The sequence below is a fragment of the Mus caroli genome, unplaced genomic scaffold (genome assembly GCF_978045245.1).
Source record: "Mus caroli unplaced genomic scaffold, Mus_caroli_1 scaffold_4, whole genome shotgun sequence".
Classification (NCBI taxonomy): Eukaryota; Metazoa; Chordata; class Mammalia; order Rodentia; family Muridae; genus Mus; species Mus caroli.
The window spans coordinates 97247764-97319852 of record NW_028227259.1 but is presented as its reverse complement, the minus strand read 5'-3'; the positions used below and the strand labels follow the sequence as shown (position 1 = coordinate 97319852).

Sequence of the window (72089 nt, the reverse complement as noted above, 5' to 3'; positions counted from 1 at the left end):
TATCCCTAGGGAATCATGTGTGGGTCCTTGCGGGTTTCTGGAGACTCCGCTGGCAAGGCACCCAGGTGCTCGAGTGAACTGGAAGGGACTTGTGCCCCAGCTCAGGCCGGGTTGTCTGCTTCTCTAGTTAATGCAGTCTCAGGTTCCGTGCGATTGGATTGGAGCAGACGCTGTGTTCCACTCACATGAGGCCTTAGGATTCTGTGGGGAATCCTGTGTGGGTCCTTGTGGGTGTCTGGAGACTCCGCTGGCAAGGCACCCCAGAAGGGACTTGTGTCCCAGCTCAGACCGGGTTGTCTGCTTCCCTAGTTAATGCAGTCTCAGGTCCTGCACAATTGGATTGGAGCAGACGCTGTGTTCCTCTCACCAGAGGTTTCAGGATTCCGTAGGGAATCCTGTGTGGATCCTTGCGGGTGTCCGGATACTCCGCTGGCAAGGCACCACGGTGCTTGAGTGGACCTGAAGGGCATGCTTTCATATTCTAAAAACAAACAATGCATAGATGGAGAGAGACTCTTCACAGGTGAAGAGCACACGCTGCTTTTGCAGAGAACCAAAGTTCTCTTTCAGAGCTAATAACCAGGTGGTTGTCAAATGGAACTCAGGCTTCAGGTGCTAGGACCCTCCTTTCTGTCCTCTGTGGATCCCACCTTTCACATGCACAAATCCACATAATACACATGTAGCTATTCAACCAGCTGAAGAAGTCTTTAAATAAAAAAGCACTTAATTTCACAAAAGAATATAAAACGGCCCAATTAATTAAAATCGTGATGTTGATCATTAGCAGTTGTGTGTATCTGAAGAGAGTATGTGGAGTTTTAGGCATATCCTTTGAGCTTCATTGGTGATAAATAGTGTAGGATGCTCTGGGTTCCAGAGTTTGAACTCTTGCACCATGAGTGAGTGAGAGGAAATTAGGAGTTTGTCACTCTGCAACATTTATTTCTGTATGCATTTATGTATATTCCTGTTCTATTTGAATGTATCCTTGCATGACAGAAAAAGGCATCAGAACTTTGTATAGATAGTTGTCAGCTACCAGGTGGTTGTCTAGAACTGAACTCCAGTTGTCTGAAAGAGCAAACAGGACTCATAATTGTTGATCCTTACAGGCCCATGTTTGAGAATGGAAAACACACTCATGGATAGATAATCAAAAGGAATCAAGAGTTTATTTTGCAGAAAAGCTTAAGACTTTGGCATTAATTATCTTTAATTCATTACAATTCAAATGTTTTATGTAAATGAGTGTGATGCTGGTTTGCTTTATTGTTTCATTTTCTTAGATAGTCACTATGTAGATTTGCCAATGCAATAGCAATATCCTGAGTCATTCCAAGAATGGTCAGGATGTGCTTCGTTTCATAGAATGTTTACCTAGCCATTCACATGATCTGTGAACCACATTAAACACGGTGTGATAATATGTAACAGTTATTTCAGCACCCTATAGGTTGAGAATTCAGAGCAGAAATTCAATATCATTCTATCTACTTATCTAATACCTAATATAAAAATTCAAAAAGCTTCCACTTGACAGGGAGCTAGACTCCCTGAGCACTTTCCTTTTGATGTCTCTTGACTTCATCTTATTCCTGATCAGGAAAGGAACAAAACTGTTCAAAATAAGTAAATAAAAATCAAAATAATTTTAAAAACTGAACAATTTTTATAGCATAGACTTTAACCATATGTTGATCAGAGAAGAGATAGAAACAATGGGCATGGGATGGGAAATAACTAAATATAACCTTACCTATTTATGTCTTAGGGAAATGTCTCACTGAAACAACATTCTTTGTGTAATTGACATATGGTAATTATCAGTTATAAGTACTTACTAACTTAAGGCACCAAGGTTCAATCCAATGTTCAGAACTTTGTCTTATATCAAAATAATTGCATATTTCATGACTATTTAGCATAATTATAAGTGGCTCATGAGAATATATGTTGCTAACATGTTTCAGGAAAAACTTGTTTCTATTCAGTTTGTGGTGAGCAAAATTTAAATGCTAACATGTCTAGCTCCCTGTTTATCATTTCTTTTTGTTTTCATTATTTCATTTATGTATTCACTTTACCACCTGATCACCTCCTTCCTGTCCTTTCCTCCCAGTCCTACCCTCTGACCTTTTCATCTCATTTTCTTCTGCCATTCTCCTCAGTGAAGGTGAGGCACCCACTCCCCACCCCTACCAGGTTCCACACCACCTTGACACACCAAGTTGCATCAGGACTAAATCCACCCTCTCCCACTGAAGCCAGACAAGTCAGCCCAACAAGGGGAAAAGGTTCCAAAGGCAGAGAACAAAGTTCAAAAAGAGATAACACCCAGTCTCATTTTTAGAGACCCACATTTAAGACCAAGCTTCACAACTGTTTCATATGAGTAGGAGGCCTAGGTCTAGACCATGCATGCTCTTTGATCGGTAGTTCAGTCTGCGTGAACCTCCAATGGGTCCACATGACTTAGTTCTGTAGGTCTCCTTCTGGAATGTTTGACCCTGTTATAAAACTCTAATGACACTTAGCTACTGGGGACCCTCGAGTGAAGAACTCGTAGAAGTTGATGATTTCAAAATCAAGAGAAATTTATTGTTCCAGTATGCTAGGGTCGTGATGCACCTCAAGAAGAGGTCCCAACCATGCACAACCCATTTGGCCAGTTTTTATACAACTAGGCACAATATCATTGATGGAACAGTATGACTTTTAAACTGATGAGCTTAAGGGAATGAGGTGCCAAGGACTTCTCTTGTCTGTAGGTGGCAAATGGACACTGTGCCCATGGGTATTCCTGAGAAATGTAATCCAGGAAGGGAGGGATGCCTACATGCTTCACGACCTCCTCTGTCTTCCAGGAAGGGCTGTGTCTTTATGCTCTGCTGTTTGGTGGAATTTGCTAAAAGTCCTAGGCTGATCTCTTCACCACCTGGCTCCCTCTATCCTTCCTCTGACTTTTTCACAAGACTCCACGAATTCTGCCTAAATTTTGGCTGTGGGTATCCATCTGTTGCCATCAGGTGCTGGATGAAGCCACTTACAAGACAGTTATGCAAGGCTTCTGTCCTTAAGCATAACCAAGTATCATTGAGAGTGTCAGAGTTTGGCTCTATTCTATGATGTGGATCTCAATTTGGTTAATCATTGGTGGTTTATTCCTTCAATCTATCTTTATACCTGCATATCTTGTAGGCAGGGAAATTTTTGGATAGAGAGATTTCTGGGTGGATTGGTGTCCCCCTCCCTCCATTGGAAATCCTGACTAGCTAGAGGAGGTGGCTACTTCATCTCTTTATACCCATCTGCTGGGGTCTCAGCCAAGGTCCCCCCCCCATATACTCCCAGCGTCCTGTTCCATCCCAGGTCTCTTGTTTGTACCTGAAAAGCCCCCACATGGATTGCTTTTCTATCTCCCAAATCTCTCAATCGCCCAATCCTTCCCACCACACCTATTACCCCAAAATGTTCTTGTCGCTGTACCATCTACTATACAGTTCTCCCTATGAAATTTCTGATACCGATTTTATTTCCTCTTTTGAGTGAGATTCAATCACCTTACCTTGTGCCCTACTGTTACTTAGCTTGTTCGGGTATTTGGATTGTAGCATGGTCATGTTATACTTTATAAGTAATAATGCATTAACAGTGACTACATACCATGCAATTTCTTCTGGGTCTGTTACCTCACTCAAAATGATCTTTTACAGTTCCATCAATCTGCCTGAAAATTACATATTATTCCTTATTTTTAATAGATGACTAGTATTCCATGGCATAAATGTATAAGATATACCTTATCAACTCTATGGTAGAGGGACAAGTGGGTTGTTTCCACTTTCTGCCTATTATGAATAAAGGTGCTATGAATGTACTTGAGCATGTGTCCTTGTATTATGGGGAAGCATGTTTTGTTCATATGATCATGTTCATATGATCAGGAGTTATATAACTGGGTTTTGAGGTAGAATAATTTGTGAGAAATACCAAGATTGATTTGCAAATGTAGTGTAAAAGTTGACACACTCACCAGAATTTGAAGACTGTCTCCCTTACTCGACATGCTCACCAGCATGTACTGCTTCTTGAGATTTTAGTCTTACCATGCTGATGTTTATAAGATGAACTATCAAAGTACTTTCAATCTGCATTTGACTAGGAAAGTAGAATATGTCCTGAATTGCTTCTTGACCATTAGAGAATCCTCTGTTGAAAATGCACTCTTGACCTTTGTACCCTATTTTTAAATGGGGTATTTGGTATGTAGATGTCTCGTTCCTTGAGATATTTATTTTGTTTGGATATCAGCCCTCTGACAAATGAATAGAGGGTAAATATGGTTTATTTATTCTATAGGCTTCTGTTTTGACATACTAATTCTGTCCTTTGTCTTCCAGAGGATATTCCATTTAATGGGGTCCCTTTTATTAATTGTTGAACTGAGTGCTTGAGCCATGTGTGTTCATTTCAGGAAGTAATCACCTTTATCAATCTGTTCAAGAGCCCAGACATTACTAATGATATTCTGCATAGAGGAGCTTAGCACAACTGTCCTTGGAGAGGAATCACACAGCCATGAATAGAAACACATGCAGAGACCCCAGCCAAACAGAGTTCAGGGAATTTTGTAGAGGGGGAGGAAGGATTGAAGGAGCCAGAGAGGTCAAAGACACCACAAGAAAAACCTACAGAATCAAGCTACCTAGCCACAGTTGGGATCACTGAGATTGAACTACCAACCAGAGAACTTTCATGAGACAGACCTAAGCCCCTTACACACATTTAACAGTTCTGAAGCTTGGCCTTCATATGGCATTGAAACAACAGGACAAGGGGCTGTTACTGACTGTTGCCTAACTTTTGATCACTTTCCCTTATTTGGGTAGCTTTGTCTAGCCTTAATCAAAAAAGATGCACTTTGGTAAGGTAACATATATCTATGGGAGGTCTCTCCATTTCTGAGGAGAATGGGAGGCAAGGTGTGGAAGAGGATAGACAGTGACTGAGAGGATAGGAAGTGACTGAGGGTATGCTATGAACTGTAAACTAATCACACGACACTTCTGCTAGGCTTCTGCCCTTAAGCATAACCAAGTATCATCAAGAGTGTCAGAGTTTGGCTCTCTTCCATGAGGTAGGTTTCAAGTTTGTCCACTCAATGATTGGATACTCCTTCAATCTCTGTCCCATCTTTTAAATTGTATAAATTTAAATTCCCTCTTGTAAGGAGGGAAAATTGTCGATGGAAGCTTTTGTGGGAAGGTTGGTGTCCTCCTACCTCCATTGGGTATCCTGATGGGCTACAGGAGGTGGCCACTTCAGTCTCTTTATCTCTAGTTAGTAGGGTCTCAGCCAAGATCACTCTCTTATCCTCCCTGCAGCCTGTTCAAAACAAGGTCTCTGGCTTCTCCCTGAGATGCCCCCACATGAATGTCCTTTGGAGACATTTCTTCCCACCACACCTCATCTGCAAAACTGCTCCTGTCCCCATACCCTATCACATAAAGTTCTCACTAATCAATCACTATTGACATCAATTTTATTTCCCCTTTAAAGTGAGATTCAATCATCTTACCTTGGGCCCTACTGTTACTTGGCTTCTTTGGGTGTTTGGGTTATAGTAGAGTTATCCTGTATTCTATAGGTAATATTCACTTATCACTGAGTACATACTATGGAAGGTCTTTTGGGTCTGGGTTACCTCACTCACAATGATGTTTTCCAGTTCTGTCCATTTGCCTGAAAATTATAAAATGTTCCTATTTTTAATAGTTGATTAGTATTTCATAGCACAAATGTACAAGTTTTCCCTTATGCATTGTATGGTTGAGAGAAATTTGGGCTTCTTCCAGTTTCTAGCTATTATGAATAAATAGTCTATGAATGTAGTTGAACAAATATCCATGTGCTATGGGGGAACATCTTTTGAGTATATTCCCAGGAGTAATAATTTTGTTTTGAAGTAGAATTATTTGTGAGAAATAACAAGATTGATTGCCAAATTTGTTGTACAAGTTTGTACACTTCCCACAAAGGGAGGACTATCTCCCTAGCTCCACATCCTCACCAGCATGTGCTGTCACTTGAGTTTTTTATCTTAGCCATGATTATGTGTACAGGATGGAGTCTCAGAGTCCTTACAATTTGCATTTGACTAGGAATAGTAAATATTCCTTTAAGTGCTTCTTAACCATTAGAGATTCCTCTTTTGAAAATTCTCTGTTGACATTTGCACACCTTTTTTAAATGGGGTATTTTGTTTGTTGATGTCTAACTTCTTGAGGTATTTACAATGTTTGGATATCAGCTTTCTGTCAAATGTACAGTTGATGAAGTTCATTTTCCATTCTTAATGCTGCCATTTTGTCCTAATGATGCTGTCCTTTGCCTTACAGAGGATTTTCAGTTTTGTGAAGCCCATTTATTATTGATCTTAATGTATGAGCTATGGGAGTTCTGTTCAGGAAGTAGTCACCTTTTACAATAACATTGAGGGCCCTGACACTATTAATAATATTCTTTAACCAGGAGCAAGTAGGAGTGGACGATATTGAAGTATTTATACTATTGCAGCTTTGTTTTCTTCTAATCTGATTGTTACTGAGCACCTTTCTTTTCTTTTGAAGTAAGAATGTCTTTCATACCCAAAAGCCACCATGAGCTATAGCCTAAAGAGGAAGTTCCTCTTACTCTGAACTGGGGACCCCTGAGCAAGAGTGAGGGAGAAGGACTGGCTTTTCTTTTCTTTTCTTTTCTTTTCTTTTCTTTCCTTTTCTTTATTCTTTCCTTTTCTTTTCTTTTCTTTTCTCTTTTTGATATTATATTTATTAGATATTTTCTCTATTTACATTTCAAATGTTACCCCCTTTCCTAGTTTCCCCTCCAAAAATCCCCTATCTCCTACCCCTCCCCCTGCTCCCCAGCCCACCCATTCCCATTACTGGTCCTGGCATTCCCTTATATTGGGGCATAGAGTCTTCGCAGAACCAAGGGACTCTCCTCCCATTGATGACAGACTAGGCCATCCTCTGCTACAAATATAGCTAGAGCCACAAGTTCCACCATGTGTTTTCTTTGGTTGGTGGTATAGTTACAAGGAGCTCTGAGTGTACTGGTTAGTTCATATTGATGTTTTTTCTATGAGGCTTCAGTTCCCTTTGCTCCCTGGGTATTTTTCTGGCTCATTCATTGGGGACCTTGTGCTCTGACTGATGGACAACTATGAACATTCACTTCTGTATTTGCCAGGCACTGGCAGAGCCTTGCAGGAGACAGCTATATCAGATTCTTGTCAGCAGACTCCTGTTGGCATCTGCCTAGTGTCTGGGTTTGGTAGCTGTTTATGGGGTTGATCCCCAAGTGGGGCAGTCTCTGCTTGGTCATTCCTTCAGGCTATGCTCTGAAATTTCACTCTGTAACTCCTTCCATGAGTATTTTGTTCCTCATTCAAAGAAGGAAGGAAGTATCCACATTTGGACTTCCTTCTTGAGATTCATGTGTTTTTCAAATTGTATTTTCGGTATTCTAAGGGTCTGGAATTTTTTTTTAAATAATTTTATTAGGTATTTTCCTCAATTACATTTCCAATGCTATCCCAAAAGTCCCCATACCCTCCCCCCCCCACTCCCTTACCCATCCACTCCCACTGTTTTGCCCTGGCGTTCCCCTGTACTAGGGCATATAAAGTTTGCATGTCCAATGGGCCTGTCTTTCCAGTGAAGGCCTATTATGCCATTTTTGATACATGTTCAGCTTGAGTCAAGATCTCCAAGGTACTGGTTAGTTCATAATGTTGTTGAACCTATAGGGTTGCAGATCCCTTTAGCTCCTTGAATACTTTCTCTAGCTCCTCCATTGGGAGCCCTGTGATCCATCCCATAGCTGACTGTGAGCATTCACTTATGTGTTTGCTAGGACCTGGCATAGTCTCACAAGAGACAGGAATATCAGGGTCCTTTCAGCAAACTGTTGCTAGTGAATGCAATGGTGTCAGCGTTTGGAGGCTGATTATGGGAAGGATCCCTGGATATGGCAGTCTCTAGATGGTCCATCCTTTTGTGTCAGCTCCATACTTTGTCTCTGTACCTCCTTCAATGGGTGTTTAACCCCCAAATCTAAGAAGGGGCAAAGTGTCCACACTTTGGTCTTCATTCTTCTTCAGTTTCATGTGTTTTGCAAATTGTACCTTATATCTAGGGTATACTAAGTTTCTGGCCTAATATCCAATTATCAGTGAGTACATATCATTTGAGTTCTTTTATGATTGTGTTACCTCCCTCACGATGATGCCCTCCAGGTCCAACCATTTGCCTAGGACTTTCATAAATTCATTCTTTTTAATAGCTGAGTAGTACTCCGTTTTGTAAATGTACCACAGTTTCTGTATCCATTTCTCTGTTGAGGGGCATCTGGGTTCTTTCCAGCTTCTGGCTATTATTAAGAAGGCTGCTATGAACATAGTGGAACATGTGTCCTTCTTACCAGTTGGAACATTTTCTGGATATATGCCCAGAAGTGGTATTGCGGGATCCTCCAGTAGTACTATGCCGAGTTTTCTGAGGAACTGCCAGACTGATTTCCAGAGTGGTTGTACAAGCTTGCAATCCCACCAACAATGGAGGAGTGTTCCTCTTTCTCCACATCCTCACCAGCATCTGCTGTCACCAGAATTTTTTATCTTATCCATTCTGACTGGTGTGATATGGAATCTCAAGGTTGTTTTGATTTGCATTTCTCTGATGATTAAGGATGCTGAACATTTTTTCAGATGCTTCTCAGCCATTCGGTATTCCTCAGGTGAGAATTCTTTGTTTAGCTCTGAGCCCCATTTTTAATGGGGGTTTTTGATTTTCTGGAGTCCACCTTCTTGAGTTCTTTATATCTGTATGATATTAATCCCCTATCTGATTTAGGATAGGTAAAGATTCTTTCCCAATCAGTTGGTGGCCTTTTTGTCTTATTGAAGGTGTCTTTTCCCTTACAGAAGCTTTGCAGTTTCTTGAGTTCCCATTTGTCAATTCTCAATCTTACAGCAGAAGTCATTGCTGTTCTATTCAGAAATTTTCCCTTGTGCCCATATATTCAAGGCTTTTCCCCACTTTCTCCTCTATAAGTTTCAGTGTCTCTGGTTTTATGTGGAGTTCCTTGATCCACTTAAATTTGACTTTAGTAAAGTAGATAGGAATGGATAAATTCACATTCTTCTACATGACAACCACCAGTTGTGCCAGCACCACTTGTTTGAAAGGCTGTATTTTTTCCACTCGATGGTTTTAGCTCACTTGTCCAAGATCAAGTGACCATAGCTGTGTGGGTTCATTTCTGGGTCTTCAATTTTATTCCATTGGTCTACTTGTCTGTCACTATAGAAGTACAATGCAGTTTATATCACAATAGCTCTCTAGTAAACCTTTAGGTCAGGCATGGTGATTCTGCCAGAGGTACTTTTATCCTTGAGAAGAGTTTTTGCTATCCTAGGTTTTTTGTTATTCCAGATGAATCTGCAGATTACTCTTTCTAATTTGTTGAAGAATTGAGTTCAAAATATGATGGGGATTGCATTGAATCTGTAGATTGCTTTTGGCAAGATAGCCATTTTTACAATGTTGATCCTGCCAATCCATGAGCATGGGAGATCTTTCCATCTTCTGAGATCTTTAATTTCTTTCTTCAGAGACTTGAAGTTCCTATCATACAGATCTTTCATTTCCTTAGAGTCACGCGAAGGTATTTTATATTATTTGTGACTACTGAGAAGGGTGTTGTTTCCCTAATTTCTTTCTCAGCCTGTTTATTCTTTGTGTAGAGAAAGGCCATTGATTTGTTTGAGTTAATTTTATATCCAGCTACTTCACCGAAGCTGTTTATCAGGCTTAGGAGTTCTCTGGTGGAATTTTTAGGGTCACTTATATATACTATCATATCATCTGCAAAAAGTGATATTTTGCCTTCATCTTTTCCAATTTGTATCCCCGTGATCTCCTTTTGTTGTTGAATTGCTCTTGCTAGGACTTCAAGTACAAAATTGAATAGGTATAGGGAGAGTGGACAGCATTTTCTAGTCCCTGATTATAGTGGGATTGCTTCACTTCTCACCATTTACTTTGATGTTGGCTACTGGTTTGCTGTAGATTGCTTTTATCATGTTTAGGTATGGGCCTTGAATTCCTGATTTTTCCAAGACTTTTATCATGAATGGGTATTGAATCTTGTCAAATGCTTTTTCAGCATCTAAGGAGATGATCATGTGTTTTTTTTGTCTTTGAGTTTGCTTATATAATGGATTATGTAGATGGATTTCCGTATATTAAACCATCCCCACATCCCTGGAATAAAACCAACTTAGTCAGGATGGATGATTGTTTTAATGTGTTCTGGGGTTTGGTTAGCGAAAATTTTATTGAGTATTCTTGCAGCGATATTCATAAGGAAAATTGGTCTGAAGTTCTCTATCTTTGTTGGATCTTTCGGTGGTTTAGGTATCAGAGTAATTTTGGCTTCATAGAATGAGTTGGGTAGAGTAACTTCTACTTCTATTTTGTGGAATAGTTTGTGCAGAACTGCAATTAGATCTTCATTGAAGGTCTGGTAGAACTCTGCACTACACCCATCTGGTCCTGGGCTTTTTTTGGTTGGGAGACTATTAATGACTTCTTCTATTTCTTTAGGGGATATGGGAGTGTTTATATTGTTACTTGATCCTGATGTAACTTTGGTACCTGGTATCTGTCTAGAAATTTATCCATTTCGTCCAGGTTTTCCAGTTTTGTTGAGTATAGCCTTTTGTAGAAGGATCTGATGGTGTTTTGGATTTCTTCAGGATCTGTTGTTATGTCTCTCTTTTCACTTCTGATTTTGTTAATTAGGATTCTGTCCCTGTGCCCTCTAGTGAGTCTAGATAACGGTTTATCTATCTTGTTGATTTTCTCAAAGAACCAGCTCCTGGTTTGGTTGATTCTTTGAATAGTTCTTGTTTCCACTTGGTTGATTTCGCCCCTGAGTTTGATTATTTCCTATTCATCTACTCCTGTTGGGTGAATTTTCTTCCTTTTTTTTCTAGAGTTTTTAATTGTGTTGTCAAGCTGCTATTGTGTGCTCTCTCTACTTTCTTTGTGGAGGAACTCAGTGCTCTGAGTTTCCCTCTTAGAAATGCTTTCATTGTGTCCCATGTGTTTGGGTATTTTGTGGATTCATTTTCATTAAACTCTAAAACGTCTTTAATTTCTTTCTTTATTCCTTCCTTGACCAAGGTATCATTGAGAAGAGTGTTGTTCATTTTCAACGTGAATGTTGGCTTTCCATTATTTATGTTGTTATTGAAGATCAACCTTAGTCCATGGTGGTCTGACAGGATGCATGGGACAATTTCAATATTTTGTATCTTTTGAGGCTTATTTTGTGACCAATTATATGGTCAATTTGGGGGAAGGTCCCATTAGGTGCTGAGAAGAATATATATCCTTTTGTTTTATGATAAAATGTTCTGTACATATTTGTTAAGTCCATTTGTTTCATAACTTCTGTTAGTTTCACTGTGTCACTGTTTAGTTTCTGTTTCCACGATCTGTCCATTGATGAAAGTGCTGTGTTGAAGTCTCCCACAATTATTTTGTGAGGTGCAATGTGTGCTTTAAGCTTTACTAAAGTTTCTTTAATGAATGGAGCTGCCCTTGCACTTGGAGCATAGATATTCAGAATTGATAGTTCCTCTTGGAGGATTTTAACTTTGATGAGTATGAAGTGTCCCTCCTCGTATTTTTTGATAACTTTAGGCTTGAAGTCGATTTTATTCGGTATTAGAATGGCTACTCCAGCTTATTTCTTCATACCATTTGCTTGGAAAATTGTTTTCCAGCCTTTCTCTCTGAGGTAGTGTCTGTCTTTTTCCCTGAGATGTGTTTCCTGTAAGCAGCAGAATGTTGGGTCCTGTTTGTGTAGCCAGTCTGTTAGTCTATGTCTTTTTATTGGGGAATTGAGTCCATTGATATTAAGAGATATTAAGGAAAAGTTATTGTTGCTTCCTATTATTTTTGTTGTTAAAGTTGGCATTCTGTTCTTGTGGCTATCTTATTTTAGGTTTGTTGAGGGATTACCTTCTTGCTTTTTCTAGGGTGTGATTTCCATCCTTGTATTGTTTTTTTTCTGTTATTATCCTTTGAAGGGCTGGATTCGTGGAAAGATAATTTGTGAATTTGATTTTGTCATGGAATACTTTGGTTTCTCCATCTATGGTAATTGAGAGTTTGGCTGTGTATAGTAGCCTGGGCTGGAATTTGTGTTCTCTAAGTGTCTGTATAACATCTGTCAGACTCTTCTGGCTTTCATAGTCTCTGGTAAAATGTCTGGTGTAATTCTGATCGGCCTGCCTTTATATGTAACTTGACCTTTTTCCCTTACTGCTTTTAATATTCTATTTTTATTTAGTGCATTTGTTGTTCTGATTATTATGTTTTGGGAGGAATTGCCTTTCTGGTCCAGTCTATTTGGGGTTCTGTATACTTCTTATATTTTCATGTGCATGTCTTTCTTTAGGTTTGGGAAGTTTTCTTCTATAATTTTGTTGAAGATATTTGCTGACCGTTTAAGTTGAAAATCTTCATTCTCATCTACTCCTATTTTCCATAGGTTTGATCTCTCATTGTGTCCTGGATTTCCTGGATGTTTTGAGTTAGGATCTTGTTGCGTTTTGTATTTTTTTTTTTATTGTTGTGCAGATGTTCTCCATGGAAACTTCTGCACCTGAGATTCTCTCTTCCATCTCTTGTATTCTGTTGCTGATGCTCACGTCTATGGTTCCCGATTTCTTTCCTAGGGTTTCTATTCCCATCTTTGCCTCACTTTGGGTTTTCTTTATTGTGTCTACTTCCCTTTTTAGGTCTTAGATGGTTTATTCAATTCCATCACCTGTTTGTTCATGTTTTCCTGCAATTCCTTAAGGGATTTTTGTGTTTCCTCTTTAAGGTCTTCTACCTGTTTAGCTATGTGCTCCTGTATTTCTTTAGGTGGGTTATTAAAGTCTTTCTTGATGTCCTCTACCTTCATCATAAGATATACTTTTAAATCTGGGTCTAGATTTTCGGCTGTGTTGGGGTGCCCAGGACTGGGTCGGGTGGGAGTGCTGTGTTCTGATGATGGTGAGTGGTCTTGGTTTCTACTAGTAAGATTCTTATGTTTCCTTTCTTCATCTGGTAATCTCTGGATTTAGTTGTTATAGTTGTCTCTGTTTAGAACTTGTTCCTCAGGTGATTATGTTAGCCTCTATCAGCAGACCTGGAAGAATAGCTCTCTCCTTAGTTTCAGTGGTCAGAATACTCTCTGCAGTCAAGCTCTCCTCTTGAAGGGAAGGTTCCCAGATCTGGTGTTCGATCCTGCCTCCTGGAAGAAGATGTGATCTTCTCATTAGAGGTTTAAGATTCCGTGCAGGGTCCTGTGGGGTACTTGCAGGTTTCCGGAGACTCTGCACCTAAGGAACCCCAGTGCTGACGTGGACCAGAAGGGACTTGTGATCCTGATCAGGCCGGGTTTTCTGCTTCCCTAATTAATGCAGTCTCAGGTCCCACACGATTGGATTGGAGCAGATGCTGTGTTCCACTCACCAGAGGTCTTAAGATCCCGTGGAGGGTCCTGTGGGGTCCTTGCGGGTGTCCGGTGACTCAGCAGGCCTGGAAGGGCGGACTGGCATTTCTTATCAATGGTTTCCTGAAGGACAATACTCTGCTGCCAGGAAAGGCAGAAGAACCAAAAGAAGAATACATATAGAATAAAATTATCCTGAGACCCATCTAGTTATATTTCCATATATATACCCATACATATTTCCATACATATATTTCCATATATATTCCATATAATATAACTTTATGAAAATAATTATATTTTCAAGTACAAATTAATTATGGTTGCAAGAGATTGGAGTGGGTGGTGGTGTACAGAAGCTTCTCAGCCTAGCCCTTGGTGAGAACACACAACTACCCTAGGCTTCATTTATATTCTGTGTCAGTGCTGCCCCCTACTGGAAACCAGGTTGATCTTGGCCACAGGATTGCTTCAGAGACTCAAGGATCCTACTACCTGCACTCCAAGCCAGTAAGGATCATTCTTCAAAATCACATGTATTTTCTGAGACAGAAAAATCTCAGTCCATTAATATCTGCATTCTATGAATTTGAGCAGATCTTACAGACGAAAATCATTATCTTATTTAAGGTTTCTATTGCTGTGCTAAAAGTCATGACCAAAATAAATTGGGGAGGTTTATTTGGCTTCCCCTCAGAGAAGAAGAGTCCTCACACAAATACACATTAGCTTATCAAGGTGCATCTTTTTCTATTGAGGCTAGACAAGGTATCCCAGTTAGGGGAAAGGGACCAAAGGCAGGCAATAGTCAGAGGAGTCATTAGAGTGTAATCCTTTGCCCAACACCCCACCCCAGCCTGAAGCTCACTGAACAAGACCTCCAATTTGTTGTCATTAAGGAGATTATCCAAGGTGGAGCCTGCCTACCTAGATCACTCTATTGTTCAGCCTCTGTGGCTGCTGCTACCTGCTGGGAGTTGACATAGCTGTTCTGGAGTCCATATCTGATCCTACACATGGTCACCTGCAGTTGGGCTCCAAGGATGATTTGGCAGGATTGGGCTTACCCTCTCTTTTATAAAATATGTGTGCTATTAAAAATTTAAACCTTGATCAGAACACTGTCTTGGTTCCACCTCTCTATTGTCACCTAGATTCCCTCTCTTTCAGCACCGGCCTGCTATTCAGGTGTACCAGTCCTTGTGAGTCGCTGGACGACTTATAACACTAGAGGACTTCAGATCTGGAACTAAAACAGGGCAGGAACATGGAGGCAGAACCTGATGCAGAGGCCATGGAAGGTGCTGTTTACTGGCTATACTCAATGTTACTGTTGTTCTTAGGGTCATAACATGATACTGGCAGCTTCAATACGTTGGAGACTTCTGCTGTGACAAGACTGCACTTTTAGCAATAGGATCTCATAGGCTCTCTTCATGGTCCAAGCTTCAACTTCTCTCCATCACCCCTTCAAACATGTGCCTTCAAATGTCACTGAGGCTTTACCTTCACCAGTGTCCTCTCCTGGCTTCTCACAGTGCCAAACTTTAGATGTTCTCCTATACCCTTCATGTCTTCTAAGTCAGTACAGCCTTGATGACTCTTAAACTCCAAAATTTGACTGCCAGTGCACTAGGTTTAGAATTTTATGCCATGTCTGTGACCTACTACATGGTGATTCTAAGATTATCTAAGGTTTGAAATTTATGCCTTGTACATGATGCCCTTTAGTGTGTTCATGAAGACTTCAGAAAACTGGAATGGTAACACTGGAAACATGCTGATTGCTAAGACTTCCCTGGTGGTGTTTCATTTACTTGACACAAATCTGATTATAATTATCTGGGAAGTAGACTCTACTGAAAAAATGTCTTCCTCACATTACATGTAGGCAATGCATCTAAGGGGGGTATTTTCTTGATTAATGACTGCTGGGGGTGGACCTAACTCCCTGTGGTTTAGGCCCACCTGAATGCAAGTGACCTTGAGTTGTATGAGAACTTAGACAAAGAAAGACCCGTGGAACAAGTCATCTCTAGTGCTTTCTCCAGTATACCCCTCCAGGTTCCTGTTTGCCTTCCTCCCCTGATGCACCTCAGTTAAGGACTGGAACCTGAGGGCTATAAGAGGAAAGAAATCCTGACTCCTCAATTTGCTTTTGGTCAGGATGTTTTGTCACACAGCAGAAAACTGGTTAACACAGTATGTCCCAAATCCAGATGCCTTGTCTACATTGACAGGGCACCCATATGATAATATGTATCTTATAGAGATCCCAACTGCTCCATAGACTACAGAGTAAAGACAGAAGGCCTATGCTCTCTCAACATATTCACTGTACCTCTCACTGAGTCTTGTTTCAAGAAATGCTCACTGATTGAAAGGAGACAAAACTGCATTTACATGTCAGGCAATTGTTGGACTAGGGATGCAAAACCTGAGACTCTTGTGGGAATTCCTTACTCAAGGACTCTCTGGAAATTCCTTCTCTTATTGTAACTCATTATGTATCTGTCACACTTTAAGACAATGTTGGGGTGATAACTAACATGAGAGCATGAACCGGAAGCTGGGGTCATAGCTGCAATGGAAGCAGGTGTTGGGGAGGGGACCCTTGGTGAGAAGAGAAGTTAAGCAGAAACAACCCTGGTGATGGTATTGTGCACTCTACAGTTAGTTTTCTATTTTTTGTCAGTCTCTATCATGGGCCATAGAAGAAAGAACTGTTCTAAAATAGAAGTAGATCTATTCAGCTCAGTGAAAAAGCAAATGTTGTGAATTCAGAGGAGAATTCTGCAAATACAATCTGGACAGACTAAAAGTACAGTTGGCAACAAAGCATGCTGGATAAGAGTCCACTTTGGAAAGAACTAGATTTGCCTTCTTTATTCTTTTATACCATTTGTAAAAAAAAAAAAAATGCTCATGAATAGAATCATATTTAAGATTTAATAGTTTATATTTATAAACAAGTATGTGTGTATATAACATATATGGGTCCAGTAACAATTGAGCAAAAAAGTGGCCATTAAGCTGAACACAGGTGTAGGAGAATATATAGGGGTTGTGAGTAGAAGAAAAATGTTGTTATTGAAAATATTTCAATATTGAAGAAAATTGTTTACCCCACACACCTATTATTACAAGGCCAAAGATACTGATGTATATTTTGACCTATTATTCTACATTTAGCAATACATCACAAAGATGTCAGCATCCCTAAAACACATTGAGAAAAATACAGATACAATTTGGTGCCTGAATGCCTGATGAAGATATAGCATCTTACCCTTCAGAAACTTGTTTCTTTCCAATGGTTTTGAGAATCGAGGAAGATGCAGCTCCAGGTCTATTGGCAGGAAATTTGTTGATTGGTTGCTCCATCTGCTTCACTAGAACCAAACAGTAGATATTCCAAGCCTAGGACACTGATTATTCCACAGAGCTCAGACTGTGCCCAGGAACCTGCCATCTGCTTAGTGACCCAGAATACCACAGGCTACAGAGCAAAATCCATGACATGCATGTACTAGACATGGGTGTCATATTTCTGTCTTAACACAGAGGTGCTAGGAATACCAATAAAGGTGTCACTTTTAACAGAGTATATCTCAGCCCTTACTTCATCAGTTACTCTGACACAAGAATCTCAGGCAGGCACAGGAACTCACTTGATGGCAGGGGTTATCAGGAAACATGAATCATTTTTCAATTAACATCCCAGAACTAGACTCCAGTCCTGAGCCATCCAAAAAGAGGAATGTATTGTGATCATATAGTAAATCTGTGCAGTGCAGAATTGATGAGCTTGATGTCACTGATGCAATGAGAAACAGATGCAGCTGTGGTGACCTTCAACATTCCTTGACCTGTAGTCACACACCAAAACAGAGCTAGACATCAGAGATCAGGGTCAAGTGGATCTGCTATCAAACCCTGCTGGAGAGGGAAGGAAAGTCAGATTCTCCTGAGGCCTTTCCTAAGAAAATTTCACTTGTCCTAAGTCACCATGCATTTAAGACAGCTATGAAAACCTTAGAGCAGCTGAAACACACAGGTGTGTTTTATAAAAAGTGCAGGAAATTTTTTCCAATGTACAGCTGCTCCTTACCTAAATGGATGCAATCTTTTTGTTCTATTAACTGCCTCTTTCTATGGGGAGGGTTGGTGAATAAATGTTCCTTTTCTGTCTTCATAGGAAAGTTTCTCCCAAAGCTTGACCAACTTTACCAGTTTTGTGTCTTTTTCATGTTTCAAGCAAAAAAAAAAAATTCCTTGAGTCTGCAGAGTAGGAGGATAACATTGTTAAACATTAATGCCAGATCTAAAAACCGGGGTCCAGAAGGAATGAAAGCTGCACAGCGAAAAAAATAACAGGCAAAGGCTACAAAAGGGGACTTATTCTTTCATCAGTGAGTAGGCACAAAACAAATCAACCTATACGGAGTAGCAGGACACCACAGAAAAGGGTAAACTTGACTAAATTGTGAAACCAGCACTACTTTCACAAGCCAATCTGACAACAGTGTTACAGGAGTGAATGCCCTCACAGTGGCATGGGCAATTGGTTCTTATGTGTGTGGAGGGGATACATTTGCAATCAGAAAGTTAAGGTGGCTCTCAATTTCAGATTCAATACAAGTGAGCTGTGCTTATCAACTAAGCTGGTGGAAAACACACTGAGTAATCCCAGCCCTTCTTCCAAAGAACAGCTCCTCATCCCAGCTGGCACACCTGCATGCTGACTTGTAAGATCCCTGGAAGCCTTTTCAGGGTGTCCAAGGAGTCTCGTCACCACAGTCATTATTCTCAAAGAGAATAATTCTATGCTAAGAGTCACATGACTTGTAATTACCTAATGAGAACACCAGAGGGACAGATTCAGAAAGGAACATGAGGAATTGATGACTTCAGCCTGTTCATCTGCTTCACAGTTGTCAGGTCTAATGATGGCCCCTCATACAGGAAGTTACTGGTCCTCCTATTGTTTACAATCTAGAAGATAAAGGAAGACAAGTCAAAGAAAAAGCAATGTTACTTTTGGAAAGTCTACATTTTATTAAAGACTTTACTCAACAACCGAGTGCCTCATTCACTCTTTCTTTTTGCAATTTACATCCAAGAAAATGAATTATAAGCTGATGCTGAATTTTGTGAATGAACAATCTCTGATGGTTTGTATATGATGCTGTTTCTAGTCTTGGGGGTATCTGAATACCTGCTCTCAAGTTGGTGGCACTGTTTGGGAAGTCTCAGTAGCTATGATCATGCTGGGGGACATTTGCCACTAGGGATGGGTTTGAATTTTTAAAAAATGGGGGTGTTTTAGAGAAACCACCCAGTGGTTAAGAGGCTGCTCTTTCAGACTACTGGGTTCATTTCCCATTACCCACATGAAAACTCATGACTGCCCCTACAGTACCAGGATCTGGCACTCCCTCACACACACACATATGCAAGCAAAACACCAGTGCACATGAAAAAAAAATTAATGGAAACAAAAATAGAAAAAGATCTGAAATAGGAAATAATTATTTTGAAATGTGCCAAATATCACAGAGCACCGGGGAAAAACCACTTAAAATGATTGAGAAACTACCAAACCCCAGTAGAATTATAATCATCAAAAACTCTGACAAAGCACGCCTTTAATCCCAGCACTTGGAAGGCAGAGGCAGGTACATTTCTGAGTTTGAGGTCAGCCTGGTCTCCAAAGTGAGTTCCAGGACAGCCAGGGCTATACAGAGAAACCCTGTCTTGAAAAACCAAAAAAAAAAAAAAAAAAAAAAAAAAAAAAAAAAAAAAAAAAGTGACACGAAGTGTTGGTGAGTATGTAGAGAGAGAATGGAGCACTATTCATGGTTGTCTATACTGCAAAATATACAAGAATTGTGGGAAAGCATCTGGAGATGCCGCATAATGAGCTAAAACTAACAATACTACCTGACCCAGCTTTTTCACTTCTGGGCATATGTAGAGAGGATTATATGCCCTACTCCAGAACTACTTCAAACCCCAATGTTTGCTGCTGCTGTGTTCACTAGTGCATTGAATTACATTACAACTAGTAGTTCATCAACAGATGGAATAAAAATGAAAGGCTGATATATACATAACATGAAACAAAAATAGTAAAAGATCTGAAATGGGAAATAATTATTTTGAAATGTGCCAAATATCACAGAGCATGATGAAAAACCACTTAAAATGATTGAGAAGCTACCAAACCCCTGTAGAATTGTAATCATCAAAAACTCTGACAAAGCACACCTTTAATCCCAGCACTTGGAAGGCAGAGGCAGGTAGATTTCTGAGTTCGAGGTCAGCTCCAAAGAAGAACAAAGTTTTAAAATATGCAGAAAAGACATAGGTATAAAATGATTAACACCAAGTGAGGTCACCCAATATCAGAAAGGAAAATGCATGTTCTCTCTCCTATGCATTATCTGCCCATATATGTACATAAGTAGTCATGTGGTTACAGTAGAAGCAGTAGGAAAGAGGACAAAAGGACTAAATACTAGAGGACCAGGGAGGACAGAAGGGCTGACTGACATGACCTGTACATTGTAAAGAGGATATTCATCACATGGTTTTCTCATTCAAATGTCATGGAATTTTCAGTCTTTGGGGTAGATAGGTGCACTAGAATATATTCCTTATTGAAAGTATGGAATCAATTGTGAAGTTCCACAGATCAGAATGCTGTCTTTAATGTAGAAGTCTATAAAGATTTATAGAGTTTGAGTCTGGTTGGCTTTGATGTGAGATTTTATTTGCAAAGTTCTTATAATAAACACTATAAAATTTTATTTTTGAGATAATGATTACAATATCACTCTCTTCCATTTCCTCCTTTCGAACTTTCCAATATTACCCTCCAAACCAACCCCCCCACACACACACATACAGTTCCACCAGTTCATATTAAAAATAGTAACTTAAGAATAAGCCTCGGTCTCCAGACAAACAGCCACCTTCCTGGTCAGAGTACAGGTGTCCGCCCCACCCAAGAGGCTTCTGCCTCAGGTTCCGTGGGAGCCAGCTTGGTTCTGGGACTCCGCGGAGGGCAGTCTGCACAGGTGAGCTTGTGGAATACAGAGACCAGCAGTCTCTGGGACAGGCGAGAGCCACAGACCCTCTGAGGCGGCACCATTTTCGGCTCCAGACAACCGGCCACCTTCCTAGTCAGAGCACAGGTGTCCGCTGGGCCCGAGAGGCTTCTGCCTCAGGTTCCGTGGGAGCCACCTTGGTTCTGTGACTCCGCGGAAAGTAGTCTACACAGGTGAGAGAGTGGACTATTGAAACAACGGCTTCTGTGACAGGCCAAAGCAACACAGCTTCTGGGAAAGATCCTGTTTTGGGCCTTCATCTTCGACCAGGAGGAGGTCCAAACACCAGATAACTGTGCACCTTCCCTGAAGGAGGAGACCTTGCCTACAGAGACTGCTCTGACCACTGAAACTCAGAGGAGAGAGCTAGTCTCCCAGGTCTGCTCATAGAGGGTAACAAAAATCACCAGAGGAACAATCTCTAAACAGAGACAACTATAACAACTAACTACAGAGATTACCAGATGGCGAAAGGTAAACGTAAGAATCTTACTAACAGAAACCAGGAACACTCACCATCATCAGAACCCAGCACTCCCACTTCGTCCAGTCCAGGGCACTCCAACACACCTGAAAAGTTAGACCTGGATTTAAAAGCATATCTCATGATGATAGTAGAGGATATCAAGAAGGACTTAAATAACTCACTTAAAGAAATACAGGAGAACACTGCTAAACAAGTAGAAGACATTAAAGAGGAAACACAAAAATCCCTTAAAGAATTGCAGGAAAACATAACCAAACAGGTAGAAGACATTGAAGAGGAAACACAAAAATCCCTTAAAGAATTGCAGGAAAACACAACCAAACAGGTGATGGAATTGAATAAAACCATCCAAGACCTAAAAAGGGAAGTAGACACAATAAAGAAACCCAAAGTGAGGCAACGCTGGAGATAGAAAACCTAGGAAAGAAATCTGGAACCATAGATGCTAGCATCAGCAACAGAATACAAGAGATGGAAGAGAAAATCTCAGGTGCAGAAGATTCCATAGAGAACATCAACACAACAATCAAAGAAAATGGAAAATGCAAAAAGATCCTAACTCAAAACATCCAGGAAATCCAGGACACGATGATAGAAGTGTATGAGAATGAAGATTTTCAACTCAAAGGACAAGCAAACATCTTCAACAAAATTATTGAAGAAAACTTCCCAAATCTAAAGAAAGAAATGGCCATGAACATACAAGAAGCCTACAGAACTCCAAATACAATGGACCAGAAAAGAAATTCCTCCTGACACATAATAATCAGAACAACAAATGCACTAAATAAAGATAGAATACTAAAAGCAGTAAGGGAAAAAGGTCAAGTAACATATAAAGGCAAGCCTATCAGAATTACACCAGATTTTTCATCAGAGACTATGAAAGCCAGAAGAGTCTGGACAGCTGTTATACAGACACTAAGAGAACACAAATTCCAGCCCAGGCTACTATACCCAGCTAAACTCTCAATTACCATAGATGGAGAAACCAAAGTATTACACGACAAAACCAAATTCTCCCATTATCTCTCCACGAATTCAGCCCTTCAAAGGATAATAACAGAAAAAAACCAATACAAGGACAGGAACCACGCCCTAGAAACAACAAGAAGGTAATCCCTCAACAAACCTAAAAGAAGACAGCCACAAGAACAGAATGCCAACTTTAACAACAAAAATAACAGGAAGCAACAATTACTTTTCCTTAATATCTCTTAATATCAATGGACTCAACTCCACAATAAAAAGACATAGACTAACAAACTGGCTACACAAACAAGACCCAACATTTTGCTGCTTACAGGAAACTCAACTCAGAGAAAAAGATAAACACTACCTCAGAATGAAAGGCTGAAAAACAATTTTCCAAGCAAATGGTATGAAGAAACAAGCTGGAGTAGCCATTCTAATATCTAACAAAATCGACTTCAAACCCAAAATAATAAAAAAAGAAAAAGGAGGGGCACTTCACACTCATCAAAGGTAAAATCCTCCAAGAGGACCTCTCAATTCTGAATATATATGCTCCAAATACAAGGGCAGCCACATTCATTAATAATAAGACAAAAAGACCACCAACAGGTTGGGAAAGGATCTTTACCTATCGTAAATCAGATAGGGAACTAATATCCAATATATATAAAGAACTCAAGAAGGTGGACTCCAGAAAATCAAATAACCCCATTAAAATATGGGGCTCAGAACTGAACAAAGAATTCTCACCTGAGGAATACCGAATGGCAGGGAAGCACCTGAAAAAATGTTCATCATCCTTAATCATCAGAGAAATGCAAATCAAAACAACCCTGATATACCACCTCACACCAGTCAGAATGGCTAAGATCAAAAATTCAGGTGACAGCAGATGCTGGCCAGGATGTGGAGAAAGAGGAACACTCCTACATTGTTGGTGGGATTGCATGCTTGTACAACCACTCTGGAAATCAGTCTGGCGGTTCCTCAGAAAATTGGACATAGTACTATGTCCAATTGCCGGAGGTATTGCCGGAGGATCCAGCAATACCTCTCCTGGGCATATATCCAGAAGATGTCCCAACCGGTAAGAAGGACACATGCTCCACTATGTTCATAACAGCCTTCTTTATAATAGCAAGAAGCTGGAAAGAACCCAGATGCCCCTCAACAGAGGAATGGATACAGAAAATGTGGTACATTTACACAATGGAGTACTACTCAGTTATTAAAAAGAATGAATTTATGAAATTCATAGCCAAATGGATGGACCTGGAGGGCATCATCCTGAGTGAGGTAACACAATCAGAAAAAATCTCACACAATATGTACTCACTGATAATTGGATACTAGCCCCAAACTTAGGATACCCAAGATATAAGATACAGTTTGCTAAACACATGAAACTCAAGAAGAATGAAGACTGAAGTGTGGACACTATGCCCCTCCTTAGAATTGGGAACAGAACACCCATGGAAGGAGTTACAGAAAAAAAGTTTGGAGCTGTGACAAAAGGATAGACCATCTAGAGACTGCCATATCCAGAGATCCATCCCATGATCAGCATCCAAACGCTGACACCATTGCATTTACTAGCAAGATTTTGCTGAAAGGACCCAGATATACCTGACTCTTGTGAGACTATGCCGGGGCCTGACAAACACAGAAGTGGATGCTCACAGTCAGCTAGTGAATGGATCATAGGGCCCCCAATAGAGAAGCTGGAGAAAGTATCGAAGGAGCTGAAGGGATTCGCAACCCTATGGGTGGAACAACATTATGACCTAACCAATACTCGGGAGCACTTGACTCTAGCTGCATATGTATCAAACGATGGCCTAGTCTGCCATCACTGGAAAGAGAGGCCCGTTGGACATGCAAACTTTATATGCCCCAGTACAGGGGAACGCCAGGGTCAAAAAAAAAATGGGAATGGGTGGGTAGGGAAGTAGGGGAGAGAGTATGGGGGACTTTTGGGATAGTATTTGAAATGTAATTGAGGAAAAGATGTAATAAAAAATAGTTTAAAAAAAAAGAAATCAAGAAGGTGGACACCAGAAAATCAAATAACCCCATTAAAAAATGGGGCTCAGAGCTAAACAAAGAATTCTCACCTGAGGAATACCTAATGGCTGAGAAGCACCTGAAAAAAATGTTCAGCATCCTTAATCATCAGAAAAATGCAAATCAAAACAACCCTGATATTCCACCTCACACTCATTAGTCAGAATTGCTAAGATCCAAAATTCAGGTGATAGAAGATGCTGGCGAGGATGTGGAGAAAGAGGAACACTCCTCCATTGTTGGTGGGATTGACAGCTTGTACAACCACTCTGAAAATCAGTCTGGCAGTTCCGCAGAAAATTGGACATAGTACTACCGGAGGATCATGCAATAACTCTCCAAGGCATATATCCAGAAGATGTCCCAACCAATAAGAAGGACACATGCTCCACTATGTTCATAGCAGCCTTATTTATAATAGCTGGAAGCTGGAAAGAACCCAGATGCCCCTCAAAAGAGGAATGGATACAGAAAATGTGGTACATTTACACAATGGAGTACTACTCTGCTATTAAAAAGAGTGGATTTATGAAATTCCTAGGCAAATGGATGGAACTGGAGGGCATCATCCTGACCGAGATAACCCAATCACAAAAAAAACTCACATGATATGTACTCACTGATAAGTGGATATTAGCCCAGAAACTTAGAATACCCAAGATATAAAATACAATTTGAAAAACAGAGGAAACTCAAGAAGAACGAAGACCAAAGTGTTGATACTTTGCCCCTTCTTAGAATTGGGAACAAAACACCCATGGAAGGAGTTACAGAGAAAAAGTTTGGAGCTGAGACGAAAGGATGGACCATCTAGTGACTGCCATACCCTGAGATCCATCCCATAATTAGCCTCCAAACGCTGACACCATTGCATATACTAGCAAGATTTTGTTGAAAGGACCCTGATATAGTTGTCTCTTGTCAGATTATGCCCATGCCTAGCAAACACAGAAGTGAATGTTCACAGTCATCTATTGGATGGATCACAGGGCACCCAATGGAGGAGCTAGAGAAAGCACGCAAGGAGCTGGGGGGATCTGCAACTCTATAGGTGGAACAACAATATGAACTAAACATTACACACGCGGAGCTTGTGTCTCTAGCTGCATATATATGTCAGAAGATAGCCTAGTTGTCCATCAGTGGAAAGAGAGGCCCATTTTTCCTGCAAACTTTACATGCCTCAGTACAGGGGAACTCCAGGGCCTAGAAGTGGGAGTGGGTGGGTGGAGGAGTGGGTGGGGGAGGGTGTGGAGGACTTTTGGGATAGCATTAGAAATATAAATGAGGAAAATTCCTAATAAAAAAATTTTTAAAAAAGTATGGTAAAGTTCTGCACTAAAACTGTCTGGCCATTACCCATTTTTTGGAAGCAAGACTTTTAATAATTACTAGTAGTTCTGTAGGGGTTATAGGACTAGACATTTAACTTGACATTGAGTTTTACATTTTGTATGTTGAATTTGTCTTGAAAATAATCCATTTCATTTAAGTTTTTCAATTTTGTAGAGTACAGGTTTTTGACTTAAAACTAAAAGATTTCCTTGGTGTCTAGTGTCCCGTCTCCCTTTTCTTTTTTATTACTGGATATTTTCTTTATTTCCATTTCAAATGTTATCCCAGTTCCTGATTTCCCCTCTGAAAAAGACCCTCCCCCATCCTGTTCTACTTTCCCCTTGCTATGTCCGTGGCTAAGTCTTCCTTTTCTTTTCTGATTTTATTAATTTGGATTCTTACTCTGTGCCCTTTTGTTAGTTTGGCTAAGAGTTTATCCATTTTAGTGCTTTTACTCAAAGAATCAGCTCTTCATTTTGTTGATTCTTCATGTGATTTTCTTTGTGTTTTGTTTATTTGTTTGTTTTTTGGGTTTTTTTGTTGTTGTTTTTGTCTTCGATATTTCCTATATTTACATTTCAAATGTTTCCCTTTCCATGTCTCCCTTTTGCAACCCCCCTTTCCCATCCCCCTCCCTCTGCCCCTGTGAGGGTGATTCCCCAACCACTCAGAACATGGGGGTTCTGGTTCAATATCTTAGAGATGATATGCCCTGATCTACTTTCCATACTTATTTCTTTATTTTTGAGTCATCTAATATAGACTAACCTAGCCTGCAGGCAATTATGAAGCTGAGGCTAGCTTGAATATTTACCCTTGTGCTACCACCCCTAAATCCTGAGAGTTGGGCTGTGGACTACAACAGCCAGCAGTGAAAACAGTTCCTGTGAAACTGCATACTTTTGTTCTTTATTAAGGAGAAAATGGAGAGTAAATAGCACCTTTGGAACTGCAAGCTACTGTTTGAAATGAGCAGTATAACTTCAAAGGCAATTGAAAACCTTACGGGAGACTAGGCTTGATATATTGCCCTCTTGCCTTCACATGGGAAGAAGAGGGAGGAGTATCAGGAGTACACAGCTGTCTCACTGCAGAGGCAGCTCATACATGACAGCCTATCTCAACAGTAACAAAGAGCCCCAAAAAATCTAGTAGAGAGACTCATTTTCTGAATGAGGTCACATTCTGGTCTCTTGGTCACTGAGTGCTCTGCTTACCTGGTTCAGTGTGCCCATCTCTTGACCAGCTGGACATGCACACGTCTCAGACCTTCCAGCTGTCTCTAAGACTAGCATGTGGCCCAATGTAACACTGAATATTTTTTTGCCTCATATAAAGATATTTGTGACATTGGTTTAAAATGTTGTTTTGGTATGAGGAATGAGGCAGGAGATTTGTAAATTTGATCAAACCTGATCTAAAGAATAAGTGGCCACCAGGCAAAAAAAAAATTCTGAGGGACTGCACATCCTCTTAATTAGACAGAATTATCAGCCAGGATAGGCTATGATGTAAAACCCTCTGGAAGTATATCAGAAATGAGCAATTGAATGAGTTGATCAAAGTCAACCTGAGATGTACCTCAGTGGTTCGATGCTTGCTTGGCATGTATGATGACTTGGGACTCCACCTCACACAGTGTGAAAATATTTGAAATTTTCAAACTTGATGGCTCAGCTCAGTGACTAATTACCACCATAGCTCAAGTCTAGTTACTGGACTATCTCTTTCCAGACTGGGTAAACTAAGGATGTGAGGAATTGCTATAAGTAAAGTACTTCGAGTTATACAATCAAGAGTTTATTTCACATACAGAGAATATTTGAAATTACCTTTAAATTTTCATTCTCAATACTTTCTTGTTTTAATTTGTTTAGTGTGTGTTTGTGTGATTGTGTGTGTGTGTGTGTGAATGTATGTGTGTATTGTAGATTCTTTAGACAGAAACCTAGTATGTAGAACTGTTGAGCAATACTAAGGGTCCCAACCACTGTCTTGAAAAGGAATGACAGGCAAATAGACAGAAAGATAGATATTGTTCTAAGATGAAGTCATAGTATTCTTTCAAACATCCAAGGTGCAGTCCAAAAACCAGAGCCCAGAACAAACTGGGCTACTACTCCTCAATTAAGCTTAATGAAAACACCTGAAGCTTCACACATTCTCTTCACACTGTGACGGAGGGGAATACCATTGGAGGCACACAAAACTCAGGCAACTGCTACTGAACAATGTCATTTATTCAATTACTTCATTTTTCTGAAGTCTTTGTGAAATTGTGTGATTTTTGTCTAAGATGTTCTCAATTTTGTGTATACTCAGATTTATTTTACATAATGTGCATGTAAATGCCAGGATCCACAGATGTCTGAAGAAATGGGACTAACACCTGAAGCGTGAGTTGCATCTGCAGTTCTGAAAACAAATTTTGCCCTCTTCTAAAGCAACATGTACTATTAAAACATGATCCATTGCCCTTTGGGGCTCCTGAGCTTTTGTTTGTTCATTTGTTTGTTTTTCTGAAGAGCATGAAAGGAATTTTCTGTGAGCAAACTTCCAGCAGGTTCACAGGTTCCAAGCAACAAGGCCTGTGAAGTTGAGAGGCAGACAGGGAGACAGGGTGAGGGAAAGAAAGAAAGAAGGAGTGTAAGAGACATGGAGATTGTATTTATGACTTCTTTTTTACCACCAGCCAATCAAGATATCCATATGTGAACCACCTTAGCTGATAACTTTATCCACCTACCCAAGATTTTGAATCATGATATGTCTGGCATCCATGTGTTCATTTTGACTCTCAACAGAGGGCAGTTGCTACAGAATGCTTAAAATTAGATACTTTATTCTACTCAGACAACAGGAATAACATCTAAAGAACCCATGTTCTATGCATTCACTTAATAGTACAGTGAAGAACAAAAAGTTTACAAGTCCATGAAAAAGGATCTAGTTAATCTTTCCCGGCAGAGTCCACTCAAGCCACCCAAGTTGTCTTTATCACTGCACAGTCCATCTCTCTGTTCCCCAGGTCAAGCTCAGCCTCCAAGATCCCAGTTATTGTTCATCCTTTTCTTTCCAAGCATCTGTACACTGCCTGAAGTCACAGTCTCTGAGCAACCGACATCAGAGATGTGTCCCAAACTTGTCATTTATTCACATGCAGAAGTTCTGTATCCATGTTCACCTCCAGCAAAAACAAAGTCTGAGTCCCTGGCCATAGACACAGTGCTCGCCACATTTGTGGCACTTACGTGTAGCAAAAGAGAGGCTCTTGGGCTGCCTTATTGCTGTCAGTGTATCCATGAGATCCTGACAGAGCTGGGCGAATCTTTCTACAGAGACATGGCCCAACTCATTATAGCACTCCAGAGGGGCAGGGTATTGTTCCACATTCATCTTGCTCCAGCTGGCTGTGTGCTGTAAAAGGTCCTTCAGGATGGGCATGGAGAAGTCATTGTTGTACAAGTTGATCTTGGTGAGCTGAGAGCATTGTATGAGGGAAGGTAGGAGTGCATTGAGCTGGGAGTCCTTCATCCTACATCCCTGCAAATTCAGAGTCTCAAGAGTGTTCATTACTTTCTCTAAGAGACCTCTCAGAGGCATCACATCCAAAACCTGTAAGACCACACCTTTCATCTCCAGATGTTTTAGCTGAAAGAGACTCTGACAGCAAGAGAAGGAATCCAAGTCTAACTGTGAAATTTGGTAGTGAGTGATGGAGAGGGACTCCAAGGATGTCATCAGGCACCTAGGGATAAATGAGACCAGATGGTTAGTTCAGGCAAATGGTAATGAAGAGCATGGAGTGGGGTTTACACAGTCATAGAAGTGACCAGGTGACCAAGTTCAGTGTGACCAAATGACCATAGATATTATCTGAGATGCTTCCTTTTGAAATCAGCTTAGTCAAGTCAAACCCACACAAAATCAGCGGACTTCAGTCTCAAGCAGAAAACCAGTTTAGCCCCTAAGACACATAGAGGAATTTCCATGGCAAGAGAGTCCTGACAGGATCTAGGGATATTACATGTGGGCTCATTCAAAGCTGCATTTAATCGCAGCATCTGAACTGTCACACTTGCTATCCCTTACAGTTCCATACAATCCCTCACGTCCCTTGTACTCCACAGTACTGGGGCTCAAAACCCTTCACTCATGGGAAAGTAGGGGAAGATAGTAGGCTGTTCCCACAGATCTTAGCACAGAGCTCACCTCCTCACTTTGATGATCTCCCCCATCTCCTAAATACATCCTCACCCCCCTGTTGGCCGTGATTCCAAGAAGAATTACAGTCCCTTCTGACCTGATCTGAGCTACTCCTTACCTCCCTTCAGTCTTCTGCTTCAGGAGTAATTATTTGAGTCTTTGAATCTCACATAACATCCATATTCTAAAGGGTCCCTAAAATTTGTTCCAGGTGGCTAACTGTCAGGCAGGGAACACGAATAATCCTTTAAATGGACAAGAAAAAATGCTCGGCTAGGTAACCAGCTCTCCCTCCTTGCTTACCTGAAGACCTGATTCATATGGTCTATGAGAAAGTGGACACCACACATGGAGAGATGCTGGAGACAATTGAATTTGGAGAAGATAGAAATGAACTCCTTGACACACATGTCTTCTCTGTCTCCTGTTCTATTGGAAATCTTGAAGACGTTCTTATAGAGGGGTGCCAGGAGAAGTTTGCGAAGATTTCTCATCTGCCCGAAGCAGGGAGCAAAACGGGCCAGATTGAACACATTCCACTCAGTGTTCAGTTCCAATTCCTCTATGTGCTCTGGATGAAAGACGTTCAAAATCTCTAAGACAAAGTTCACGGGCATAGCCCAGATCTTCATGTTTATACAGCACAAATGTAGGGAGTCCTTTCTCTGCTGGGCCCACTTCAAGAAGTATGCTTGTGACTCATCCTGGCGGGGCCTGAGGCACAGGTCAGCTACCACCTTCAGCTGCCTCCTCCGTGCATATCTTGGAAGGACTTTCACTACCGTAGGCTTCTCATCCAAGGGCTCTGAAGAACAGCTACCATCCTCTGCACCAACCCATATGTCCCAGAAGGCATGGTGCACATTCCTCAGGTCCAGAACCTGAAGTTTTCCCCTGCTTGGAGTGAAACATGTCAAATATCAGCAGACATGACTACAGTCAGTCAGCTTTGAGTACCTGACTCTAAACTCAAGTCTCCCCCATCTTGTTATGGTGTAATTACTTTAAACAGAGTGCAATGTGCACGCAAGCATGCTACAGAATCTTTCCCTGAGCTGCATGTGTAGACCTGACCACTTTCCTTCCACTAAGTTACTCTTTATTTCTCCTTAGTCCCAGTAATAGTAGTTGTGGGAAACCAGGGATAGGCTCATTCTAGAGGTTACTTATAGTAAGCTGTAATCCACTGACAACTGTCCTTAATCCAAGAAGACAATAGCTTCAAGGTTCCTGCACCACTGCTTGATGATCCCATCAGAAGCCATTCTCCCTGACCCCACAATCTCTACTGTGTACCCAATTGCTCCCTTATAGACGACTTGATTATTACTCACCTGGGGTGAGATTCTCCTGTCAGTAGCATGTCTATTCCATCTAGCACAGCCTGCAACGTCTCCAGGTTAGGTGAATTCATCAAAGCCCCCACAGGGAGACAGGGAAAAGTCCAGGCAGCCACCATTGCCTTTATGAGCTTCTTAAGTCTGCAGGCGAAGGCCTCCTTGAACAGTGCTGGGAAGAGCAGAAAAGGCACCTCCTCCAGAGAGGACAAGGCCAAAGCCTCATCTCTCAGCAGAGCCTGCAATGCCAGCTTCTGGAGTGTGGACAGAGTCTGAACACTCATCCTCTTCGGTCTCCAGTCAGAAGGCTCCTTGGGAAGGATTCAGAAAAAAATATACTTTCAAGACAAAGTGTTTAAAACTTCCTCACCATTACATCAACCACTAAGCTTCAGAGTTACTACTCTGAGAGTGACAGAGAAATCATTTAACCTCTTCAACATAAACTGGTGGTGGAAAGACAGACTCCCAAAACCAGGGTCATTCTATCAAACAAATGAGCACATAATTTTCAAATCAAAATCCTTTTTGTATGACCCTTTCACAAAAACAGTCTTAAAAAAAATTCAGAAATCAAACAAAACCAACCGACCAACCAACCAACCAACCAACCAACCAACCAAACATAAATCCTTGTGATGCGGAGCAATATTAATTCCCAGTAAGCAGAATGACTTCAGTGCATTTCTACAATTATTAGGGTTTCCTGTGTCTGGGAAAAAGATCATGTACACAGAGCAAAGCTATGTGGAAAAGATGAAAAGCAAAGTCTAACGCAATACATATGCATAACTCACAGGTATCTCTCCAACAAATGTGTATTGAAGGAGATCAAACATACATGGAACACATGTCCACCATATGAGCCAGCTTCTCTCTCTCTCTCTCTCTCTCTCTCTCTCTCTCTCTCTCTCTCTCTCTCTCTCTCTCTCTCTGTGTGTGTGTGTGTGTGTGTGTGTGTGTGTCTGTCTCTGTCTCTGTCTCTGTCTCTCTCTCTCTCTCTCTCTCTCTCTCTCTCTCTCTCTCTCTCTCTCTCTCTGTGTGTGTGTGTGTGTGTGTGTGTGTGTGTCTGTCTCTGTCTCTGTCTCTGTCTCTCTCTCTCTCTCTCTCTCTCTCTCTCTCTCTCTCTCTCTCTCTGTGTGTGTGTGTGTGTGTGTGTGTGTGTCTGTCTCTGTCTCTGTCTCTGTCTCTCTCTCTCTCTCTCTCTCTCTCTCTCTCTCTCTCTCTCTCTCTCTCACACACACACACACACACACACACACAAATTCAGTGAAGGGGAATCATGAGGGACAGGTTAGTCAGAATGATCTGATTTCCAGGTTCCCAGGAGCCACATGGCCAGTTCTAAGAGAGTTTGATCAAGATACAGAATCCTTGTCTCCAAAAATTATATGAAGCACACTGGTGAATTATGTAAGCTATCATGGAAATATATTGGTGATGAGGCTAAAAATTCATTTGGAATTAAATTCAAGGTCTTCAACCTGTTCCTCTAAAGGAGTCTAAACTTCTCTACATCAAACTACATTCCCTAAGGAAAAACCAGTACATACCAGTTGAGCACTGCAGATAGGTCTCCAAGTTCCAGTTGCACCAGACAGTTATCCAGGATGCAGGTCACTGAATGTGTGCTCTGGATCCACTGGTGAATTTATATACCTCTATACTCACCCCTCCCTATTGTAGCCACACCCTCCAATCCAAAACTGGAATTGGATTTCCTGGTTTAATCTCCACTCTTCAAATTCCAGATTACAGATCTAATCATTTCATCGGTTGAATCAGAAGGACTTGTGTTCACATACTCTCCACTCTTCCTCATCCCCAGAACCCCTCCCCCCAAAAGTTTCATGGAAAAATATGAACATTCCACTTGTTAAATAACCATACAACAATAAGTTTGGTGATTTGTTCTTTCATTTACTTAAGGATTACTTAGTTTGCAATTTGTTCCAGGAATCTTGTCATGCTGAGAAGCCAAGGGTGTTTTAGAAGTCTAATCCTAGAAATTCTCCTGCCTCAGGATCCTTCTTATTGATAGGATTACTGTTATGAATAAACACATCTGTTTGGATTTTATTCTTGGGACCAGAGTCATTTCCAGTTTTCATCAGCTAAGGGTTTAATCTGTTGTTGATCAGAGACATAGCATAATTCAAAGGTATTCTTCTTTGCTGGATTTGCGACAGAATACAGAGTCAGAGTAAGGAATATGTACTGGAGCTCAAGGGCTGAAGTGGATGCTCTGTCAGTAAACTGTAGCAGCAGCCACTGAAAAGTTAGGGCAGGAGCAAGGCTTGATTCCATTACTATAGTAGCCAAGGTGTTGTGTGTGCACTCAGTTGGTAAGGAGCTACCTGGCATTTAGGGATTACACTCAAAATCTCTCTGTGCAACAGACAAGATGGGGCATGCTGGTAAACTCAAAATTGGAAGTGGGAGGTAGGAGGCTCATTTTAATGTCATCTTCAACCAAATTGTAACCTGAAGTATAGTCTGATCCCTACAAGACCTGCTTTCTAAATAGATAAAGGCAAACATGAACAGGAAGGTGTGAGGGAGATGGTGGCCTTGGTTGCTCAGGAAACTTAGAGTATATCAAGTAGGATCAGCCCGAAAATGTTTCTCAGGGCTATGAGATGTGATGTGGGTCTTGGGCTGGAGACTTGCCTTAGAAAGAAGAAACACCTGTCAACTATCTATTCCTATCATCTACATGGTGGCTTGAAATGATCTGTGAGTCCAGTTCCAGCAAATGTGAAACTGCCTTCTGACCTCGAGGGCAGCAGGCATGTGAGGACTGTCCATTCATAGTTGTAGGCAAAACATCCCTACACATAGAACAAATGTTATTAAAACAATAAATTTATACTGGGAATGGCAGCATACACATTTATTCCCTCCCCTCAGGAGTCAAAGTTTGACTGATTCAGGGAGTTCAGAGCTACCCTAATCTAAATAACTAATTCCCAACGAGTGAAACCTATGGAGTGAGGATCATTCATAAAATTGAACCAGAGCTGAACAGGTTGGCACAGGACATTAATCCTAGCACTACAGTCAGAGGCAGGAGCATCTTTGATTTCAAGACCAGACTGCTCCTCAGAGTGGCTTATGGGACATGTAGGGCTCTTAAACAAAGAGACCCTGTCTCAAAACAACAAAACAAACAAACACACAAACAAGGTGAAGTTTCTCAGACCGTGCAGGAACAGACATAAACCCCAGGATTAGGGCAGTAGAAGCAGATGAATCTCTGAGGTCAAGGTTAGTCTGGTCTACAAAGTGAGTTCAGGAAGAACCAGAGATTGGTAAACTAACAAACCCTGTAAAAAAAAAAAATCAACCAATCAATCAAATAAGCAGAGAGACAAAACCAAACAAAAAATGACCAAAACAAAAAATAAAATTCTCAAACCTCAAGGTAGCTTAAGAGCCAGTGAGATGGCTCAGAGGGGAATGGAACTTGCTGCCAAGCCAGAGTTCAGTAGTAGGACCCACAGCTGTACTGAGAGAAACCACTTCAGTTTACAGTCCTCTTACTCTATATGCATACTCCCCTGCTGACACACCAATACACCAATGAACTGAGACAGACATCATGTACAAAATACCACAAGATCTGATCCAGGCTGGTGGTGCATGTTTCAGTGGACTGATGAAGGATGACCCCCAAACTACATAATGTAATTCTGTGTCTCCCATTCAAATACCAACAATCAGAGCTGGGTGATTGATTGGCAGCTCAGCCTCTTGTCCTGGGCTTCATGAATAAAAATATCTGCAGAAAAACTCCTTGGGTCAAGAGAAAAGGGCTTACTCCAAAGTGCAGGTCTCCTTGGAAAAGGAAGAAGAAATCCAAAGTCGAAAGATTTTCAGAGTAAAATAGGACCAAGAGAAAGGAGACTTTGAGCTGGATGGGGCTCATGACCAGGGAATTATGGAGCCTAGGGGCTAGCATTGACCTTGCCGAGTAAATTGGCACCACAGTTGTTAATGGAAGAGCCACAAGTACCTCTGGCCAGAGATAACATTAATGACACCCAATTTTTTTATTGGATATTTTCTTTACTTACATTTTCAATTGTTAGCCCCTTTCCTGTTTTCTCCTGTGAAAAACAACCTTCCCCTATGCCCTCCCCCTCCCCTTGCTTACCAACCCACCCAATCCTGCTTCCTGGCCCTGCTATTTACCCACACTGGGGCATACAGATAAATGAATATTAATCTAGAAGCCCAGAAGCTGAGATTACCCAAGATAAAATTAACAAACCACATGGAACTCAAGAAGAAGGAAACCAAAGTGTGGATACTTCTATCCATCTTAGAAGGGGGGAACAAAATGGGGGAGCATAGAAGGAGATACAAAGTATGGAGTAGAGACTGAATAAATGACCATCTAGAGACTGACTCACCTGGGGATCCATCCCATTTACAGTCACCAAACCCAGACACTGATGTGCACACCCTTTTGAGCATGCATGAAAAATGTCACACCTCAGAGGGAATGGAGGCCCTTGTATACATACGCAATGGTGGGAAAAGGCTTCTTCAGGTCCAGGCTTTGATCTCAATGAGAGACAATAGATCCCTGATCATATTATATTGCAATAAGTTTTTTTTTTCTAGAGATTTTTTGTAATTGACCTGTGTCCCTCTGAGCAGCATTTCCAGGCTGTCCTTGTGGAATTTCATGCACATTAGAATCTGTTGTTTGGGTGGTATTGTTGCACCAAGGTTCAAGGAGATCTGTCCTGGTGAGGTTGACCTTCTGTTCCATTCTCATCAGAGTAGAAGGATGGAAATCCTGGAAGGTTTTCTTGATCTGGTTTGTTTCTTGTTTGTTGGGTTTGGGAGGGGGATTTTTTTCATCTGTCTTTGTTTGAGGGTTTCCTCTGGACCTGACTGAGGCTGAGATCCTGCTACTAAACATTGTTCTCTGTTTGGCCATGAAACTTCTAGCCCCCTTGCTTGTCTGGTACCCAGAGCTTTTATTCTGGTAGCTTGGTGCCCACTAGAACCTATGCAAATGTAGCAGCTCCTTCAACAACTGTGCCTATAGTATTTAGCCATTCATATCTTCCTAGCACACACAATTCCTTTCTGTTTTCACCTCTGAGCCACACCAGGAGGACCTGGGAAGGAACATTGTGAGCTTCAGAGCAACAACTTTTTGCTGCCCAAAGCTATGAGCAATCATTTTCGTCCTTGAGTGGTGATTGAATTTGACAGGCGAAAGCCAGAGACTACAGACTGGAAATCCAAAGGAACTGATGATCTTGGCCTCTCCCATCTATTTTCTCCAGAAATTTGGCTATCATAGGACAATGGTCACATCTAGCCTTGATCCTCAACCTTTGCATGTCTTGAAAATCTCTACTAGATGTGCCTAGAGAGTAACCTCGGGAGTCATTTCAGAATCACTTCTACCAGGGGGACAGCATCAGTGACACTGGTTCCTATGAAAGTACAGAATATAGATCAGTTTCCTTCCAGTCCAGTGTACACCATGAAAAGGCTTGCTAGCTACATGTTTGGGAACAAATTCTCTGGAGGCACTCTCCTCAAGACTGTGTCACATTCAAGGAGCCACTGGCCTTCTCCATGTTTCTGGTTCTCTCATGATCAAGTTCTATAGCTCCCAACTTTCAAGCTTCTAAAATTGTACTATCTCACTTGTCAAGTCTGGATATTGGGATCCTTTCCTGTAAGGAACCCCCATGAAATTCCTTATGGCTGCCTAGGTAAAATAGTTTCCATCTATAACCCTGTCTGCGTGCAAATTAAAGAAGATACTATCTCTGCCTCTTTGTGTAGTATGAGCCTTCAGCCTGTCTAGTTCCTATCTCAGTGGCATTATCTGTAGACAATTTGCTAAGCTGACACTCCTTCATGTTAACCAGGTATGGGATAAAGAGATGGTTCAGGAGTTAAGAGCATGGGGGACAAAGACACAGGACCTGACACAAAGAAGCTGGGATATGAACCTGAGGTATCTGCTAGAGAAGCCAGTGCTCTAACTACTCAGTCATATCTCCCTCCTGTTTTCTTTGCTTTTCCCTTACTGAAAATATTTTGTTCATACAATGTGTTATGATTATGGTTACAACTCCCCCAACTCCTCTGAGATCATCCCCACATTATTTTCCATCTCAATCCACACCCTTTTTATCACTCCTGAGAAAAAAAGTCCCATAAAAACTGGAAAATTGTAGCTCTAATAGGCAAGCAAAGACGTTATAATCCAAACAGAAAATAACATAAGTAAACAAAAGTGCATGACACAACTTTCTAACACTCAGATCTGTTAAAATGCCTTTGAGTTTGCTTTGTTTTCCTACCTACAACTGGTCAGTCAGTCTCCCCTTAAGAGAAGGATTTGCATCCACCAAAAATTTCCATTTAACTCCAAGCAGTGGTGGTGCACAACTTTAATACCAGCATTTGGGAGGCAGAGGCAGGCAGGTTTCTGAGTTGAGTTCAATCCAGCCTGGTCTACAGAGTAAGTTTCAGGATACCCAGTGCTATACAGAGAAACCATGTCTCAAAAAACGAAAAAAGGAAAAGAAACTTCCATTTAACAAGTTTATTGTTTCATTTGGAATACTTTATGGATTGGAGACAGCTTCTGGGTTAGAAATGGGAGCTTCGCTCAATACTGTCATGTGGTACAAATTTGTGCATGCCCTGTGCCCACTGCATCAAACTCTCTGAATTAATTGTGCATCGGTTCTGCTGTGTTTTAGAAAGCCTGGTATCTTCAGCTGAAGGACGGCTATTATGAACATAGTCAAGCAAGTGTCTTTGTGGTATTGTGGGTCCTCTTTGGCTTTCTGTCTGGGAGTGGTAAAGCTGGGACTAGAAGGTAAATTGAATCTCAGATTTTTGAGAAACTGTCAGATTGATCTTTCAAGTAGTTGTGCAAGTTTGCAGTCTCTCCAACAATAGAGATGTGTTCCCCTTGTTTTATAACCTCCTCACCATGAGCTGTCAAATGAGGTTGAGAGCTCTGATTCAATCACTGAAAAGGTTGCATGTTACAAATAGAATTAAAAGGGTGGAGTTTAATCATGTAATCCAATTCCAGTTTGGGATTGGTGGGTGTGGCTACAAAAGGGAGTGGTGAGCAGAGAGGTATATAAAGGCTTCAGTGGAGCCAGAGAACACATTCAGAGAACTGCAGCCTGAATAACTGTCTTGTTTGACCAGCACAGAGAGACCTGTCTACAGTGTTCAGAACCAGTAGGTAATGATATTCCCCTGGGTCATGTGGTTTGATGTAGAGACATTTAGACTCCAAGTTATGACAAAATATGTTACTTTCTATCTTCTTAGAAGTACACATTGAACACCTGGGGTTTAATTCCAAATGAAGTTTTAGCTTCATCACAAACGTATATGTTAACCAGGTGATTTCATTATTATGGTTGATTTTTTAAAAGAACGTCTTTCTAGTTTGTTTAAGATCTCCTACAAATGGCCATGTGGCATTGGGTAGGCTGAATGCCAATGACCTCCTTACTCTTAAGCCTCCTCAGTGCTAAGATTACTAGTGCGTTCCCTCACACTTCCATTCACTCAAATGTTTGTGCTTGTTTTTGTGAGTTACTGGCTCACCTGGAGACCTGAGGACCATGTATCTTTGAACACCTTTAACTCACAATAGCTGGAGTTACACTGGGAGTGTATTAATGTCTCACTCAATGTCTTACCTTGGGCTTTGCCTTATATTGCTTTCAGAGCTTTGATTTTTTTTTTTTGATATGGTCTATATTTGGGACCCAGGCAATTATTATTGGGACCCTGAAAATTATAGGAACACATTGTCATCATCATTCTGAATGGGTCAATATTGATCCAAGACATAAGAGTTTTTGTGTGTGTGTGTGTGTGTTTACTGTCTCCATGATTGTTGTTTGGTGAATTTTTGTTTTATTGGTTCTTTTGTTGTTTTTTTTTTCTTTTTTCCTTTTCCATTTTTGTTGATTATTTAATTACATTTGAACTGTTGTTCTCTTTTCCAGTCTTCCCTTTGCAAGCCCCCCTACCATCCTCTATCCACGTAGAGTCTAAGACAATACTCCCTTACACACATACCCGGTCCCCAATAACCTCTCTAGCATGCCTATTCCCAGGGGGAAAAACGCTCCACAGGACCAAGTATTTCCCCTCCCTGGATACCAGCTAATTTAATCATCAGCTACATATTTATCCAGAGCCATGGATGCACACATGTACAAACTTTGGGTTGTGTTTTCATCCATCAGATTCATAGGGGTCAAGTTAGTCGATATTCTTGTTCTTCCTATGGGGTTTCGATCTCTTTCACCTCTTCTGTTCTTTCCTAAGCCTTCCATTGGGTTCCTCTGGCTCAGTCCAATTGTTGTCTATAAGTGTCTGCAATTGCCTTACATGCTGGCACAGCCTCTCAGAGAACAACCATACCAGGCTCCTATCTGTAAGCACATCCTGGCACCAACGACATTGTTGGGGATTGGTGTCTGCGGATAGGATGGATCTCAGGATAGGCAGTCTCTGGATGTTCTTTCCTTCAATCTCTGCTTCATTTTTTGTCCAAGTTTTTCATTACATGGGAAAAATTGTAGGTTAAAATTTTTGAGATGGGTGACTGGGCCCTTCCCTCATGTGGTGACCATGCCTATCCACTGGGGCTGGTCTCTTAAGGTTCTATCTCCCTTGTGCTACACATTTTGGCTTGGGACATCCACATTAAGCCTTGTGAGTCTTGTCAATTCAATATTTCTTTCATTCTTTCTTTGTTTTTAAGAGTGTGTCACAAACAAAAGTTTTGATCCAAAAATTAGATACCCATTTGGTGATAGAGAGTCTGCCATGATGCCAGTGTTGGGGAGTGTCTTTCCATCACTTCTTAGGATGAAGAGGTCAATTGAAGTCTCTACCATTGCATGGGCAGTCACTCAGAAGCTTAGTGGTTGATGTGATGGTGAGGAAGTTTTATAAATATTGTCTTAAATGTATATTCATTTCTAACCCTTCCCCAGGATCCTTCTGATTGGAGACCTTTAGAAGATGAGTGTTCATACCCCACCCACACTCCAGAAGCTGGCAATTCAGACTCTGGTGAGAGAGGAGGCTTTAGGCTTGTCTGATCTGGAGGAGCTGGCCTATGGACTCTACCCAGCAATATTCAAGGAGGCCTTTAATGGCAGACATATCAAGCTCATAAAGGCATTGGTGATAGCCTGGCCTTTCCGCTGTCTCCCTGTGGGGGCATTGATGAAGAATCCTGACCTGGAAACACTGCAGGCTGTGTTAGATGGAGTAGACATTCGACAAACCATAGGGTTACACCCCAGGTAAGCAATTTCCAAGTACTATAGAAGGGAGCACAAGGAATACACATTAGACATTGTCAGGGAGATTAGCATTGTCATAAATGGATCAGATGCATCTGATGGCATCATCAGGCAGGAATACAGGGTGCTTGATAGCTACTGTTTACTTGTACTGAGCACAGTTGGATGTGGATTAAACTTGAATATGGGACTAGAGTAAATGTGGCCTCACAGTAGAATGAGCCTATCCCTGACATCCCCACAAGAACTAATAATATAAGTAAGGAGAAATAAAGTGTACCTTACTGAAAGAAAAGTATTCATGTGTACAGAAGCAAAATAAAGCTTCTGTAGCATATCTGAGTCCAAATTAGATATCAGGTACTGAAAAAAACATACACATTAACAGGGAACAGAGCCAAGTTTAGTTATAGGTAGTAAAAGCTTATTCAGGGTCTGCCAACATTCTTATGTTTCACCTGCAGGAGGAAAAAACTACAGTTTCTCGACCTGCGAAATGTGCACCACAACTTCTGGAACATATGGACTGATTCAGAGGACAGTGACTGTTCAGCAGAGATCTCGAATGAAAAGCAAGCCGTGCAGGTCCGTCCCAGATATGCACTGAGGCAGCATCTTAAGGTCACAGTTGACCTGTGCATCAGGTCCTGCCTTGATGAAGCACAAGCATGGTTCTTGAAGTGGGCCCAGGAGAGAAAGGGCTCCTTATATTTCTGCTGTACAAAGGTGAAGATCTGGACTCTGCCAGTAAAAACTCTCAGACAGATCTTCCATGTTTTTGATCCAGAGCACATCATGGAGTTAGAACTAAATACTGAATGGACTCTGTTAGAGTTGGCACATTTTGCCCCCTATTTAGGGCAGATGAGAAATCTTCGCAAAGTCTTCCTGGCACCCCTCCACAAAATCGACTTCCATTTAGCCAATAGAACAAGAGTCACCGAAGTCAAGTGTATCAAAAAGTTTACTTCTCAGTTCTCCAAATTCAACTGTCTGCAGCATCTTTTCATGTTCTGCGTCCATTTTCTCAGAGACCAGATGAATCAGGTCCTACGGTAAGCCATAATGGAGAGCTGGTTCAGCTATCAGAGCAAATCTGTCTCTGTTTTCTTAAGGGTTATGGGGACATGATGCCAGTAAGTCACTAAAAACAAATATTTAGAGACTCCAAAGACTGGAAGTTTTGTCCTGTTTTCATGTATACTCAGTTATACATGGGAAATTTTACAAGGTAAACCAGTGTCACAAATGAGCACTCATGAAGTAGGAAAGTAATTTGGGGTAAAGGGTAGGTCAGATCTAGTAAGGTTCAGTTGTAATTCTTCCTATAATCATGGCCACCCAATCAAATGGAAACTGAAGAGGAATGGAAATGTGTAGTGAGGAGTAGAGGAATCACAAGTACAGGGTGAAAAGAAGCTATATGCTTAGATCTGTTAGAACAGCCTTCTGTCATCAACCAGTTCCTATGGGTTAAATGTTTTGAGGCCAAATACTGCTGAATACATGGGACAGGAGGTAGAGCTTGGGCTGTAAATGAGAGCAAGCATGACTGCAGAGGGAAAGATATAATACAAATTCAGTGGACCCATAGCAAGTATTGAGATACTGTCAGAGTTCTATTGGGATGAAATTTCTTCTGTGTGCTTTCTGGGATTAGGGGATGAACTAGTTTTCAGGTTTAGAGTGAGGCCAGGAGATAAATTGTGAGGTTGACATGACTGAGCGGTTTCCAACATGAAGCATCATAGATGATGTCCTTAATCACTTAGTCAAACTGATCTTGGGGCACCTGATTCCTTCTACCACTCTCTATATCCCTGCCAAACCTCTACAAGGCCATTTACCAGAACTAACCATCTGTCTCCTTTACCTCTAGGTGCTTGATGACACCCTTGAAGACACTCTCCATTACTTACTCCCTGATTTCACAGAGAGATTTGGATTCCTTCTCCTGCTGTCAGAGCCTCTTTCAGCTAAAACATCTGGAATTGAGAGGTGTGGTCTTACTGGATTTGGATCTTATGCCTCTGAGAGGTCTCCTCATGAAAGTGGCAGGCACTCTTGAGAATCTGGATTTGCAGGGGTGTAGGATAAAGGACTCCCAGCTAAGTGTCCTACTACCTGCACTCAAACAATGCTCTCAGATCTCCAACATCAACTTCTACAACAATGATTTCTCCATGCCTATCCTGAAGAACCTTTTGCAGAACACAGACAACTGGATTAAGATGAATGTGGAACAATATCCTGTCCCTCTAGAGTGCTACGATGACTTTGCTCAAGTCTCTGTAGAAAGATTTGTCCAAATTTGTCAGGATCTCATGGATACACTGAAGGAAATAAGGCAGCCCAAGAACAGCTCCTTTGCTACAGATATCTGCCACACATGTGGGAAGTGCTGGGTCTTTGCCCAGGAGGCCAGACTTTGTCATTGCTGGGAGTAAAATGGGAAAGTTCTGTGTTTGAATAAACACTAGGCTTGGGACACATGTCCTACCTGGGGAACTCAGAACCTGTGGCGTCTGACACTGCTCAGATGGTTGGAAACAAAAGGCTGTTCAGTGACTGGTATCTTGGCAACTGAGATTGACATGGGGAACATTTGGATGAACTGTGGGAACAGGGGCCTAGTGGAGTCAGAAACACAGCTTGGCATTGTTACATGGCTTCTCCCCGGACAGACTAACTAGATGTTTAGTTGTATACTTAAAAACCTGGATGTTCTCTCAGTGTGGTCTTTGACTTTTTCCAACCTATCTACCAGGTTCAGCATCAGGAAGGTTCAATGGGTGTCGAAATGGAAAGACACTGGTATTTTGTGAGTGAAGCAAAGTTCTTGGTGAAATTAACATGTTACATTAAAATGAAAGTTTTCTTGACACTTCTTTCCCTTGCCCTTTGACTGGACTACATGAACAACACACCTGTGTGGCTGAACAATTAGGTGCACAAAACATTTAAACTAATGGGAGCAACATAGACACACCTACTATGAAGGAAGATTAAAAGGATCACAGACAATTAAAATCTTGTACATTCAGACGACAAGGCACCTTGGACCTATCAGAAATGCCTAAAGAGAAGAAGACAACAGAGGGCAAAGTAAACAGGATTTCCAGTCTGGCTTTGTAATCTTGACCTTTTTGTCATGATTTAATGAGATGATTGCTGGAAGCTCTATATCCATCTGTTATATTACGTGCCCCTAAAGCCTTATTCCAGTGGACTCCAAAACTCTATGAAGTACCCTATTTATTTAAAAGTATGCGATAAAATGCAGGTTCCTCTTCTACATAAACCATTTACTCTACAAAAAAATAGTATTTCCGTCTTCAGTTGTAATAAGAACAGAGAAAAAAAATCTCACTCAGATTAGTCAATGTATCCCCTTTCTGTATAGTAAACTATCAATAAAATAATTTGTTACTCTGTATTTATTGAACATTTAGAACATGATTTCTTTGTTTAAATATCATTGTTATTGTCTGAATTGAATAAAGCATCTAAATTAAAAGACTCTGCAACGATCACCCTCTGGAAAGAAGTAAAAGTGTACACATTGAAGCCAGGCATGTCACAATTCACAATCTTGGGAAGGTAGATGAAGTTATCACCTATGGTGGGAAATACATGAACTTCTAGGCTGACTTAAAGTACAGAGAAAGACAAAAATAAAGAACATACCTCTCTCAAGCTCATTGTTTCTCTCTTCCCTCACACACTGTCTCCGTGTCTCAATGTCCCATTCCCTGATGTTGTTCCTTAGGACCAGTAAACTCACATGAGATTTTCCCACAATTAACATGCTTTCATATTTTTTTAATTGGGCATTGTTTCATTTTTTTAATATATTTTATTACATATTTTCCTCAATTACATTTCCAATGCTATCCCAAAAGTCCCCCATACCCTCCCCCCACTTCCCTACACACACATTCCCATTTTTTTTTTTTTTTTGGCCCTGGCGATCCCCTATACTGGGGCATATAAAGTTTGCGTGTCCAATAGGCCTCTCTTTCCAGTGATGGCTGACTAGGCCATCTTTTGATACATATGCAGCTAGAGTCAAGCGATCCGGGGTACTGGTTAATTCATAATGCTGTTCCACCTATAGGGTTGCAGATCCCTTTAGATCCTTGGGTACTTTCTCTAGCTCCTCAATTGAGAGCCCTGTGATCCATCCACTAACTGACTGTGAGCATCCACTTCTGTGTTTCCTAGGCCCCGGCATAGTCTCACAAGAGATAGCTATATCTGGGTCCTTTCAGCAAAAACTTGCTAGTGTATGCAATGGTGTCAGCGTTTGGAAGCTGATTATAGGGTGGATCCCTGGATATGGCAGACTCTAGAATATCCATCCTTTCGTCACAGCTCCAAAATTTCTCTCTATAACTAATTCCATGGGTGTTTTGTTCCCAATTCTAAGGAGGGGCATAGTGTCCACACTTCAGTCTTCATTCTTCTTGAGTTTCATGTGTTTAGCAAATTGTATTTTATATCTTGGGTATCCTAAATTTTGGGCTAGTATCCACTTATCAGTGAGTACATATTGTGCAAGTTCCTTTGTGATTGGGTTACCTCACTCAGGATGATTCCCTCCAGGTCCATCCATTTGCCTAGGAATTTCATAAATTCATTCTTATTAATAGCTGAGTAGTACTCCATTGTGTAAATGTACCACATTTTCTGTATCCATTCCTCTGTTGAGGGACATCTGGGTTCTTTCCAGCTTCTGGCTATTATAAATAAGGCTGCTCTGAACATAGTGGAACATGTGTCCTTCTTAACTTTTGGGACATCTTTAGGATATATGCTCAGGAGAGGTATTGATGGATCCTCCAGTAGTACTATGTCCAATTTTCTAAGGAACCACCAGACTGATTTCCAGAGTGGTTGTACAAGCTTGCAATCCCACCAAAAATGGAGGAGTGTTCATCTTTCTCCCCATACTTGCCAGCATCTGCTATCACCTGAATTTTTGATCTTAGCCATTCTGACTGGTGTGAGGTGGAATCTCAGGGTGGTTTTGAGTTGCATTTCCATGATGATTAAGGATGTTGAACATTTTTTCAGGTGCTTCTCTGCCATTTGGTATTCCTCAGGTGAGAATTCTTTGTTCAGTTCTGAGCCCCATTTTTTAATGGGGTTATTTGATTTTCTGGAGTCCACCTTCTTGAGTTCTTTATATATATTGGATATTAGTCCCCTATCTGATTTAGGATAGGTAAAGATCCTTTCCCAACCTGTTGGTGATCTTTTTGTCTTATTGACAGTGTCTTTTGCCTCACAGAAGCTTTGCAGTTTCATGAGGTCCCATTTGTCAATTCTAGTTCTTACAGCACAAGCCATTGTTCTTCTATTCAGAAATTTTTCCCCTGTGCCCATATCTTCAAGGCTTTTCCCCACTTTCTCCTCTATAGGTTTCAGTGTCTCTGGTTTTATGTGGAGTTCCTTGATCCACTTAGATTTGACCTTAGTACGAGGAGATAGGAATGGATCGATATGCATTCTTCTACATGATAAAATCCAGTTGTGCCAGCACCATTTGTTGAAAATGCTGTCTTTCTTCCACTGGATGGTTTTAGCCTCCTTGTCAAAGATCAAGTGACCATAGGTGTGTGGGTTCATTTCTGGGTCTTCAATTCTATTCCATTGGTCTACTTGTCTGTCAGTATACCAGTACCATGCAGTTTTTATCATAATTGCTCTGTAGTAAAGCTTTAGGTCAGGCATGGTGATTCCAACAGAGGTTCTTTTATCCTTGAGAAGAGTTTTTTATATCCTAGGGTTTTTGTTATTCCAGATGAATTTGCAGATTGCTCTTCCTAATTCGTTGAAGAATTGAGTTGGAATTTTGATGGGGATTGCATTGAATCTGTAGATTGCTTTTGGCAAGATAGCCATTTTTACAATGTTGATCCTGCTAATCCTTGAGCATGGGAGATCTTTCCATCTTCTGAGATCTTCTTTAATTTCTTTCTTCAGAGACTTGAAGTTTTTATTATACAGATCTTTCACTTCCTTAGTTAGGGTCACGCCAAGATATTTTATATTATTTGTGACTATTTAGAAGGGTGTGGTTTCCCTAATTTCCTTCTCAGCCTGTTTATTCTTTGTGTAGAGAAAGGCCATTGACTTGTTTGAGTTAATTTTATATCCAGCTACTTCACCGAAGCTGTTTACCAGGTTTAGGAGTTTTCTGGTGAAATTTTTAGGGTCACTTATATATGCTATCATATCATCTGCAAAGAGTGATATTTTGGCTTCTTCTTTTCCAATTTGTATCCCCTTGATCTCCTTTTTTTGTCGAAGTGCTCTGGCTAGGACTTCAAGTACAATATTGAATAGGTATGGGGAGAGTGGACAGCCTTGTCTAGTCCCTGATTTTAGTGGGATTGCTTCAAGCTTCTCACCATTTACTTTGATGTTGGCTACTGGTTTGCTGTAGATTGCTTTTATCATGGTTAGGTATGGCCCTTGAATTCCAGATCTTTCCAAGACTTTTATCATGAATAGGTGTTAGATATTGTCGAATGCTTTTTCCACATCTAACAAGATGATCATGTGGTTTTTGTCTTTGAGTTTGATTATATAATGGATTAAGTTGATGGATTTCCGTATATTAAAACATCCCTGCATCCCTGAAATAAAACCTACTTGGTCAGGATGGATGATTGCTTTATTGTGTTCTTGGATATGGTTAGGAAGAATTTTATTGAGTATTTTTGCATCAATATTTATAAGGGAAATTGGTCTGAAGTTCTCTATCTTTGTTGGATCTTTCTGTGGTTTAGGTATCAGAGTAATTGTGGCTTCATAGAGTGAGTTAGGTAGAGTTCCATCTACTTCTATTTTGTGGAATAGTTTGTGCAAAACTGGAATGAGATCTTCTTTGAAAGTCTGATAGAACTCTGCACTGAACCCATCTGGTACTGGGCTTTTTTTGGCTGGGAGACTATTAATGACTGCTTCTATTTCTTTAGGGGATATGGGACTGTTTAGCTTGTTAACTTGATTCTGATTTAAGTTTGATACCTGGTATCTGTCTAGAAATTTGTCCATTTCGTCCAGGTTTTCCAGTTTTGTTGAGTATAGCCGTTTGTAGAAGGATCTGATGGTGTTTTGGATTTCTTCAGGATCTGTTGTTATGTCTCCCTTTTCATTTCTGATTTTGTTAATTAAGATGTTGTCCCTGTGCCCTCTAGTGAGTCTAGCTAAGTGTTTATCTATCTTGTTGATTTTCTCAAAGAACCAACTCCCTGTTTGGTTAATACTTTGAATAGTTCTTCTTGTTTCCACTTGGTTGATTTCCCCCCTGAGTTTGATTATTTCCTCCCATCTACTCCTCTTGTGTCAATTTTCTTCCTTTTTTTCTAGAGTTTTTAGATGTGTTGTCAAGCTGATAGTGTGTGCTCTCTCCAGTTTCTTTATGGAGGCACTCAGAGCTATGAGTTTCCCTCTTAGAAATGCTTTCATTGTGTCCCATAGGTTTGGGTATGTTGTGGCTTCATTTTCATTAAACTCTTAAAAAGTCTTTAATTTCTTTCTTTATTCCATCCTTGACCAAGGTATCATTGAGAAGAGTGTTATTCAGTTTCCACATGAATGTTGGCTTTCGATTATTTATGTTGTTATTGAAGATCAGCCTTAGTCCATGTTCTGATAGGATGCATGGGACAATTTCAATATTTTTGTATCTGTTGAGGCTTGTTTTGTGACCAATTATATAGACAATTTTGGAGAAGGTCCCATGAGGTGCTGAGAAAAAGGTATATCCTTTTGTTTTAGGATAAAATGTTTTGTACATATGTGTTAAGTCCATTTTTTCATAACTTCTGTTAATTTCCCTGTGTCCCTGTTTAGTTTGTTTCCACAATCTGTCCATTGATAAAAGTGGTGTGTTGAAGTCTCCCACTATTATTTTATGAGGTGCAATGTGTGCTTTGAGCTTTACTAAAGTGTCTTTAATGAATGTGGCTGCCCTTGCATTTGGAGCATAGATATTCAGAATTGAGAGTTCCTCTTGGAGGATTTTATCTTTGATGAGTATGAAGTGTCCCTCCTTGTATGTTTTGATAACTTTTGGTTGGAAGTCAATTTTATTTGATATCAGAATGGCTACTGCAGCTTGTTTCTTCAGACCTTTTGCTTGGAAAATTGTTTTCCAGCCTTTCTCTCTGAGGTAGTGTCTGTCTTTTTCCCTGAGATGGGTTTCCTGTAAGCAGCAGAATGTTGGGTCCTGTTTGTGTAGCCAGTCTTTTAGTTATTGTCTTTTTATTTGGGGAATTGAGTCCATTGATATTAAGAGATATTAAGGAAAATTAATTGTTGCTTCCTATTATTTTTGTTGTTAATGTTGGCATTCTGTTCTTGTGGCTGTCTTATTTTAGGTTTGTTGAAGGATACCTTCTTGCTTTTTCTAGGGCGTGATTTCCAGCCTTGTATTGGTTTTTTCTGTTATTATCCTTTGAAGGGCTGAATTCATGGAAAGATAATGTGTGAATTTGGTTTTGTCGTGGAATACTTTGGTGTCTCCATCTATGGTAATTGAGAGTTTGGCTGGGTATAGTAGGCTGGGCTGGCATTTGTGTTCTCTTAGTGTCTGTATAACATCTGTCCAGGATCTTCTGGCTTTCATAGTCTCTGTTGAAAAGTCTGGTGTAATTCTGATAGGCGTGCCTTTATATGTAACTTGACCTTTTTCCCTTACTGCTTTTAATATTCTATTTTTATGTAGTGCATTTGTTGTTCTGATTATTATGTTTTGGGAGGAATGGCCTTTCTGGTCCAGTCTATTTGGGGTTCTGTATGCTTCTTATATTTTCATGTGCATGTCTTTCTTTAGGTTTGGGAAGTTTTCTTCTATAATTTTGTTGAAGATATTTGCTGGCCCTTTAAGTTGAAAAATCTTCATTCTCATCTACTCCTATTTTCCGTAGGTTTGATCTCTCATTGTGTCCTGGATTTCCTGGATGTTTTGCGTTAGGATCTTTTTGTGTTTTGTATTTTCTTTGATTGTTGTGCCGATGTTCTCCATGGAATCTTCTGCACCTGAGATTCTCTCTTCCATCTCTTATATTCTGTTGCTGATGCTCACATCTATGGTTCCTGATTTCTTTCCTGGGGTTTCTATTCCCAGCTTTCCATCACTTTGGGTTTTCTTTATTGTGTCTACTTCCCTTTTTTGGTCTTAGATGGTTTATTCAATTCCATCACCTGTTTTTTCATGTTTTCCTGCAATTCTTTAAGGGATTTTTGTGTTTCCTCTTTAAGGTTTTCTACGTCTTTAGCTGTGTGCTCCTGTATTTCTTTAAGTGAGTTATTAAAGTCCTTCTTGATGTCCTCTACGTTCATCATAAGATATACTTTTAAATCCGGGTCTAGATTTTCGGGTGTGTTGGGGTGCCCAGGACTGGGTTCGGTGGGAATGCTGCGTTCTGATGATGGTGAGTGGTCTTGGTTTCTACTAGTAAGATTCTTGTGTTTGCCTTTCATCATCTGGTAACCTCTGGATTTAGTTGTTATAGTTGTCTCTGGTTAGAACTTGTTCCTCAGGTGATTATGTTAGCCTCTATCAGCAGACATGGGAGAATAGCTCTCTCCTTAGTTCCAGTGGTCAGAGTACTCTCTGCAGGCAAGCTCTCCTCTTGAAGGGAAGGTGCCCAGATATCTGGTGTTCGAACCTGCCTCCTGGGAGAAGATGTGATCTTCTTCTCATTAGAGGTCTTAAGATTCCATACAGGGTCCTGTGGGGTACTTGCGGGTTTCCGGAGACTCTGCACCCAAGGAACCCCAGTGCTGAGGTGGACCGGAAGGGACTTGTGATCCTGATCAGGCCAGGTTTTCTGCTTCCCTAATTAATGCAGTCTCAGGTCCCACACGATTGGATTGGAGCAGACGCTGTTTTCCACTCAGCAGAGGTCTTAAGATCCCGTGGAGGGTCCTGTGGGGTCCTTGCGGGTGTCTGGTAACTCAGCAGGCCTGGAAGGGCAGGACTGGCATTTCTTATCAATGGTTGCCTGAAGGACAAAACTCTGCTGCCAGGAAAGGCAGAAGAACCAAAAGAATTAAACATATAGAATAAAATTATCCTGAGACCCATCTAGTTATATTTCCATATCCATACATATTTCCATACATGTATTTCCATATATATTCCATATAATATAACTTTATGTAAATAATTATATTTTCAAGTACAAATTAATTATGGTTGCAAGAGATGGGGATGGGATGGTGGTGTACAGAAGCGTCTCAGCCTAGCCCTTGGTGAGAACACACAACTATCCGAGGCTTCATTTATATTCTGTGTCAGTGCTGCCCCCTACTGGAAACCAGGTTGATCTTGGCCACAGGATTGCTTCAGAGACTCAAGGATCCTACTACCTGCACTCCAAGCCAGTAAGGATCATTCTTCAAAATCACATGTATTTTCTGAGACAGAAAAATCACAGTCCATTAATACCAGCATTCTATGAATTTGAGCAGATCTTACAGACGAAAAACATTATCTTATTTAAGGTTTCTATTGCTGTGCTAAAAGTCATGACCAAAACAAATTGGGGAGGTTTATTTGGCTTCTGCTCAGAGAAGAGTCCTCATACAAATACACATTAGCTTATCAAGGTGCATCTTTTTCTATTGAAGCTAGACAAGGTATCCCAGTTAGGGGAAAGGGACCAAAGGCAGGCAATAGTCAGAGGAGTCACTAGAGTGTAATCATCCCCCCAACACCCCCCCAACCTGAAGCTCACTGAACAAGACCTCCACTTCCTTGTCATTAAGGAGATTATCTAGGGTGGAGCCTGCCTCCCTAGATCACTCTATTGTTCAGCCTCTGTGGCTGCTGCTACCTGCTGGGAGTTTGCATAGCTGTTCTGGAGTCCACATCTGATCCTACACATGGTCACCTGCAGCTGGGCTCCAAGGATGATTTGGCAGGAATGGGCTTACCCTCTCCTTTATAAAATATGTCTGCCATTAAAAATTTAAACCTTGATCAGAACACTGTCTTGGTTCCATCTCTCTCTTGTCACCTAGATTCCCTCTCTTTCAGCACTGGCCTGACATTCAGGTGTACCAGTCCTTGTGAGTCACTGGACGACTCATAACACTAGAGGACTTCAGATCTGGAACTAATACAGGGCAGGAACCTGGAGGCAGAACCTGATGCAGAGGCCATGGAAGGTGCTGCTTACTGGCTTGCTACACTCAATGCTGCTGTTGTTCTTAGGGTCATCACATGATACTGGCAGGTTCAACACATTGGAGCCATCTGCTGTGACAAGACTGCACTTTTAGCAATAGGATCTCATAGGCTCTCTTCATGGTCCACGCTTCAACTTCTCTCCATCACCCCTTCAAACATGTGCCTTCAACTGTCACCTAGGCTTTACCTTCACCAGTGTCCTCTCCTGGCTTCTCACAGGGCCAAACTTCAGATGTTCTCCTTTACCCTTCATGTCTTCTAAATCAGTACAGCCTTGATGACTCTTAAACTCCAAAATTTGGCTGCCAGTGCACTAGGTTTAGAATTTTATGCCATGTCTGTGACCTACTACATGGTGATTCTAAGATTACCTAAGGTTTGAAATTTATGCCATGTACATGATGCCCCTTAGTGTGTTCATGAAGACTTCAGAAAACAGGAGTCCTAACACTGGAAACATGCTGAATGCTAACACTTCCCTGGTGGTGTTTCATTTACTTGACACAAATCTGGCTAGAGTTATCTGGGAAGTAGTCTCTATTGAGAAAATGTCTTCCTCAGATTACATGTAGGCAATCCATCTAAGGGGGGTATTTTCTTGATTAATGACTGCTGGGGGTGGACCTAACTCCCTGTGGGTAGGCCCACCTGTATGCAAGTGACCTTGAGTTGTATGAGAACTTAGACAAAGAAAGACCCGTGGAACAAGTCATCTCTAGTACTTTGTCCAGTATACCCCTCCATGTTCCTGTTTGCCTTCCTCCCCTGATGCACCTCAGTTAAGGACTGGAACCTGAGGGCTGTAAGAGGAAAGAAATCCTGACTCCTCAATTTGCTTTTGGTCAGGATGTTTTGTCACACAGCAGAAAACTGGTTAACACAGCATGTCCCAAATCCAGATGCCTTGTCTACATGGACAGGGCACCCATATGATAATATGTATCTTATAGAGATCCCAACTGCTCCATAGACTACAGAGTAAAGACAGAAGGCCTATGCTCTCTCAACATATTCACTGTACCTCTCACTGAGTCTTGTTTCAAGAAATGCTCACTGATTGAAAGGAGACAGAACTGCATTTACATGTCAGGCAATTGTTGGACTAGGGATGCAAAACCTGAGACTCTTGTGGGAATTCCTTACTCAAGGACTCTCTGGAAATTTCTTCTCTTATTGTAACTCATTATGTATCTGTCACACTTTAAGACAATGTTGGGGTGATAACTAACATGAGAGCATGAACCGGAAGCTGGGGTCATAGCTGCAATGGAAGCAGATGTTGGGGAGGGGACCCTTGGTGAGAAGAGAAGTTAAGCAGAAACAACCCTGGTGATGGTACTGTGCACTCTACAGTTCTTTGTCCATTTTTTGTCAGTCTCTATCATGGGCCAGAGAAGAAAGAACTGTTCTAAAATAGAAGTAGATCTATTCAGCTCAGTGTGAATTCAGAGGAGAAGTCTGCAAATACAATCTGGACAGACTAAACATACAGTTGGCACCAAGGCATGCTGAATAAGAGTCCACTTTGGAAAGAACTAGATTTGCCTTCTTTATTCTTTCATACCATTTGTAAAAAAAATAAAATAAAATAAAATAAAACACATACTCATGAATAGAATCATAGTTTATATTTATAAACAAGCAAGTGTGTATAAAACATATATGGGTCCACTAACAATTGAGCAAAAAAGTGGCCATGAAGCTGAACGCAGGTGTAGGAGAATATATAGGCATTTGAGAGGAGAAGAAATACGTTGTTATTGAAAATATTTCAATATTAAAGAAAATTGTTTATCCCACACACCTATTATAACAAGGCCAAAGATACTGATGTATATTTTGACATATTATTCTACATTTAGCAATACATCACAAAGCTGTCAGCATCCCTAAAACACTTTGAGAAAAATACAGAGACAATTTGGTGCCTGAATGCCTGATGAAGATATAGCATCTTACCCTTCCAAAACTTGTCTCTTTCCAATGGTTTTGAGAATCGAGGAAGATGCAGCTCCAGGTCTATGGGCAGGAAATTTGTTGATTGGTTGCTCCATCTGCTTCACTAGAACCACACCGTAGATATTCCAAGCCTAGGACACTGATTATTCCACAGAGCTCAGACTGTGCCCAGGAACCTGCCATCTGCTCAGTGACCCAGAATACCAAGGGCTACAGGGCAAAATTCATGACATGCATGTACTAGACATGGGTGTCATATTTCTGTCTTAACACAGAGGTGCTAGGAATACCAATAAAGGTGTCACTTTTAACAGAGTATATCTCAGCCCTTACTTCATCAGTTACTCTGACACAAGAATCTCAGGCAGGCACAGGAACTCACTTGATGGGAGTGGTTATCACGAAACATGAATCATTTTTCAATTAACATCCCAGAACTAGATTCCAATCCTGAGCCATCCAAAAAGAGGAATGTATTGTATTCATATAGTAAATCTGTGCAGTGCAGAATTGACGAGCTTGATGTCACTGATGCAATGAGAACCAGATGCAGCTATGGTGACCTTCAACATTCCTTGACCTGTAGTCACACACCAAAACAGAACTAGACATCAGAGATCAGGGTCAAGTGGGTCTGCTATCAAACCCTACTGGAGAGGGAAGGAAAGTCAGATTCTCCTGAGGCCTTTCCTAAGAAAATTTCACTTGTCCTACATCACCATGCATTTAGGACAGCTATGAAAACCTTAGAGCAGCTGAAACACACAGGTGTGTTTTATAAAAAGTACAGGAAAATTTTTCCAATGTACGGCTGCTCCTTACCTACACTGGATGCAATCTTTTTTGTTCTTTTTTTTTTTTTTTTTTTTTTTTGTTTTTCGAGACAGGGTTTCTCTGTATAGCCCTGGCTGTCCTGGAACTCACTCTGTAGACCAGGCTGGCCTCGAACTCAGAAATCCGCCTGCCTCTGCCTCCCGAGTGCTGAGATTAAAGGCGTGCGCCACCACGCCCGGCTCTTTTTTGTTCTATTAACTGCCTCTTTCTATGGGGAGGGTTGGTGAATAAAGGTTCCTTTTCTGTCTTCATAGGAAAGTTTCTCCCAAAGCTTGACCAACATTACCAGTTTTGTGTTTTTTTCATGTTTCAAGCGAAATTTTTTTTTCCCTTGAGTCTGCAGAGTAGGAGGATAACATTGTTAAACATTAATGCCAGACCTGAAAACCGGGGTCCAGAAGGAATGAAGGCTGCACAGTGAAAAAAATAACAGGCAATGGCTACAAAAGGGGACTTATTCTTTCATCAGTGACTAGGCACAAAACAAATCAACCTATACGGAGTACCAGGACACCACAGAAAAGGGGAAACTTGACTAAATTGTGAAACCAGCACTACTTTCACAAGCCAATCTGACAACAGTGTTACAGGAGTGAATGCCCTCACAGTGGCATGGGCAATTCGTTCTTATGTGTGTGGAGGGGATACATTTGTAATCAGAAAGTTAAGGTGGCTCTCAATTTCAGATTCAATACAAGTGAGCTGTGCTTATCAGCTAAGCTGGTGGAAAACACACTGAGTAATCCCAGCCCTTCTTCCAAAGAACAGCTCCTCATCCCACCTGGCACACCTGCATGCTGACTTGTAAGATCCCTTGAAGCCTTTTCAGAGTGTTCAAGGAGTCTCGTCAACACAGTCATTATTCTCTAAGAGAATAATTCTATGCTAAGAGTCACATGGCTTGCAATTGCCTAATGAGAACACCAGAGGGACAGATTCAGAAAGGAACATGAGGAATTGATGACTTCAGCCTGTTCATCTGCTTCACACTTGTCAGGTCTAATGATTTCCCCTCAAACAGGAAGTTACTGGTCCTCGTATTGTTTACAATCTAGAAGATAAAGGAAGACAAGACACAAGAAAAAGCAATGTTACTTTAGGAAAGTCTACATTTTATTAAAGACTTTACTCAACAACCTAGTGCCTCATTCCCTCTTTCTTTTTGCAATAATTTACATCCAAGAAAATGAATTATAAGCTGATGCTGACTTTTGTGAATGAACAACCTCTGATGGTTTGTATATGATGCTGTTTCTAGTCTTGGGGGTATCTGAATACCTGCTCTCAAGTTGGTGGCACTGTTTGGGAAGTCTCAGTAGCTATGACCATGCTGGGGGACATTTGCAACTAGGGATGGGTTTGAATTTTTTTAAAAATGGGGATGTTTTGGAGAAACCACACAGTGGTTAAGAGTCTGCTCTTTCAGACTACTGGGCTCATTTCCCATTACCCACATGAAAACTCATGACTGCCCCTACAGTACCAGGATCTGGGACTCCCTCACACACACACATATGCAAGCAAAACACCAGTGCACATGAAAAAAAATAATGGAAACAAAAACAGTAAAAGATCTGAAATAGGAAATAATTGTTTTAAAATGTGCCAAATATCACAGAGCACGTGGGCAATAGAAGCAACAGAGCATCTTGGTCAGGGTCCCATTGGGCCGTCATCCTCAGTCAGGAGGCTGAGCTGAGACCCAGACCCCAGGGTACCTTCCTTGCCAAAGGAGAGTCAGCCTACATGGAAGACTCTGACCGCACAACTCAGGAGTTGGATCAGAGCCCCAGACTTCTGGACACCTGCCCTGCAAGAGAATAGCTTGCCTGGAGAGAGTGCTCTGACCACTGGGACTCAGGTGAGAGTTGGACTCCCAGGAGTGCTGACAGAGGCTAACAGAATCACTGGGGGATCAAGCTCCAGCCAGAGACAGCTTGAACATTAACACCAGCGATTTCCAGATGGTGAAAGGAAAATGTAAGAATCTTCCTAACAGAAACCAAGAACACTAGGCATCATCAGAACCCAGTACACCTACCACAGCAAGTCCTGGATGCCACAGCACACCTGAAAAGCAAGACACAGATTTAAAATCATATCTCATGATTGTGGTATAAGATTTTAAGAAGGACATTAATAACTCACTTAAAGAAATACAGGAGAACATTGCTAAACAGGTAGAAGCCTTTAAACAGGAACCAAAAAAAAAAAAAATCCCTCAAGGAATTACAACAGAACACTGCTAAACAGGTAGAAGTCCTTAAAGAACTACAGGCAAACACTGCTAAACAGGTAGAAGATTCACAAAAATCCCTTAAAGAAAAACAGGAAAACACAACCATACAGGGGATGGAATTGAACAAAACCATCCAAGATCTAAAAATGAAAGTAGAAACAACGAAGAAAACCCAAAGGGCGACAACTCTGGAGATAGAAAACCTAGGAAAGAAATCAGGAACCATAGATGTGAGCATCAGCAACTGAATACAAGAGATGGGAGAGAGAAGCTCAGGTGCAGAAGATTTCATAGGGAACATGGACACAACAATCAAAGAAAATGCAAAATGCAAAAAGATCTTAACCAAAAACATTCAGGAAATCCAGTATACCACCAGAAGACCAAACTTTCAGATAATAAGAGTAGATGAGAAAGATTTTCAACTTAAAGGACCAGCAAATATCTTCAACAAAATTATAGAAGAAAACTTCCCATACCTAAAGAAACAGATGCCTATGAACATACAAGAACAAATTACAGAAAGAAAATTGTAGAAGAAAACTTCCCACACCTAAAGAAAGATATGGCCATGAACATACAAGAAGCCTACAGAACTCCAAATAGACTGGAGCAGAAAAGAAATTCCTCCAGACACATAATAATCAGAACAACAAATGAACTAAATAAAGACAGAATATTAAAAGCAGTATGGGGAAAAAAGGTCAAGTAACATATAAAGGCAGGCCTATTAGAATTACTCCAGACTTCTCACCAGAGGCTATGAAAGCCTGGACAGATGTTATACAGACACTAAGAAGAACACAAATGCCAGCCCAGGCTACTACACCCAGCAAAACTCTCATTACCATAGATGGAGAAACCAAAGTATCCCATGCGAAACCAGATTCACACAGTACTTTTCGACAAATCCAGCCCTTCAGAGGATAATAATGGGAAAACACCAACACAAGGATGGAAACTACACCCTAGAAAAGGCAAGAAAGTAATCCTTCAACTGACCTAAAAGAAGACAGCAGCAAGAACAGAATCCCAACTCTAACAACAAAAAAAAACAGGAAGCAACAATTACTTTTCCTTAATATCTCTTAATATCAATGGACTCAATTCCCCAACAAAAAGACATAGACTAACAGACTGGCTGCACAAACAGGACACAACTTTTTGCTGCTTACAGGAAACCCACCTCAGGGACAAAGACAGACACTGCCTCAGAGTAAAAGGCTGAAAAACAAATTTCCAAGCAAATGGTATGAAGAAACAAGCTGGAGTAGCCATTCTAATATAGAATAAAATTGACTTCCAAACCAAAGTTATCAAAAAAAACCAAGGAGGGACACTTCATACACATCAAAGGTAAAATCTACCAAGATAAACTCTAAATTCTTTTTTTTTCATTTTTAATATTTTTATTACATATTTTCCTCAATTACATTTCCAATGCTATCCCAAAAGTCCCCCATAGCGCCCCCCACTTCCCTACCCACCCATTCCCATTCTTTGCTAAACGCATGAAACTCAAGAAGAATGAAGACCAAAGTGTGGACACTGTGCCCCTTCTTAGAATTGGGAACAGGGCTGGTGAGATGGCTCAGTGGGTAAAAGCACCCGACCGCTCTTCCGAAGGTCCAGAGTTCAAATCCCAGCAACCACATGGTGGCTCACAACCATCCGTAACGAGATCTGGCGCCCTATTCTGGAGTGTCTGAAGACAGCTACAGTGTACTTACATATAATAAATAAATAAATCTTTAAAAAAAAAAAAAAAAGAATGAGCTTGCTCAAAAAAAAAAAAAAAAAAAGAATTGGGAACAAAACACCCAGGGAAGGAGTTACAGAGACAAAGTTCGGAGCCGTGATGAAAGGATGGACCATTTAGAGACTGCCGTATCCAGGGATCCATCCCATAATCAGCTTCTAAACGCTGACACCATTGCATACACTAGCAAGATTTTGCTGAAAGGACCCAAATATAGCTGTCTCTTGTAAACTCTAAATTCTAAGTATCTATGTTCCAACTGCAAGGGCAGCCACATTCATTAAAGAAACTTTAGTAAAGCTCAAAACACACATTGCACCTCACATAATAATAGTATGAGACTTCAACACCACACTCCCACCAATGGACAGATCCTAGAAATAGAAACAAAACAAAGACACATGGACATTAACAGAAGTTATGAAACAAATGGATTTAACAGACATTTACAGAAAATTTTATCCTAAAACAAAAGGATATATTTTCTTCTCAGCACCTCATGGTACCTCCTCCAAAACTGATCATATGATCAGTCACAAAACAGGCCTTAAAGGATACAAACATATTAAAATTATCCCATGCATCCTATCAGATCACCATTGACTATGGCTGATCTTCAGTAACAACATAAATAACAGAAAGCCAACATTCACATGGAAACTGAGCAAAACTCTACTCAATGATACCGTGGTCAAGAAAGGAATAAAGAAGAAATTAAAGACTTTTAGACTTTAATGAAGCCACAACATAACCAAACTTATGGGACACAATGAAAGCAGTCCTAAGAGGAAAGCTCATAGCCCTGAGTGCCTCCAAAAAGAAATTAGAGAGACCATACTCTAGCAGTCTGACAGCACACATAGAGACTCTAGAACAAAAGGAATCAAATTCACCCAAGAAGGGTAGAAGGCAGGAAATAATCAAATTTAGGGCTGAAATCAAACAAGTAGAAACAAAAAGAACTATTCAAAGAATCAACCAAACCACTAGCTGGTTCTCTGAGAAAATCAACAAGATAGATAAACCCTTAGGCAGACTAACTAGAGAGCACAGGGACAGCATCCTAATTAACAAAATCAAAAATGAAATATGAGACATAACAACAGATCCTGATGAAATCCCAAACATCTTCAGATTCTACTACAAAAGGCTATACCCACCAAATTGGAAAACCTGGATGAAATGGACAAGTTCCTAGACAGATATCAGGTACCAAAGTTAAATCAGGATCAGATTCACGATCTTAACAGTCCCATTTTCCTAAGGAAATCGAGGCAGTCATTAAAAGTCTCCCAACCCAAAAAGGCCAGGACCAGATGGCTTTAGTGCAGAGTTCTATCAGACCTTCAAAGAAGACCTAATTCCAACTCTCCTCAAACTATTCCACAAAATAGAAACAGAAGGTTCTCTATCCAATTCATTCTATGAAGCCACAATAACTCTGATACCTAAACCACACAAAGAGACAATAAAAAAAGAGAACTTCAGACCAACTTCGCATAGGAATATCAATGCAAAAATAATAAATCCTCGCAAATGGAATACAATAACACATTAAAACAATCATCCATCCTGACCAAGTAAGTTTCATCCCAGGGATGCAGGGGTGGTTTAATATATGGAAATCCATCAACACAATCTACTATATGAACAAACTCAAAGACAAACCCATATAATCATCTTGTTAGATGCTGAGAAAGTATTTGACAAAATCAAACACCCCTTCATGATAAAAGTCATGGAAAGATCAGGAATTCAAGGCCCATATCTAAACATAATAAAAGCAATCTACAGCAAAACAGTAGCCAACATCAAAGTAAATGTAGAGAAGCTAGAAGCAATCCCACTAAAATCAGGGACTAGACAAGGCTGCCCACTTTCCCTGTACCTATTCAATATAGTACTAGAAGTCCTAGCCAGAGCAATTAGACAATGAAAGGAGATCAAGGGGATACAAATTGGAAAGGAAGAAGTCAAAATATCACTATTTGCAGATGATATGATAGTATATATAAGCGACCCTAAAAAATCCACCAGAGAACTCCTAAACCTGATAAACAGCTTTAGTGCAGTAGATGGATAAAAAATTAACTCAAACAAATCAGTGGCCTTTCTCTACACAAAGGATAAACAGGATGAAAAAGAAGTTAGGGAAACAACACCCTTCACAATAGTCACAAAAAATATAAACTACCTTGGTGTGACTCTAACTAAGGAAGTGAAAGATCTGTATGACAAGAATTTCAAGTCTATGAAGAAAGAAATTGAAGAAGGTCTCAGAAGATGGAAAGATCTCCCATGATCATGGATAGGCAGGATTAATATAGTAAAAATGGGCTATCCTGCCGAAAGCAATCTAGAGATTCAATGCAATCCCCATCCAAATTCCAACTCAATTCTTTACTGAGTTAGAAAGGGCAATTTGCAAATTCATCTGGAATGACAAAAAACCTGGGATAGCAAAAACTCTACTCAACAATAAAAGAACCTCTGGGGGAAACACCATGCCTGACCTTAAGCTGTACTACAGAGCCATTGTGATACAGAAACAGACAGGTAGATCAATGGAATAGAAATGAAGACCCAGAAATGAACCCACACACCTACCATTACTTGATCTTTGACAAGGGAGCTAAAACCATCCAGTGGATAAAAGACAGCATTTTCAACAAATGGTGCTGATACAACTGACGGTTATCATGTAGAAGAATGCAAATTGAAATTTCTTATCTCCTTGTACAAAGCTCAAGTCTAAGTGGATAAAAGAACTCCACATAAAACCAGAGACACTAAAATTTATAGAGGACAAAGTGGGGAAAAGCCACGAAGATATGGGCACAGGGGAAAAATTCTAAACAGAACAGCATTGGCCTGTGCTTTAAGATCAAGAATCAACAAATGGGACCTCATAAAATTGCAAAGCTTCCGTAGGGCAAAAGATACTGTCAATAAGACAAAAAGGCCACCAACAGATTGGGAAAGGATTTTTACCAATCCTAAATCTGATAGGGGACTAATATCCAATATATACAAAGAACTCAAGAAGCTGGACTCCAGAAATTCAAATAAGCCCATTAAAAATGGGGTACAGAGATAAACAAAAAATTCTCAACTAAGGAATACCAAAGGGCTGAAAAGCACTTGAAAAAAAGTTCAACATCCTTAATCATCAGGATAATGCAAATCAAAATAACCCTGAGATTCCACCTTACACCAGTCAGAATGGCTAGGATAAAAAATTCAGGTGGCAGAAGATGCTGGCGAGGATGTAGAGCAAGAGGAACACTCCTCCATTGTTGGTGGGATTGCAAGCTTGAACAACCACTCTGGAAATCAGTCTGGCAGTTCCTCAGAAAACTGGACATAGTACTACCAGTAGATCCAGGAATACCTCTCTTGGCATATACCCAGAAGATGTTCCAACTGGTAATAAGGACACATGCTCAACTATGTTCATAGCAACCTTATTTATAATAGCCAGAAGCTGGAAAGAACTCAGACAAGGAATGGATACAGAAAATGTGGTACATTTACACAAGGGAGTATGACTCAGCTATTAAAAACAATGAATTTATGAAACTCTTGGGCAAATGGATGTATCATGCTGAGTGACGTAACCCAACCACAAAAGAAGTCACTTGATATGCACTCATTGATAAGTGGATTTTAGCTCAGAAACCTAGGATAGCCAAGATATATTTTCCAAAACACAAGAAAATCAAGAAGAAAGACCAACGCATGAATACTTCACTCCTCCCTTGAATAGGGAATAAAATACCCATGGAAGGAGTTGTAGAGACAAAGTTTGGAGCTATGACGAAAGCATGGACCATCCAGAGATTGCCCTACCCAGGAGTGCATCCCATAATCAACCGGCAAATGCAGACACTATTGCATATGCCAGCAAGTTTTTGCTGAAAGGTCCCTGATATAGCTGTCTCTTGTGAGGCTATGCCAGTACCTGGCAAATACAGAAGTGGATGCTCACAGTCATCTATAGGATGGAACACAGGGTCCCCAATGGAGGAGCTAGAGAAAGTACCCAAGGAGCTGAAGCGGTCTGCAACTGTATAGGTGGAACAACAATATGATCTAATCAGTACCCCCAGAGCTCGTGTCTCTAGCTGCTTATGTAGCAGAAGATGGACTAGTTGGCCATCATTGGGAAGAGAGGTCCCTTGTTCTAGCAAACTTTATATGCCCCAGTACAGGGGAGCACCAGGGCCAAGAAGTGGGAGTTGTGGGTGTAGGGGAGGAGGGCCGGGGGGAGGATATAGGGGACTTTTGGGATAGCATTTGAAATGTAAATGAAGAAAATAACTAATAAAAGAAAAGAATAAGCCTCGATTTACCCAAGCTTCAGCCCTCGGGACTGTTCTTGACACGAGGTTACAATTCTACAGCATCAATTTGTTGGTTCAAACCTATAACTGGCTGTGACCTCAAGACCTCCCATCTAAAGTGTTTCAATTGTTAATAAACTGACTAACATTCTCTTCCCATCTTATGTCTACAAGTCCAGAAATCCCTGGTTGCGGGGGTTCTTGAGCAGAGATAATACCCTTACTTTAGAAACCTCATTCCTTCTACAAGCCCCAATTGATGTGTGTTATCTTCAGACTGACACCCCCAGTAAGAACTAAGTTGTGATTTGGAAAAGTCACTTTCCTGCCCTATGACTTTGATTTCTGTGGCTTTTTTTTTTTTTTATCCTAGATCCTGGTGTTTCTCCTGCACTTCACAGTTCACAGAGCTGTGATGCAGTCCACAGGACAGACTCTCTTCTCACCTGCCTGTCTAGACTAGAAGCTTCTTCCCTGTGACTATCCTGGCAGGGATGAAAGGGGAAGACAGTCTTGACCAGTGGGTCTCAACCTTCTTTAGTGCTGTGACCTTTCTTCAATGCACTTCCCATTATTGTGGGAACCCCCACCAAAAAGTTATCTCATGGTTAGTTTTTAATAGCAATTTGCCATGGTTATGAATTGTAGTATAAATAGCAGATATGCAGGATATTTAATGTGGTACAACAAAGGAATCCTGTCACACAGGTTGAGAAACACTAATTTAGTAGATGCACTGAAGAAAATGGTGCAATTGATATAACTCTTTTTAAACTCATTAAAATTTTAGTATCTGATTCTAAATTCTCTTCACCAGAAGGGATTTGTGTCTGCACTGGGCTTTTGGTCACATTCTCCCATATGGCCCTCAGGCAACAATGTTCACCCAGGAGATAAGGAACCATTGCTTCCTTTTGGCATTTCTGCCCTGATAACCGGGGATATTATGAAAACTTTGTTCTAGGCCCCTGCCCACCAAATGATCTGTCAACTCAAAACTGCTGTTCTGAAGACTTACTTTTTTTTCAGGCAGTTTCTTTATTTACACTTCAAATGTTATCCCATTTCCTAGTCCCCCACCTCAAAGCCCCTATCCTCTCCCCCTACATCTGCTTCCCAACATACCCACTCCTAATTCCTGACCCAGGCATGCCCCTATACTGGGGAATAGAACCTTTACAGGACCAAGGGCCTCTCCACCTACTGATGACCAACTAAGCCATCCTCTGATACATATGCAGCTAGAGCCACGAGTCCCTCAGTGTGTTTTCTTTGATTGGTGGTTTAGTGCCAGAGGACTCTGGGGATACTGGTTAGTTTATATTGTTGTTCCTCCTAGGGGACTGCAAACCCCTTCAACTCCTTGGGTCCTTTCTCTAGATCCTTCATTGGAGACACTGTGCTCCGTCTAATGGATGACTGTGAGCATCTACTTCTGTATTAGTCAGGCACTGGCAGAGCCTCGCAGGAGACAGCTCCTATCAGCAAGCCCTTGTTGGCATCTGCAATAGTGTATGGGTTTGGTGGTTGTTTATGGGATGGATTCCCAGATGGGGTAGTTTCAGGATGGTCATTCCTTCAGTCTCAGCTCTGAACTTTGTCTCTGTAACTCCTTCCATGTTAATTTTGTTCTCCCTTATAAGAAGAAGTATTCACACTTTTGTCTTCCTTCTTCTTGAATTTCATGTGTTTTGCAAATTGTGCCTTGGGTATTTTGCCTGCCTCTGCCTCCCAAGTGCTGAGATTAAAGGTGTGTAATTTCCATCCTTGTGTTGATGTTTTCCCATTATTATCCTCTGAAGGGCTGAATTCGACCTCTGAAGGTCGAAAGGTATTGTGTGAATATAGTTTTAGCATGGAATACTTTGGTTTCTCCATCTATTGTAATTGAGAGTTTTGCTGGGTGTAGTAGCCTGGGCTGGCATTTGTGTTTTCTTAGTGTCTGCATAACATCTTTCCAGGATTGTCTGGCTTTCATAGTCTCTGGTGAGAAGTCTGATGTAATTCTAATAGGTCTGCCTTTATATGGTACTTGACCTTTTTCCCTTAGTGATTTTAATATTCTTTCTTTGTTTTGTGCATTTGGTGTTTTGATTACCATGTGACAGGAGGAATTTCTTTTCTGGTCCAAAACTATTTGGAGTTCTGTAGGCTTCTTGTATGTTCATGGACATCTCTTTCTTTAGGTTGGGGAAGTTTTCTTCAACAATTTTGTTGATGATATTTACTGGCCCTTTAAGTTGGAAATCTTCCTTCTCGTCTATACTTATTATTCTTAGGATTGATCGTGTCGTTGTGTCCTAGATTTCCTGGATGTTTTAGGTTAGCATCTTTTTTGATTTCTCATTTTCTTTGATTATTGTGTCAATGTTTTCTATGTATCTTCTGTACTTGAGATTCTCTCTTCTATATTTTGTATTCTGTTTGTTATGCTTACATCTATGGCTCCTGACTTCTTTTCTAAGCTTTCTATCTCCAGAGTTGTCTCCTTTTGTGATTTCTTTATTTTTTCTATTTCCATTTTTAGATCCTGGATGGTTTTGTTTAATTCTTTTACCTGTTTGGATGTTGTACCCCTGTATTTCTTTTTTTTTTTTTTTAAGATTTATTTTATGTATATGAATACACTGTAGCTGTCTTCAGACATACCAGAACAGGGCATCAGATTCCATTACAGATGGTTGCGAGCCACCATGTGGTTGCTGGGAATTGAACTCAGAACCTCAGGAAGAGCAATCAGTGCTCTTAACCACTGAGCCATCTCTCCAGCCCTCTCCTGTATTTATTTAAGGGAGCTATTTATGTCCCTCTTATATTCCTCCATTATCATCGTGAGAAGTGGTTTTAGATCCATATATTGCCTTTCAGGTGTGATGGTGTATCCAGAACTTGCTATGGTGGAAGAGTTGGGTTCTGATGATGCCAAGTAACCTTGTTTTCTGTTGCTTCTATTCTTATGCTTCCCTCTTACCATTTGATTATTTCAAGTGCTCCCAGCCCTCTATATATCTGATTGGAGCCTCTCTTTCCTCTAATCCCAGTTGAGTCAGAACTTCTCAGAGTCCTTTGTGATCCTGTGATTCTGGGATCGTGTGATGCTGAGACTCTGGATGTGTCAGACTTCTTGGCAGTCAAGCTTCCTCTGAGCCCCTGAGATCCTGATGTGACCAAGCTCCTGGGATCCTGGGATCCTGGGATCCTGGGATCCTGGGATCCTGGGATCCTGGGATCCTGGGATCCTGGGATCCTGGGATCCTGGGATCCTGGGATCCTGGGATCCTGGGATCCTGGGATCCTGGGATCCTGGGATCCTGGGATCCTGGGATCCTGGGTGTTAGAGTCCCTGGAAGTTGTTCCTCCTCTGGGGACTGTGGGGCTGTCTGCTGAGTTCAAAACCAATGTAGACCACAGATGACCTGAAGGAACCTGAGACACTGGTCAGTGGGGTTCCTATGTCTGTGCTCCAGCTGGGCCCAGGCACTCCCGATTCTCTTTGAACAGATGTTGTGCCCTACTCACCAGTGATCCTAAGATCCTGGGCATGCTAGGGTACCTGGGATGGGGGTAGAGAGTCCTCTGGGGACTGTAAAACTGCCCACTGAGTTCGGGCTCAAGCTTCTGATGACTTACTTGATAATTGACTTACTGGGGAAGAGTGACCACATCTGGATTTATAGGTCTATCGAGCCTCAGGCTCTGAACATTAGTAGCTGCAAAAACAAATGCTGTCATCAGAACCCTCACAAGAAACAACTTAAGAGAGTAAGGAGTTTTCTTCACCTACTGTTCTTGGGATGCTGAAGCATGGTATTCTGGGAAAGGACTTCTGGAAAGAGGAGAGACCTGGTCACAGTGTTTTCTAATGGGGAGCCTAGAGAATGTGGTGCTCAGCTTGATTTCTCTCTTTATTTCAGTTCTGGCCTCTTATCCATTAGATGGTGCCACTCCCATTTAAGTTGGTTCACCTTTCTACTCAGTCACAGGTTTTAGGAAACATTCTCAGGTGGATTTCCATAGTGATTCTAAATTGCATCAACATGCTTAGCCATCACTTCGAACCTAAACACCAAAATTAGGTAAGTATGTATTTTGATTGGCATTGGGATGAGGTATAATGTTTTGGCAAAAGAGATTGTCTCTCAACTAGACAGGCTCTAATCACCTAAGAAAGAGGTCTTTGTGAATTCAGGAGAGTTAGTTTCTGAATTGAGTTAAAGTTTGAAGGTGTGGTAGTTTGAATGTTTGTTACTAGAAAGTACAACTTGTTGTCACCTGTGAGGATTCCTTTTGCTGACTTGCTAGGGCTCAAAGAGAGCAAATCTTTGGAAGAATTTAATGCCTTTAGCCACAGTCTTGTACCTTTTCGCCAACTTCAGTGTAAACTTCTAGTGTTCTACTCTGGGTGATAAGAGCCATTTATGGGGCTGGGGCTGGTGGAGCATACCTTCAATACCAGCATCATAAGGCAGAGAGGTTAAAAGAGCTCTGAGAATTGTAGGCTAACCTTGTCTGCAGAGTTCAAGCGCAGCCAAAGCTACACAGAGAAACTGTCCAAAACCAAAAACAATCAAACAACAACATAAAAAAGCATTTATATAATGGTTAACATTGTCACCTTGGTGAACTTTAGACACATCAAGGAAACATACCTGATGGCATTGTGAAAAGAGGCTTTGGGAAGATGCTCTAATCTGAATGTGGAGGTGCTGTTTCATAGGCTGAGGTAATCACCCCCTATGCTGGTGTCATAAAAAAAAAAAGAAAGGGAGTGCAAACTGACTATGACCCTTGCCTTCTCTCTGCTCCTGATGGTGCACACATCCTGACCACTTGCCTCTCACTCTTGACACCATGTCCTCCTTTCCATGAGGGACAGTATTCCCTTGATCTTTGAGACAACGAAGATCCTTTTCCAGGTAAAATGCTTCTTTTGGGAATTTCTTCACAGCAAGTGTCACTGGTCTTACTAGGAATCAGGCAGAGGTATTGGGTTTCTTAACAGATGTTAAAGGAAAGCTACTTTCTATTGGGCATAGAATATGAGAGTTGAGTTATACACCTGACCCTGAGAGAACCTCTCATTTTAATCTGCACCAAAGATTAGAACATCACATATATTATCCCTTTATCTTATGAGTTAAGTTATGGTCTCCCACAAAGGAGACCATCCCACAGGAGGGCTGGTTCACCTGAAGACATTCCAAGGACATGGGAGGAATGATCAACCCCATAATGAGCTGCTGTTCTTACACTTTCCTACTACCAGTTGGTCAGTCATCTTCCCTGCCAAACTAGCCTGTTGCCTTGGATCTAGCTCAAAGTTGTGAATGCAGTATTTCTCCCTCCAATTCCTGTGTAAATTTTAAACATGCCTGCTGAGATATTCTGGACTTTTTGCCCCTTTCTTCTGTAGACAGCCTTTTTTCTATTGTGTTTGCAGATCTCCACAGCTGCCACTAACTCTAAAGACATGACTCTCCCTCATTATCTCCTTTTTTAAAAAAATTATTAGAAATTTTCATCATTTACATTTCAATTACTATCCCAAAATTCCCCTATACCCTCCTCCAACCCTGCTCCCCTACCCACTCACTCCCATTTCTTGGCCCTGGCATTCCCCTGTACTGGGGCATATAAAGTTTAGAAGACCAAGGGGCCTCTCTTCCCAATGATGGCCAACTAGGCCATCTTCTGCTACATATGCAGTTAGAGACACAAGCTCTGAGGGTACTGGTTAGTTCATATTGTTGTTCCACCTATAGGGTTGAAGACCCCTTCATCTCCTTGGGTACTTTCTCTAGTTCCTTCATTAGGGGCCCTGTGTTCCATCCTATAGATGACTGTGAGCATCCACTTCTATATTTGCCAGGCACTGGCAAAGCCTCACAAGAGACAACTATATCAGGGTCCTTCCAGCAAAATCTTGCTAGCATATGCAATAGTGTCTGCATTTGGTGGAGAACCATGGGATGGACTCCCAGGTGGGGCAGTCTCTGGATGGTCCATCCTTTCATATTAGCTCCAAACCTTGTCTCTGTAACTCCTTTCATGGGTATTTTGTTCCCTATTCTAGGGAGGAATGAAGTATCCAGGCATTGGTCTTCCTTCTTGATTTTCTTGTGTTTTGAAAATTGTATCTTGTTTATTCCAGGTTTCTGGGCTAATATCAGTGAGTGCATATCAAGGGACTTCTTTTGAGATTGGGTTACCTCACTCAGGGTGATATCCTCCAAATACCTCCATTTGCCCAAGAGTTTCATAAATTCATTGTTTTTAATAGCTGAGTAGTACTCCATTGTGTAAATGTACCACAGTTTCTGTATCCATTCCTCTGTTGAGGGACATCTGGGTTCTTTCCAGCTTCTGGCTATTATAAATAAGGCTGCTATGAACATACTGGAGCATGTGTCCTTATTACCAGTTGGAACATCTTCTGGGTATATGTCCAGGAGAGATATTGCTGGATGTACTCGTAGTACTATGTCCAATTTTCTGAGGAAGTGCCAGACTGATTTCCATCTTATCTGGTACCTTCTTGGATTTACAGCTGGCCTCTCTTCCTCTCAGACTCTAATAAGATGATATAGACACTTCCTTCTGAATTTCCTTTTCAATTCTTCTTAATGTCCTTCATCTCAGTAAGAAGGGCCAGGATGGATTCCCAGGAAGATGCTGAGTCTTCAGAGGCTGACTGGCTGACTGGCATGCACTGACATGGGGGGAGATGGAATGCCTCAGGAAGGAAACTAGACACAGTAGACTTGGGGAAATATTTGTGTATTAAATAGCCATGTCTTATGCTCCCAACATTTCCCACTCAACATCCTGTCACTAACAAATAAAACAGGAACTAATACCCTAATAGATTTTTAAGAATCTTATAGTATATTAAATTAAAAACCCCAGTTCCACCAATCAAAAACTTTAGAATGTTCTCAGATGACATTTCAGGCTGATATGAGAGATTTTTCAGCTTTTTAAAACCTACACACTAACATTTCCATCAATGTAAATATTTTTTTAATTTATTTTTAATTAGGTACTTTCTTCATTTACATTTCAAATGCTATCCCAAAAGTGTCCCGGACCTTCCCCCTCCCCCCACTCCCCTACCCACCCACTCCTACTTCTTGTCCCTGGCCTTCCCCATACTGACACATATAAAGTTTGCAAGACCAAGGGGCCTTTATTCCCAATGATGACTGACTAGGTATCTTCTGATACATATACAGCTAGAGATATGAGCTCCGGGGTACTGATTAGTTCATATTGTTGTTCCACCTATAGGGTTGCAGACCCCTTTAGCTCCTTGGGTACTTTCTCTAGCTCCTCCATTGGGGGCCCTGTGTTCCATCCAATAGCTGACTGTGAGCATCCACTTCTGTGTTTTCCAGGCCCAGCATAGCCTCACAAGAGACAGCTATATCAGGGTCCCTTCAGCACTCCACTATGTTCATAGCAGCCTTATTTATAATAGCCAGAAGCTGGAAAGAACCCAGATGCTAGTTTGTCTTGTTTTCTTTTGTTTTGTTTTTGTTGTTGTTATTTGGTTTGCTTAGTTTGGGGGGGGGGTTGGTTGTTGTTATTGTTTCTTATCAACAAGAGGAACCCCACTTCTCCCCTGGATTGATGTGTTAATCTTACTCTTTGTTCATGACACAAAGAACCTGAGCATTGCATTGTGAGACATCATAGGATCACTTCCAGTAACAATACACATACACACATGAACTTACGGGTGTGTGTATAGATGCCTAATATATATAACTACAACCTGCTGAGTCTTATTTCCTCTTTCCTGTGTATGTGTTTTCAAGTCCAACCACCGGGAACTGCACAGCAATTAGGAGGCTCAGGTTTTTGTAATAATTCCCCCTCACTCAGCAGCCCTTAGTTAACTGCAATTTTTTAACTAGAGGTGAGACTCTCTGAGATTTACCCCTTCCCAGCAAATCAAATTGTAGCTTGTGGGTGGATCTGGGGTGGCAAAGAGGAGGAGTGAGGAGGAAAGTGGCTTTTTGCTCCAGAGGAGTCAGGAAAACTTTCAGAGTTCTAGAACATAAAACTTCAGCTTGTCCTTGCTTGCAATAGGAACACTGTCACCTCAGGTAAGTTAAACCCCTGCATTCTGCAGCCCTGTCACTCCATGCTGAGGACATTAGGTGGCACAAGGCACTGTAATTTCTGACTCCAGATTTGCAGATTAGAGATTGGTTTCAAACCCAAATTCACGTTTAGCTTTAACTGAAAGAATGTTTTCTTGGATAATTTGTAAGACTTTTAATTTTTGAGACAGCATTTTGCTATGTTGCCCAGATTGGCCTGGACCTGACCATGTAGCTAAGAGTGGTTGGAATCTGCAGTCCTCCTGCCCCTGTCTCCTGAATGCTTGAGTCATTGGCATGTGTCACCAAATGCAGCCTCAGCTCCCCCGTACTCTCATTACAGGGTGTTTCTCAAGAACCTTCTGTTTCATTTCAGTGTTTCTGGTTAGTTTGATTGCTTGGTTAGTTTTTGCTAAGCTAAACATGGTCTCCTATAGTCCAGGCTACCCCAGAAGTATATATGTATCTTAGATGAGATTGAACAGCAGAGACCTTCTGCCTCTACCTCCTAAGTGGTGGGACATAAGTCCAAGCACTGTGTCCTCTTAACAGAGTGTGGTGATGAAGAGTGCTCAAAGCATGCTAGACAAATCTTCCTGAAACTCACTACATGTCTAATATCTACATTTAACCTTTTATTTCATTTACTTTTTGTCAGCATTCAGAAAACATAGACTCATTAAAGAAAAGTGAAATTCTCATGGATTAGAGAAATGTATAGAAAAATACATTAAATAACTTGAAGAGGGATTTTCCTCTGTTGCTAATAAGAGAAAACTCTGTTGGGTTAGAATTTGGATGCAATTGTGTATAAGTGTGAGTATAAGTGTGTGGGGGGGGGAGAGGGAGAGAGAGAGAGAGAGAGAGAGAGAGAGAGAGAGAGAGAGAGAGAGAGAGAGAGAGAGAGAGAGAGAGAGTGTTTTGTGACAACCTGACAGTGGCTAGAGTCATCTGAGAGGAGGGAATATGCTTCCATAAGACTTCGCTATAGGCAAGCCTGTGGAGCATTTTCTTAATTAGTGATTAATGGAGAAGGGCACAGCCCATTTGTGGGTAGTTCCACCCCTGGGCTCGTGGACGTGGTTCATCACATCAAACAATCCCAAAGACATAACCTGGTACTGGCATAGTCGGCTGTTGTTTTGACACACCTGATCCTGTTTTAGGGAGGATTGTGGAAGGACTTTGGAAATTTGGACTAGA

At 41.0% G+C, this 72089-nt stretch overlaps 2 protein-coding genes across 3 annotated transcripts; one reads left to right on the top strand and one right to left on the bottom strand.

Moving 5' to 3' along the window:
- Positions 1–28734: 28734 nt before the first annotated feature.
- LOC147005207 (PRAME family member 8-like) lies at positions 28735–31381 on the bottom strand. Its single transcript, XM_085836370.1, has 3 exons — positions 31095–31381; positions 30064–30657; positions 28735–29302 (listed from the first exon to the last, which is right to left on the bottom strand). Exons 1-3 carry the CDS (start codon positions 31379–31381, stop codon positions 28735–28737), a joined length of 1449 nt encoding a protein of 482 aa, XP_085692496.1.
- Positions 31382–40127: 8746 nt separating this feature from the next.
- On the top strand, positions 40128–42882 carry LOC147005206 (PRAME family member 8-like). Of its 2 annotated transcripts, none has more exons than XM_085836214.1 (3): positions 40128–40435; positions 40900–41490; positions 42315–42882. In XM_085836214.1, the coding sequence occupies exons 1-3, from the start codon at positions 40149–40151 to the stop codon at positions 42880–42882; spliced, it is 1446 nt and encodes a 481-aa protein (XP_085692340.1). In that variant the 5' UTR covers positions 40128–40148. The 2 variants fall into 2 exon arrangements, with proteins under 2 accessions (XP_085692340.1, XP_085692341.1); XM_085836215.1 differs by having other exon boundaries at positions 40149–40435; positions 40900–41020; positions 42315–42503.
- The last annotated feature ends 29207 nt before the right edge of the window (positions 42883–72089 follow it).

Coding starts and splice junctions, on each gene's coding strand:
- LOC147005207 (XM_085836370.1), bottom strand. CDS start 31,381: ATGAGTGTTCAGACTCTGTCCACACTCCAGAAGCTGGCATTGCAGGCT. Junction 30,658..31,094: donor ACAGGAGAATCTCACCCCAG/GTGAGTAATAAT, acceptor TTTCACTCCAAG/CAGGGGAAAACTTCAGGTTC. Junction 29,303..30,063: donor CATATGAATCAGGTCTTCAG/GTAAGCAAGGAG, acceptor ATTTATCCCTAG/GTGCCTGATGACATCCTTGG.
- LOC147005206 (XM_085836214.1), top strand. CDS start 40,149: ATGAGTGTTCATACCCCACCCACACTCCAGAAGCTGGCAATTCAGACT. Junction 40,436..40,899: donor ACCATAGGGTTACACCCCAG/GTAAGCAATTTC, acceptor TTTCACCTGCAG/GAGGAAAAAACTACAGTTTC. Junction 41,491..42,314: donor CAGATGAATCAGGTCCTACG/GTAAGCCATAAT, acceptor CTTTACCTCTAG/GTGCTTGATGACACCCTTGA.